Genomic DNA, 72089 nt, shown 5'->3' with positions numbered 1-72089 from the left:
ACCCCTCAGCTGCTAAAGTCATGCAACTAAGACAACTGGATTCACCATAAATGTGTCATTTAATCTCTACTAGACTTCCACTTGTGTCTTCCTGACTTGAGGTCCAGCACTCTATAGACTTAAAATCTAGCTATACTCTCTTTACCTCTACTTCTTAAAACTCACAGCTTCATTCTTGACAATACAATGATCCAATACAATTCCAAAGAACTCAGGATGAAAAATGTTATTCACCTCCAGATAAAGAACTGATAGTCTGAATGCAGATCAAGGAATACTATTTTTCATTTTATTTTCTTTGTGTCTTCTGCAAAATGACCAATATGGAAATAAGTTTTTCATGATCACACATGTATAACCTGTATCAAATTGTTTACCATTTCAGGAACAGAAGAGGGAAGGGGAAGAAAGGAAAAAAAATCAAAACTCAAAATTTTAGAAAACAAGTGTTAAAAATTGTTTTTACATGTATTTGGGGAAAAGTAAATTATTTTGTAAAACTTCATGGTATCTTCAAAGCAGAGTTCAAGTACTACTTACTAAGATAGAGAAATTTCCTAATACCTCCCTCTATTAAAATTACTTTGTATTTTTATATATGCTTTGCAATTATTTATCCGTGAATAAGAGAAACACAAATTAAAACTGAGGGTTCTTTTTTACCTTATTCTCATTAGATTAGCAAAGAAGAATAAAAGACCCAAAGTATAAATATTGAAGAGACAATTGGAAGTTAGAACAGTGGGTGAAGTAAAATATATAGGGGACCTCCATCCCAGCTTTGGTCTTGCACATCTTGGGGGCTCAACAAAGGAATCAAAGTCACATGTCTGATGCCTAGATGCTGCAACCTGGAGAAGCCAGCCTGAGCAACTGAGTCCTCAGTCACCCAGGAGGGAGGATCAGGAGATTTTGAAAAGCCAGCACAGGAAGCTGAGGAGGTCTCTCTCTCTCTTTGCTTCCAGTCTTGAAGTAGTTTATTCTCTGAGAAGGTGACTTTCTGAGTGTTTATCTTCTCTGAGATCTCTGTCATCTCTGACAAGTAGCAGCTGGGGGTGCTGGCTTCATTGAAGGATAGAATTTTTACCTTCTCTCTTTTACATAATATACATAAAAAATTATATATAAATAAAAATAAATATAAAATTATAAATTATACAAATGCTTATAAATCTGGTAATAAACCTCCAGATTCATTTTTGTTTATAACAACAGTAATACTATGTTGCTGAAGCTGTGAATTGGTACAATTATTCTAGAAAATGATTTGGAACTATACTAGAAAAATCACTAACATATACTCTTAGAAATCCCATCATTGAATATATATCCCAAGGAGGTGAAAGACAAATTGAAAAAGGTTCCTCATATACAAAAATCTTTATAGCAACATTTTTGCATAGTGGACAGTGAACTGACCATGGAGTGAAAAGGCTCATTTTAAGTCCCACTGGGCGAGTCACTTAACATTTCAGTGCCCCAGACAGTAATCCAAGACTGAAATTGGGGAAAAAAAAGTTGCTTATGTTTACTAAACTGAATTTCTTCAGCAGAAGTCCCTTAACAAGTTTTATCACAAATCTGGATCAAAAAAGAAAAGAACTATAAGGAAAGCAAGTGCCCACAAATTAGGGAATGGCCAAACAAGTTGTACTATACAAAACAATGAAGGTGAAAATTTCAGAGCCACTTGGAAAAATGTACATGAAGTGATAAAGAATTATGTAAACAGAATTAGGAATATCATTTAAATGATGACTATAATAATGTAAAGAAAAAGAATAAAAAACAGCAGGAATCTAATTAATGCAATCCCCAATCTTGATTTCGGAAGATAGATGAAACATTTCTCTTGAGAAAGAGGTAAGGGGCTACAGGTAAAGAAGGAGGCATATATTGTGCTAGTTCGTTTCTTTAGCTATATACTTTATTACAAGAAAGGATTCTTTGGTTGTCAAGGACCATTGGAAAATAAAAGCAAATTTTAAAAAAGCATAATTTTTTTTCTTTAAAAAAGAACAAGTTTATCTGTATAAATTTACCCCATGACTAGGGGTAATAATCTGAAACTACTTCTTTTTTATTCAAAAATGCACTATTTAGCATCAATATTTTCTTGATATTATGTAACTATGAATTCAGAAGTATCAAAATTGCAGTGTGATGGAAAGACTTAAGTAGACAATAACAGATTACTAGTGCACAAAAGAAGAGGCAAAAACATCTTGAGGGGTAAATATCTTGACAGGGTAGAAAATCATTTAATTTGACTTAGTACCTTCAGTGCCTAACAGTATCCTGAGTTGTTGAATTGTTTTGTTGAATGTACTTTAGAAGGAGCTCAATAGGTTGGTTGCCCAAGCCATTCCCCACTCCTAGATTCTTCTGACCCTTTTGTAAGACATGAATAATGCTAGGAAATGCTAGTTTCTATTCACATTCTCCCTCCTTAATTGTGCATTCCTAGTTACCATCATGTGGACTATATGTGTTCTTCAACTATTTGTGTATTCCTATGTAGATGACTAGGCCAAACTCTTTTGAGTAGATCTTTATTTCATTGAGGATGCCTTGAAGTGTTCTAGGCTTAACATAATCCACAGTCTATAAACAAAGAGCTTTTGGAGGACCCTCAGTAGTTATAGGGAATCTGTTTTCTATTTGGAGTCGACCTCAAATAGCCTCCATGACACTAGTAAACACCTTTGGTAAGCTTATAGCTCCCAAAGAAGAAGAGATATTCACCAAAGGGCTTACATCATTCATTATAATAATGCATAATTAATTTTTGTTTTGGCTATTTATTGCCAATTTTATTTGTTACAGTATCTGGCAGTAACTAGCCTTAAACATTTACTCAGGATTTCTATCGCTGTGTATGGCATTTTAAAACAGTTTCTCAAAGGTTCCTAGAGTTTTTATGTTTCTCATGTGGCTGCCCACTATAAGAATGCTTGCTCAGAAGTTGAATTCAAATTGTTGCTCCCTTTCCCAAATCCAAAAGTACAGTTTTACATCTGAGAGAGTCCTGGGAGAACTACTCTGTGATTGATAGGGTTCTGAGTATTTTTCAAGGCAGACTGTCTGGAATGAGTTAGGGCCCTTCATCGGTGATTAGAATTAAGAAGTAGCTATGGCATAACAAAATGACAATGGCCTGACAATAAGGAAATCTGTGTTCTTGTATTAATTCTGCCACAAACTAGTTCTGGGGTCTTGGATAAATCACTCAGTTTCGTTATATAATCCCTTCCAACTCTGAAGTTCCATGAAATTATTTTATAAAATCATATGGGAAACCTAGAAATAGAGCATTCTCTTGAGATTCCTCATATTATTCTACAGTAACATGAACCTGGAGAGGATGCTGTGAAGTTGCTGATTTTATCTGATGGTAAATTAAATTAATTAAATTAATAAATCCATATATTTTAGTTGGTTTAGTGACATATTTGCATGTATAGTCAAAATGTGGTCTCAAAGTCTAGGAAATTTTGTCTTAAAATAGTTTCTTTTCCATTTTCAGAGTATTACAATATTCCTCTTCTTATCATTCAGGGGCTTCTAAATCTGTTCTGCAAACATCCCCAGAAGATTGTAAGGCTATGGGAACTATGGAGGGTGTAGGAGTAACTAGAAGACCACAAAGGGTTAAGAAGCTGCAACCCAAAATGGTATCTTTGGGTCCTTTATCTGTAGAACACTCTTACTAATGCCCAATTTACCTATGAATTTACTTGAGAGAAATCTTTTATGTAAATTAAGGTCTACTATTCAATGTATACCACAGGGAACATAAATTTAGAACTTCCTGAAAGAGCTCTGGGTCTTTTCCCAATGTTATTCTTAGATGAAGTTGACGCAGAAGCAAAAAGAGGGAGAGTTTATCCTATACCTGATGATATGGGCTACTCATTGTACAGATGTTGGTCTATTAAAATCTGCAACTCAGTTAAAGTTAAGACCAAAGGGGGTCCACCACCTTGCATAGCTCAATATCCCCTAAGCAAAGAGGTAGTAGCTGGTATAAGCCCTATCATAGAATCATTCCTGGAACAAGGAATTATAGTACCATGTATTTGAGTTCAATACAACCATACTCCCAATAAAGAATCCAAAATTGGATGAAAATGGAAGACCTTGTTACAGATTTGTCCAAGATTTAAGGGCTATTAGTGACTATGTGGTAAATTCCCACCCAGTTGTTCTAAGTCTAGCTACAATTATCTCATCAATACCAAGCAGTGCTAGATATTTCACAGTGGTAGACTGATATTCCTCTTTCTTTTCAGTATTGATACACAAAGACTCACAAAAGATATTTGCTTTCACCTGGCAAGGAAGAAGTTTCTCTTGGAGTTGTTTGCCTCAAGGGTTCCACAAAAGCCCATCTCTATTTTCGCAAATCCTTAATAAAGATTTAGAGACAATCAGATTCAAAGACAGTAAACTTGTCCATTTTGTAGATGACATACTTTTAGCTTCTCCCAGTGCTTATAACAGGTTCAGGGCATTAGAAAGAACATTCCAGACTGACATTTTGTGATATTCATGTTTATTCAGTTTCATGAGCACATATGGAATTTCTACTATGTGGTAGTAGACTGTTCTAGACTTTAAAGAGTTCATTATTTCACTGAAGGAATTAGTTAAATTCACTATTGCAACACAAATCGCATTTTATAATGCAATCATTCCTATGCCTTTTTTGGTGGCATAATAATGTGTTTAAGAAAACTCAGATATTACTTTATATCTCATTGAATACAGCTCCTTTTCCCCCATTAATTCTAGTGAGGGCTTTTTGTTTTGTTTTGCTTATTTAGCAACATGAGGACATTGAAATTTTTAGATAGGTTAGATGGTAGTCTATTGAGTTCACCCATATATATCTGTATCTTGGATAAGGTGCCACAGAAGGAAAATGAGCTGCAGGCAGAATCAAGTAGGAAGAGATAAAGCTGGATCACACTAAGGAAACTTCACTATGCTTTCACTAATCCTAAACTACTCCGAGCTGCAAAAGTCCAACTCTCTAAAACCATGAACTCCTTGGTATATATGATTATGACAAATATATCACCAGTCTAATAAAAATTAAAACTGCAAAGGAAATTGGCAACAGAAACAAAAAAGCCATCATAAAGATTATGTGTGATTTGATAAGGATGTAAGCTAATCATGGAGGAAGAATAAAAGACAAGGTACTACATTGGCATCCTTGAAACAGTTTAAAAGAACCAGAAGAAAGACTTCAACTCACTGACTGAGTCAATCTTTTATGGAGGATTAATGGAAAAAACAGGGATGAGAATCTCAAAGAAGCTATCTACGGGTTTTGATGTAACCTCATAAAGAAAGTAATCCTACATCCAGGAGATCATAGATCTATCTTAGTACCAAGGATGGGATGGCCCAGTGGATCTTCAGCCCTGGAAAATGGTCTATGGGCAGGAAAAGCTAAAATGTCTTGAGATTTTTACATCTTCAAAGAAGATCAATGAAGGAATTAGCTGTAGTCTTCATGCTGCCCCAGTGAAAGAACAGAAGTTACTCATTCCTAGACAACATACAGATGATAGCAGAGAATGGTTCCACTATGCTCTTTTCTAAACACCCTCCTAAGTAAGAAAAGATGAATGAGAGAAGGAAATCAAGTTTGTTCCATTAAAACTCCAAAGGTTGCTAAAGAAAAAAAAAAGGTACCAAGGCAAAGAAGAAACATTCTCTCATTAGCAGGTCTCATCTTAAAATTCCTTCCTTTTTAACTCGGTACTAGAACTCATAAGAACAGAACAGTCTCTGGCATTCAGTAAGCATAAATTAACCAGGCCTGTTAGATTAAGATTTGGCTCCTAGGTAGCTGATCTCTTGCTGCAAGTAGTCATCACAGTCCTAGACTGTTAACTACAGAGATAAATATCTTTACAATTCTACAAATAATCCTTCAGTGCTTCTAAATTCTCTGAAAGTTTTGTGGTTTCTCCCCTTGCCTTAAATTAACATATATGAATATTGAAAGATGAGTCAGTGAGGCATGGAGAGAAAAGTGTGGCATTCCTAGAGTCAAAGAAACCCTGTGTGTTCCCCATCTACTTAAATTACCTGTACAACCTCAAGCAAATATTTTAATTTCTCTGGAAAATAAGAGAATTGGTCTTGATGATCTCTAAAGTCCCTTCCAGGCTTCTATGATCCTATGATCTGTAAGTTCATAACTATAGAGAAGTCCCAGGGTGGGATCTCCCTTAACTAAAGCAGATTATAACCTATCTATGATTTAAGTAGGTAAATCCTAGGAAGTCACAGTGACTAATTTAGAGTAATAAATGTACTCAAGCTTTATTTCTTGGATGCAAGAGTCACTTGGTGGGCCATCTTTATAGATGGAACTTTATAATTTAATTTTGGTGTGCTTAATAACTTTTAGACTTCTCTGGGGTCCAAGATCAACCATTTTATTCTGTTTTATAACTTTGGAGTAAGATTCTATCCAAATAACGTAGCTTGACTGAACAAGGAATACTTAAGACATTTTATAGCAAACAAGTATAAACAATGCTTAGTTAAATACTAAAGTAAATAGGGACTAGGAATGGAAAAATAAAATTTATAATCAGCATGTTCTAAAAATCTCCTGACAGATAAATAGTGGCTCTGTTCCTCATTCCTTGATCAAACTCTCCAAACTACAGTGGGTGACCTGGACTACCTGATCCTAAGAATTGTCTTCATTCCTCTCCAGGCCCCATTCCTGCTTTTCTCTATCATACCATGCCCCCTCATTTTGAAAGCTCACTCCACCCCTTGGCTTCCCACACCATAGGTATACTCTGGTCCTGTGGCCCATTCTTCTGACTACCTAGTTCCTCTAAGAATCTCCATTTTAAGGAAAGTGTCAGGGCCACATATATCTTCATTCCTCTCAAGGCTCTACTCCTGCTTCTCCACATATTCCTTGCCAAGGCCTACTTAGCTTGCCTCTGCTTAGTCCCATTCCCCCTACTTGTTTTTAAGTGCTGTCTTCTCTCCTAATAAAATGTAAGCTTCTTGAGGACAAGTAATATCTCACTTTCTTTAGATACTTTTGTATTCTCAACAGTTTGGCATAGGAAAACAATAATTTTATTAAGCACTTATTAAATGCATGTTGATTTGACTCAAGCAGATAATTTTGAAGATATTGGTTATAGGCAAATTTTTTCACTCATCGCCACTTCATCACCTCCCCAATCCCATCACCCACAGAATTTTGCTGCCATACATTTCCTGATCACTACTGCTCTATAACAGATAGGTAGTTAAAATTCTTACATGATTCAAAAGCAAACTCTTTTTTTTTAAACAACCATTGAACTTCATTTATGGTTACAGATTATATTGCTATATATTATACCATGGATATTTGCTTAAGTATACATATTTAAATGCAAAAACAGTCTAATAAAATTAACCTTGTTTTTCTCTAATTCGATCTTGTAATTTACAACACTGCATTTAGTTTCTGATAAGCTGGAAACTGTTGTGAGGCAGGCAAAATTTGGAGACTGATCCATACATATAAGAGGTTCTTTCCTAATAAACAGAGGGTGGTTATTTTTTAAACTAGCATATTTTCTCATATAAACCAATTCCCTCAGACCAAAAATATTTCAGGAAGTTTGCATTCTATTATTAAACAACCATTGAACTCTATAATCTCAATTCAAATAAAAGCTATTACACATACTGAATTAAATTACAACAGGCTATATCCCCCCCACCCCCAGCCCCCACTAAGACAGAAGAATCATTTAATTGCTCCTTCTTTCCTACCCTCTACTCTGCTTCCTATTTCTCTCATCATCATATTAATCTTGTTTTCCTCCTTTAAAACATGTTTTTGAAATAGAATTCTGATCTTTCACTTCTTTGTTTAATAAAATAATTCTGACTCAATTCAAATAATTAGGAACCCCAATAAACTCATAGGTTTTAAAGCTTTTAGAAACTATGGAGGTCATCAATAATTTTAAGGCTATGCATCTGATTGCAAAGATCTTTCCCTCTTCAAATGATTCCTCATCTATAAAATGAGGAGTTTGGATTAGATGACCATTTTCTATACAATATCTTCTAGTGTAGTGGAATAAGTGCTGGATTTGGGGTTAGAAGATGTAGTTTCAAATTCTGGCTTCAGTATAGTAACCATGGAAGCCAATCTCTCATCTTTAAATGAAGATAGTATTATTTTCAAAAAAGCAGAGAAACCAGAGACCAAATTGCCAATATTCCCTGGATTAGGGAGAAAGCAAAGGAATTACAAAAAATATACTTGGGCTTCATTGACTAAACTAAATCTTATGTCTGAATCACAACAAAATGTGGCAAATCCTTGGAGATGGGAGTACTCCATCATCTTGTCTCCCAAGGAACCTGTATGCCAACTGAGCAACTGTTAGAACAAAATATGGAACAGCTGATAATGGTTTAATCTTGGAAAAGAAGCACAAGGCTGTATATTTATTTAACTATTTATTTAACTTATATGCAGAGTACATTATGGGAAATGCCCAAATGGATGAATCAAAAACTGGGATTAAGATCGCTGGGAGAAATACCAACAGTCTCAGATATGCACACAATATTACTCTGAGGATAGAAAGTAAAGAATTAAGAAGTCTCTTGATGAGAGTGAAAGAGAAGAATGTAAAAGCTGATTTGAAGCTTACCATCAAAAAAATTAAAATCTTTGTAACTGGTCCCATTACTTCCTGGCAAATAGGGGGAGAAGAAATGGAAGCTACATCAGATTTTACATTCTTGGACTTAAAGATCACTGCACACGGTGATTGCAGCCATGAAATTAAAAGATGCTTGCTCCTTGAAAGGAAAGCTATGGCAAATCTGGACAGCATACTAAAAAGAAGAGAAATCACCTTGTTGACAAAGGTCCATATGGTCAAAGCTATGAGCAATAAAGAAAGCTGAGCACCACAGAACAGACACTTTTGAATTGTGATACTGGAGAAACCTTTTGAGAGTACCTTGGATAGCAAGATCATCAAATCAGTTAATACTTAAATTAATTCAGACTATCCACTGGAAGGTCAAATACTGAAGCTGAAGCCTAAAACACTTTGGCTACATAATGAGAAGGCAAGAGAAGACAGATGTTGGGAAAGAATGAAGGTAAATGAAGAAAAAGGGATTGGTAGAGGACGAGATGGATACTGTCATGGAAGCAACAAACATCAGCTTGGACAGAATTTGGGATATAGTGGAGTATAGAAGGGATGGGTTCATGAAGAATTGGACAACACTGAACAACAATTGTAATATCCACATTCCATACTTATGATGGTTGACACTAAATTTTGCAAAGTGATCTGCATAATCTGATATAATTCATATTTAGAACAATCTTTTGAAGTAAGAATTGTTCTAAGTATTATAATTCCTAATTGACAGATAAGGAAACTGAGGTTCAACGAAATACTTCACTAAGTTGTGAGGAAAGTGCTTTGCAAACTTTAAGTGCCACATATATGGTTTATTATCATTCCTGCCAAGCGGTTATCTAGCCTATACTTGAAAACCGATAGGGGTCTTTTAAGAAAGTGCTACCTTTTATCTAAAAGAAATTTACCTCCAGTTTCTTTCCATTGCTTCTTTCCTCTGGAACCAACTCAAACAAGTTGAAGTATTCTTTCTCTAGTAATGAGCCATTTTGGTAGCTCCTACACATGACTATCAGTGTGGAAGGTGATTTCCAGTTATGTATCCTGAGATATGGGGTCTTTTTTCCCCCTTATGTGTGAATAGAAAACCTTTTATTGATGCAGATTCCCGGGTAAAATGTAAAAAGATTAGTGGATTTAGAATCAGAGGGATGATTTCTAATCCTCTATGTATTTTGTGAAGTCCTTTATTAATCTTCTCTAGATCTATATTCTCTTTTGTAAAAGGAAGGTATTAGAACAGAACCCCTAAGGCAAAGATTCTTAACCTGAGGCCTAAGCATTTGAATTTTAAAAAGTTTTTATAGACTGTATTTAAACATAAATTGGTTTCCTTTGTAATCCTATGTTTTGAACATCTAAAAACATCTAAAAAGAAGTTCACAGACTTGGCTTGACTCCCCTCAGGGAATTGGGACACAAAAATCGATGACTTTTGAGCCCCTGGCCTTAGATCTCTTTCCGAAACAAATCCTCTGATTCCATCTATGTATCTTGGGCCCTGGAATCACATAAGACTCTTCTTAAGAGTCAATTCAATTTTGATGTGCTCTTCACTGAACAGAATGAATGCATGAATGGATGGATGGATGGACAGATGGATGGACGGATGGATGGATGGATGGATGGATGGATGGATGGATGGATGGATGGATGGATGGATGGATGGATGGACAGACGATACATACACAGAGAATGGGCCAGACCTGCTCACAGGGAGCTCACATTTTGGGGCATAGAAAGTATGTTTATTCTTCTGAGGGCCAGAGCCTGCAGTCCCGCACCAGGTAGGGTGGCTCCGCCAGGGGGCAGCCTCGTGCGTCCACGCGCAACCTTTCTTTCCTTCCCCTCCCCCCTTGCCCCGCCCGAACCCAGAGCGCGCGCGCGCAATTCCCCTCCTCTTTCGCCTGCCCCCAACCCAGACGCCCCTCACCCCCACTGCCGCCCTCAAGCCCGGTCTGTCCCAGGGCTTCCCGCCCACTCGTCAGAGGGTCCACAGCCCGCCCAAGGAGGAAGGGCAAGGCGACCGCTGTCCGCCCGGGGCTCTCTCGCTCTCACCGGCAGGTGGCGGTGGACGTGTTCCTGGAGAGTCTGGGGTGGCTGCGGCCTACCAGACCAGCTCCCTCAGCGCCCGAGCCAGAGCCGTCACCACCCGTGCCGGGGCCGCGCCTCGCGGGAGCGCGCGCGCCCGCGTTCTGACGCCGGACGCGAGCTTCTGGCGCCGGACCAACCAGGCGCGGGGGCGAGGCTGGGGCGGGACAGTTGTCGGAGTGACGTCTTGTGAACGGGGTTTCACTCCCCCCTCTTCTGCAAGCCCCCCCCTTTTCGGGGGGGGGGGGATGTTAGACAATAGCCAAGTGTTTAATTTAAATTATCTCTTTTGATCCGGCTGTGGTGTTCCGGCCAGGTTAGTCACTCAGTCAATAAGAATTCATTTAGTTGTCCGAGATCCTCCAGGTGGTTTCTAAAGCTATTCTCAAATCAACCAAACTGCATTTAAGAGGCGCCTACATGGGCTGGGCTCCGTGTTAAGCACTAGGGATAGAAAGAAAAGCAAAAGGGACAGCTAGGTATTTTGGTTGTTAGAGAGCCAGACCCTGAAACGGGAGGACCTGGGTTCAAATATAACCTCAGACACTTACCAGCTGTGTGACCCTGGGCAAGTCACTTAACCCCCATTGCCTAATCCTTACTGCTCCTCTGCCTTTGGAACCCATACTTGGTAGACTCCTGGGGATGTAAGATTCAAAGGAAATGGTCTTTTCTGCCAATGAGGCATCTGGGCATCCCAATACTGAGTCTAGGGTCAGACCCCGAACCCTTGCTAGCTGTGTCGCCCTGGGGAAGTCACTTCAATTCCTTTGGTTTCCTCAAGTGTAAAATGGGTTCAATAAAAGCACCTACCTCCAGAAATGAGATATTTGTAAAGTGTTTTGCAAATCTTAAAGCACTCTATAAATATTAGCTATAATTATATTCAACTGATCTAGTCAAATAATGCATTTGAAAGTGTTTTATAATCTTAATCTACTATATCTGGGGGAGATTTATTAGGAGGCATTTATTACTGAGCCCTTGCATTGGCATCCCACTTTAATGCACAGCCACCATCTGCCCTCCTCTGTGAGCTTCCTGAGGGCTGATTAACTGACTATCTTTTACATTTTTGTACACTTAGCCCTGTTATCCTTGATGAGCATAGTGTGGTCAGCTGACTTACTTCTAGATTTGAACCAGATTCTAATCCTAGGGTGATAAACTTGGAAGAGATCCGCAAGTCCAACCCCTTTCATTTTACAGATGATGAAATTAAAATCTAGAGTGAGAAGCCCTGGTGAGTATAATGAGCAATGAGCTTCTCTCTGCTCCTGTGTTATCTCTGCCCCCAAATGGAATAAAAATAATATTAATGGAGATATTGATTTTAGTTAAGTCAATAAGCATTGATTAAGCACTTGCTGTGTGCCTTGCCAGGCACTGCATATTCAGGGTTTAGATGAAATACAAGATGTCAATGCATCCAATCTGAACACCAATAGGGAACCAGGGTGGTTCCATGAAAAGAACACTGGATTGAATCTGGATTCAAATCCTGCCTCTTGTCACTACTTATGAGACACTAAGTTGAATCACTTAAGTTTTCTAAGCCTTCATTTCTTATGATATGAAGGAATTGGATTACATGATCTTGCAAGCCTTTTTAGGATCTAAATATATGATTTGATGAGGATGAAATCTACCCCTCAGTGGGGAAGAGTCATGGATTACAGATTACAGATAGTGGTCCATCTGATGATTTCTTCTTTTGTTTCTTTGTTATAAAGGAAGGATTATATCATGGGGTTAGATCATTTTGAGAAAGTGATAGTGATGCTTTAAAAAATTTCAGAAAGTATTAATAAAACTTTTTTTAAAAGAACCAGTTTAAAGAGAGGGAATCTATTTTTGATAATTAAAAATAAGTTAGAGATTAATTCTCCCAAATGTCACTGAACCTGATGAGTAGCTAGCTGATTGAGCCTAGTTCAGGATGATTCATAGGTATGCCTAGAGCATGATGCCTCCGACATCCAAACCCTATCCCAGAGGCAGGATGAAAAGTGACCACACATAGCACCAGAAACCTGTGCTTGACCCTGAAAACCTGAATGATAGCTCAGAGCCCTTACTGAAAAAGGCTTCTTGTGTTATGTCAGAGAGCTGGTACAGAAACCTTTCAAGGTGTATTAGATTACCAGAAAGCCTCCAATATCTCAACAAGCCACCAAGCCACCTGAGGATTTCCACTACTGACTGGATGCCCTCCACAATTCACTATTCATCCATTCAGTTGTTCCTGTTTGCTCTCACCTTAAATATTCCTAGTTATCTTTGTCTGATCTCTCCTTTGGCCCTCTCTCACTTCTTAATCTTTATTATTCTTGTTTTCATTCATGTTGTATTCCCCCAGAAAACTTGAATACCTTGAGGGTACAGACTTATTTTTATCTTGCCCTTAATACAAATATATTGAATTGACTTTCAATATATTAAACATTTACTATATGCATTGTGAGGCAGGTTAGGGGACTCAGGGGATAGAGCAACTAGATCTAGAGTCAAGAACGCCCAAGTTCAAACCCAGCCTCAGATCCTGGAGAAGTCACCGAACCTCTTTTTGGCTTAATCCACTGGAGAAGGAAGTGGCAAACCTTTCCAATATCTTTGCCAAGAAAAACCCCACAGACAGCATTGGCAGGTTATAGTCCACAGGGCCACAAAGAATAGTAGATGACTAAATAACAGAAGCAATAACAATATGTAATATCCTATTTAAGGTCCTGGAGATACTCAACAGGAGTTAAGCTATATAAGATAGTTTCTGATCATTTATTCCCTGAAGTGTTGGTCAGTATAAGTTTGTAAGGCACAGAGTTTAGTTCAGAGATGTCTATGGGTCATGCCTTAGAACAGAGGGGTATTTAGGGTGGGGTATTTACAGTACTCCTCCTGGTGGTGTCCACTCTCAGGGCCACCCATCCCCTCATCCAACTCATTTTTTCTCCTTTTTCTTGGTTGGTTGAAGTTTTGAATAAAATTATACACTATGAATATTGGGCTGATAGCTTTTACTTAGATGACTTTAGGCATGTCGATAAACTTAAAACCCATTTCATGGGAGCAATATAATAAATTGATTGAATTTTCAAGTTTCAAGGGCTTGAAAAAATTCATGGTGTCTTCCTCACAGTAAAAATTGCTCCCCCAGGAAGCCAGTTGAAATTAGGGAAGATCACTGAAGGTACTAGCCTCAGAAACAATGACCTAACTGAGGGGGCAGTAAAGGAAGGAAGGTTAGGAGATAAATAAAGAACCAATAAGAACAAACTGAAAGTTACTTTTCCATATTGAGAAATACATATATTTGGGTCCCCTAAAGCAAGAAAATTTCTTGCAAGAAAATTTCCTCTCAATATTTCAGTGATATAATAGGTCTTATCCTTAAAATATGGCCCATCACAAATTAGTGAAAGGGCTCTCACTGACAGGAATTTTACATCCAATAGTGAACAAAGACTTTAAGAGCTCTTTTTTGTTTCTTTGTTTTTAAAGAACATGGTACCACCATGAATCAGGAAACCCAGGGTTAGGATTAGGAATCCTGACTGCCATTTAATAGTTATATGACTGGAGAAGTCCCTCTCCCTGATATTGGGTTTTCTTATCAGTAAAATAGGAGGACAATAGATGATTGCTTAGTTTCTATGATCTAGAAACTCTTTCAGGCTCTTGATTATATTATTGGTTACCACTTGGCAATTTTTTTTTCCTTGAGCCCCTCAATGTCTCCCAGTCATAGGATCATAGGTTTTAGGATCTTAGGAATCATTTAATAGATTATTCAAAATTTGAACTGGGAACCCCAAGGGGTCTCTGAGATCTTTTCAGAGGGTCTCTAAAGTCAAACTATTTGCATAATAATACTGACACATTTCAACTTCTAACATGGTAGGTATCAACAAATATAACCCACATCAACAAAAGCTCTTTGGGATTTTCAAGTTTTAAGAATGTAAATAAAGGGGTCTTAAGACCAAAAATTTTGAGAATTACTGACCTAACCCAACATCTTCATTTTATAGGAAAGAAACTCAAGGCTTATTGGGTGAAATAGCTTCCTCCTGACCAAACAACTCGTGGGTGACAGTTTAGAAAATTAGAATAGCATGGACTTTCCAAGGAACAGTTAACAGATATAATCACAGTGTGAATATGATATAGCTCAGTTAACAAGACTTACAGGTTGTTCTGTCAGCAGCATCTGTCATTCCTTCATCCAGAAGGTTACTGAATTCCTTCCAAGGCGATAAACCTTTCCTGTCTCTCAGACTCTGGACAACATCACTTAGGAGCCATTACCTCAGGCAGAGAGGGAGCTGGCAGTTTTACATGAATACATAACCAGACTAGATTAGCTTCCAGTACAGGAGAGAGGTGGTTTGTGCTTGAGGGGGAAGCTTTCCCACTGCTTTGGGGAAAACAAGGAACTATAAATCTGCCTCCAATTCTTCACATTTCAGGCAAAAAGATGTCATTGACTTGTTTATACTTGTAAGAGTTTTACATGCCAGAGGCAGCAAGGGACACATTCACTGTTATTTTTCTCTCATTGCCAAAGCAATTGCTTCACAGCAAATTAGGTACCTTTTTGTATGTGAAGTATGTCTGGTACCAAATGAAGGCCCTGGCTAATTCTGAGAAGAAAGAGAATATAATCTATCCATACTAATGGCCTTTGCATAGAAATCTTTCCAGAGGAGTTGGACAAAACTCAATGACCAGTTGGCCAGTGATTCACTATCCTCTGACCAGGTATTTCCCCTAAACAGTAAGGGTCACTTCCTCCAAAGATAATCTGTGCCATCTTTCCCATTCTGCTTCATAGTCTGTCTTTTCCTTGGGGTTTTACTTTCCTGGGAGTATTTATGGTCATTAAATATTAGAGGGAGAGGAGACTAGAGATTCTTCATTCTACAGAAAAAGGAAGCAGGAGGAACACATAAAATTTGAGACTTTCCTCAAATCATACAAAAACTTATGAGCAGAATTGAGACTTTTATTCCTTAGCAGGTCTCCTTACTCCCAGAACTCTTGTCACTGATGGAATATATCTGTAAGGTGGATAGATTAGGGGGAAAGGGAATAAAAGAGAATGGAGAGAAAACCTGTGGTCCAATGCTGATATGCTCCACTGCCTAAATATTTCACCCTCTGCTTCTGCTTTCTCACATATGAGCATTAAGGTACTAGTAAACATAGGATCTAGAGGAAGAGTTCTGAAAAGGGCAATTATCATGGAATTACTATCTGTTATAGCCAGTTGTGTAATCTGAAGAGGTCATTGCCTGCCAACCCTGCGTTTTTAAACACTTTTCTCTTGTGCTTTTGGAGTAAGCAAATATACAAAGACTAGAATATTTCCAATAAGAAGAGATTTACCAGAGACCAGTGTAAAATTCTGTATCTAGGATCAAAAGAATCAATTGCAAGAATACAAGACTAGGGAGACTTGGCTTGGCAAGAGTTCATGAGAGAAGGCTTAAAGATTTTGGTTCATTTCAAGCTTACTACTCAGAAGGACGGTGTCTAGACCATGAGAAGCAATAGTCCTATTATACTTTGCTCTTGTCAGGCTATATCTGATGAGCTGTGTTCAAATATAGGTCTTTAAGTCTTAAAAAAAAAAGAAAAAAACAAAAGAACTTGTAGAGGGAAAGGATGGCCAACATGGTGACTGGTTTAGGAAACCATAGTGTGGGAGGAATGAACAAAGGAATTAGTAATGTTTACTCAGGGTTTCCCAGGGGGAAAAACTAGGACCAATGAATGGAAGTCAGAAGGAGGTAAATTTTAACTCAGTATAACAAAGAATTTTCTAAGCATCAGAGCTGTCCAAGAATGACCAGGCTGCCCTCTAAATCCTTATCTCTGCAAGTAGAGAATCAGGGACTAGATAAGTATCTCTCAGAGATGTTGGATAGGAGATTTTTGTGATGTGCCATTGTCTGGGTTGTCTGACCTGTAAAGTCTATAAATATTCTCCTTTTTTTTCAAAACCACAAAATAAAATTTTCCCCTCAAAGCATAAGGAACATTTATAGTAAGTGTAATATGGTGATCAATAGGAGTTTTCTGAGAGGAGAAAAATTACCCGTGACATTTTTGTTTCCATTTTTGAAGCAAAAATAATGCTGCTATAGTCCATGCTGTTGCCTCTGGAAGGAAAGACTAAAGGGCAAGTAAATAGTGGTGAGAAAGGAATAGAATATCTCTGTATTCTAAGGATGGGGAGAAGAAGAGGGAGTACCCACCTTTCAGTCCTGTGTAATCCCAGCCTGGTTGAGTCCTTTTTTGCTGATGGAGATCTATTTTTCTTTTAGCAAGGAGTCATAAATTCATCCAGTTGTAGAAAATGGAGCTAGAGTTAGATCATCTCATCAAAGTTCCCCATTTTACAGATGAGGGAAACAAGGCAGAGAAACACAAAATACCCTGGTCCAAGGTTATGTAGCAAGTTAGGGGCAGAGCTAGGACTAGTCCCTGACCAGAGAAATCATTATGAATTCTCTCAGGGCCCAGACTTTCAACTTAAGCCACTGTTCCTAGCCATCAGCTAGAATAGTTGCTAAGCTTAAGTCTGGATTCTCTGGGTCCAATATATATTGAAAAAGGATATAGTCTTCTCAAATGTAACAAATGATACAGGATTAATGTGTTTGAGCTACACTCACCATCTCTTGCTTCCCGGATGATTCAATACTCCTTTCTAGTCTATTAGAAAGCAGGCCAGCTGCAATGACCAGGGTGCTCTCTGATCAGAGAAGGTTGCTATGGAGACAGACAAGTCTTTCAAGAGAGGCTTTTTGGTGGTTTGTCCATGTCTGCCTGTGTGAAAGGCTGCCCTAGCGAGTAAGAGGCCTTGGAACTACCTAGTTCACAGGGTTGCTGTGAGGAAAACATTCTGTCAACCTTAAAGTACTCTAGATATGTGAATTGTTGTCGTTATTTTGCATGCTACAAAAATATTTCCACTGCCATTAGTCATGGTGATTGAAGTCCAAGTCATTAGACATTTAGTCCCTTGGATGTTAAAGGAGTTCCTGTTCTCAAGAGTCCCCTGAAAAGCTAGGAATACCCTCAGAAGAGCTAAAATCCTAAGAGTCGGGGTGACATCATGGAAATCACTCAGGACTCAAAGTCCAAGGACATTTTAAAATCCTTGTCCTGTTACTTACCACCTGTGTAGGCAAGTCATTTAAACTGCCTCTACGAAAATGAGAGAGTTGAAATAGATGACCTCCAAAATCCTTTCCAGCTCCAAAAATGCTAATGCTTATCTTCTGACACATTAGTTGGAATCCAGGTCCTTCAGGAATGGGAAGAAGGAGAACAAAAATGGAAGAAGGACCATGAAAGGGGATAAGAAAGGATCTGTTCCCAATATAAAATCTTCTGGTCAACTGACTTCAGAATCATGTCTAGATCTTGTCCTGTTGTGCACCCTAGAAAGATTTGCTGTTGCCAGTAGTCATTTCCATGACTTGTATGAGTTTCTATGATAATTTTGGTGCCCTATCAATTTTTTGCAAAGATCAGATATCAAAATTTTACAAATTTATACAAAATGTAGCAAATTATATCAAAATAATATTCTTTCAAACAAATTTCTATCATAAAGGAGCAGTACTGCAATAATCATCCTGTTAGGAAAGTCGGAACAGACTGTCATCCCTAAGAATGCATTTCAGAGTCTCTTCCAATATGGGAAGCCTGATAACTGCTAAAAAGCTCTTCCTTTCCCCTAGGTACTCACAGTATTTTTGACACATTTTTATAAATCTAATGACTACAGTGATCACATTTTCTCAACCAAAAATCAAGACATACAGTCTAACAAAAACTATTCCTTTGGTACAGATCATGATGTGTACTTTGTTTTCTTAAAACTAGAACTGAGGTTATAGAACCAATAAGAAAAAGTAGGATATGTTTTTATCATGTTTTTGTCAGCTTGTCACCTAACCTGCTAAAAAAAAAAAGGAAAATCAAACTTAAAGTGAAAGGAATAAATTCACAACAAAGAGTAAAGAAATATCAGAATCCATTATGCCAACAAAACTGAGAATTCAAAGGAAAGAATGAGTATCGACGAAAATATAAAAATGTCCAAAACAAGATGCAAGATCTTAAATGGCTCAGTCTTGGAAAAAAAGAAATCAAAGAAGTCATTAATGAACTCATGGGTTGGGGGAGTAAATCCAGATGGATTTACAAGTGAATTCTATCAATTATTTAAAGAGAAATTAATACTTATGCTATAAATGATATTTGTAAAAATAAGAAATTAACTACTTTCATGAGACAAATATGGTACTGATACCAAACCAGAAAGCAACGAAGCAGAGAAAGAGAACTATAGACCAATTTCAATGAATACTAATGTAAAATTTTTAAATAAAAACTTTTAAAGGCAATTACAAATTCATCCAGAAAATATATCACTATGATCTCATACTCATGACAGGAATGCAAAGATGGCTTGAAATTGTAACTCTCCCAGAATATCTGGGATATACAATTGCTATATCCATAAGTATGTCTTCAGGATCCCACTTCTAAAATAACTAAATACTCTCCTTATCCCATCAGGACACTAGTAACCATTAAAATGGATGACATTTGCATAGCACCTTTATATACATATAATCTCATTTGATCCTCACAACAATTCCATGAATTCTACAGGAATTATTATTATCAGATAAGGGTATCAAGACCCATAAAGATTATATATAACTTGCTCATGGTTGAAAGATAAGTTAGCCTAAAAAACACATGGATTCTAACTCAACCCAGTTCTCTTTTGACTCCAAATATAGCACTCTGACCATTAAGTCTCAAGTGCCCCACCCACCCACCCCTGTGCATTGGATTGCATTGGTTTGGAGGAAAGAGTCTTAAAGATGAGTTTATGGCTAGACAGGTTTCAAGGGCTTCACAATAGCCCTTCTTAAGTCAGTTCTGTGGATCACATGCTCTTGAAATCTTCAAAGGCCACTTGTGCTGCATTGCGTCCAGCAGCTCCCATGACACCTCCTCCTAGAAAAGGAAAAGAAACCCTTGAATTCCCATTTATCAAACTGCTTGAGGAAAGGAGCAGGCAATAAGCATGCAGAGACCCCAGACTGCCCCACAATATTATAAAACTCCCAGCAGATCAAACTAGAAAATCTCAAAAGGGCCAAGAGAAGAAAAATGACTGAAGATGAAATCTGATGACTTAAATCCTGGGTCCTCAATGGCATTTGTGTATCACAGGATGCTCTGGGAGGCAGTAGGGCATGATGGGAATTATACTGGGCTTGGGAGTCAGGCAACCTGATAGGTTCTTATCCCAACTCTGCCATTAACTAGCTATTCATCCTAGACCATGACATTTCACATCTCTTAAATAAAATGAAGAGGTTAATCTAAAATCCTAGTATTTCTTCTGGCTCTGAAATGTTATGGCCTTATGCTTGTCTAAAGTGGGGATAAAGATGATGGGGAGCTTAGATTAGCAACCAGAAGGTAGGTTCCTTTCTTGCTAGAAGTCCAACATCTAGATCAGAGATACTTAATCTGGTGTCTGTGAACCTTATTTTTTAAAAAATATTTTATTAACTATATTGCGATATAATTTGCTTCCTTTATTGTCTTGTGTATTTTATTTTGTTTTATTTGTATTAATTTATTTGTTAGTAGTTTTGCTTGTTTTATTTATTTGTATGTATTTGTTATTTATATATACTTATTTGTTATTATTTTTGTTTGTTTTGTTACTTATATAATTTGTATTTATTTAAAAATGATTATGGGAAGAGGTTGATAGATTTCACCAGATTGCCAAAGGGTGCCATTACATACAAAAACATTAAGAACTCCTAGATATCTCAACAAAAATTTCAATATGGAATTCCAAAAAGGCTTATTCATTCTTAAGAATATGAGCAATAAAGAAATCAAAAGTCTTCTTCGTTCCTCAGTCAGGCTATACTCTTTCCTACTTCTGAAAGGCCCCCAACCAACAATTACTCCTAATACCCAAACCCATAGAGTGCCTGAGGAGCACCGATCACATACCAGGATGGGCGCCACTGCCACAGAGGTATAGGCCTCGGACTGGGGAGCGGTAGTTGGAGTGCGATGACAGTGGTCGGGCAAAGTAGAGCTGATCCAGGGACATGGCTCCGTGGAATATGTTCTATAAATGACAAACATTGATTAGATGGTTTTAGAGAATTAGACTGACCTCTGTTTTAATTCCCCGTCTTGCAGAAAATTCGGTGGCCCAACAGAAAGAGGCCTGGCTTGGACTCAGGATGAGTCCTGAATTTGAATCCAGCCTCATTCAGCCTCTCCACCCCAGGTCAGATCTAGGTGTTGAGCTAGTTTAAAGGGACAAAAGATGAGGAAAGAAGATCTCTAGGCCTACCCCTCTCTGTCACTGTCTCTGTCTCTCTCTCATCTGTCTGTCTCTGTTTCTCTCTCTACACACACACACACACACACACACACACACACACACACACGAGATGCTCACCCCACCAGGAAGTCCAAATACGCTCTCCAGATCTGGAGGTGTCAGGATGTCTCTGCCAATCACCGATTTCTTGAAGCCTGGGGCATAGGCCTCAATGCAGTCAAACACTAGGAATTCCAAATAGCAGGGGAATAAGGATATATTAGCAGGAAGTGGAGTGAACTGTAAAAGTCCACAGAAAACCATTCATAGACAAATAAATAGCTGCGGGAGCTTCCTGATCATAGGCAGCAGATTCCACAAGGGCTAAGTCTGTGATCCAACTAAAGCCCTTGAATGAATGAAAACACATTTATTAAGTGCCTACTGTGTGAAAAATACCTGTCTGTGTGTGGGGGATATAAACAGAAAGCAAAGATAGTTCCTCCTTTAATAGAGGAGATCTAGATATGTCTTTCTATATGAATAGATGCATACATATGTACAAATACATTACATATACATACACAGGGGTCTATATGTACCGATGTTTATTTTTGTGCACATATACATGTAGAGTATATGTGCATGGTGCATGGTACATGTAGTATGTACAGTGAATGCATGTGTATAGTGTACACACATATATAAACATGTATATGTAATATATAGAAACATTGTTTATATGGTCATATAAATATATATGTATATTCATAGACTAATGTGTATATTTCTATATTGCACTAAATAATATAAATCTTATGTATTTGTAAAAATATATAATGTATTTTATTAAATATGATTAACCATGATTTATTATTAAATATCAAAATTAATAATTAATATAGTAAAATAATTATATGATAGGTACGTAATGATATACAAAATTCAATAATAGAATACTGCATGAGATGAATATGTATATGCATAATATGTATATGTGTATATATATGTGTGTGTATATATATATATATATATATATATATATATATATATATATATATATATATATATATATATATATATATATATATATATATATATATATATATATATATATATATATATATATGGAAGATCCTATGGACTTTCAAGTGCAGTGGCAAAGCCCCAGGGACTATTATGGAGTGAATTAAAGAACAAACAAAACAATCTAAAACTAGATAGTCCAGGCTGACTTGATTCTTTGCAACATCTTCTAAAATAAATCAAGATTGATGAAACATATTTTTCCTTTTATTACAGAGGCAGGGGGCTACAGATATAGAATGTTCTATACCTACTATTATATAGACTGATGTATGGTTTTACTTAATTATTTGTTTTTCTGACATTATAAGGGAGGGTTCCATGGGATAGAAATGTGTTCAGAAATACTAGTGAAGGAAGAAAGACAGGCATCAACAACATTTTTTAAAAATCAATGAATTTTAAGACTGAGGCCATTCTGGGCAAAGTGAGGCCTGTCCTCTGTGTTTGCCACAAGAATGTTCTTGAGCTTTTAGTGTTGTTTACAGGAACCTCCATCAGGTTCTTAAATCTCTCTTGGGTTGTATGAAAGCCTTGCCAAGAACATTTGAGGAGCTCTCTACGACTAGCCCAGTCCTGTGCCACACAAGACCAATGCCATTGGGCTTATTTTCTCCTTCAAAGGTTCTGCCTTGCTCCAAGATAGACTAGGAATCTGAACACTTCAGAGCTGGCACCACATAGGGATTTGACCCTCATGGGATTCTCCACTCTGGTCTGTGGAGTATCTTGTACATAAGCACAGAATCTCTTGAGTTGGAAAAGATTTTAGAGGTCAGCCATTTCTGTCTCTACCCGAACAAGAATCCTCTTTCCAACTTCACTGTAAAGTCGATCTCTCTGTGCAGACTTCTAAAGACAGGGAATTCATCATCTTGTGAAACAGCTCCTGCTACTTTTGGACTCTGATCAGCCATGAGGAGACTTCCTTACATCTATTCTTTGAATTCTACCTATTTTTCTATATTCCATACTCTGGGGCCAAGCGAAATAAGTCTAATCCCTCTTCAACATGAAAACCCTTCAAAACTACTAACAAATGTCATATCCACCTCCACCCTGCAATCTCCTCTTTTCCCTGTTCACATGATGATTTCCAATCCTCTCACAATTCTGGTTCTGCCCTCTTTGGGCACATTTCTACTTATGCAGATTCTGATCATAGGCAAAGGATGGGGGCAATGTAGGATCCATAATCCAGCTCTAGATGTGATCTGATCCCAGCAGCATTGCCTTCCTGATTCTAGACCAAAGGTTCTTAACTTCTGGTACATGAATTGTTTAAAAATTTTTTTGATAACTATATTTCGATATATTTGCTTTCCTTCATAATTCTATATATTTTATTGTGTGCATTCAAAAACATTATACCAGAAAGGGGTCTGTGGGTTTCATTAGCCTGTAAAAGGGGTCCATGACACAATAAAATTTAAGAATCCCTTTCAAGTGATTCTGAGATTGGGATGCATTGTGACTGGATCTGAGATTGGGATGGCTTTTTTGGTTACCATATTTTCCTACTAACCCATGTCTCAACAGGATGGTAAGGAATTATTTTTGCCCATGGAAATACTTTGGGGAACCAAAGTGCCAAGAGGGAGAATAAGGAGAGTCAGATAATCAGAATGTCCTTGAAGATCTTGATTATCCCTACAGGTAGGAGAGGAAACATATGAGGAAAGAGTTAAAGTAGGATGAATGGGACTCCAGAGAGAGAAAGGTTTAGAGTAGGAAAGAATGAGACATGGTTTCCACTCTATAAGCAGCATCCTGGAAACAATGACCAAGTATCTCCTTTGACTTTACCTCTGTCGGCATAAGCATTTCTCTCTTGCTCATCCCAGACTTTCCCACCTGCCATGGTGTAGGGAGTGTACTGAGTGAAGAGCGAGATAACATGGCAGCCAGGTGGAGCCAGAGTGGGGTCCAGTGACGATGGAATACAAAGTTCAATCATGGGCCTAAGTCAAGGGGAGAGAGGCAGAAAGAGGATCAGATCTCATGAGAAGTATCAGATTCAAAAGAAAACTACAAGGGACTACAATTTGAGATGATTCTCTGGTAGAACTACCAGGATTTTAGAAGATTCTACAAATCTGTTTAATCTTAGTTGGATCCTTAGAGCAACTGTCTTCCAGAGTTCCAGGGAATATATTTCTTATAGTTCAGGAATGTCAGGAACAAAAAGTCATTCTTGGATGTTCATTTTCATCCTTAGCTACAGAAGAAATAACAAATCAGGAAAAAAAACATGTTTTAAGGATTTTTCCCTGGTAACTTTTGAAGGAATTAGAGGAAGACATCTTAACATACTGTTAATGGACTTCTGAATGAATTCAATCATTCTGGAAAGCAAATTGGAATCATGTCCAGAAAGTGACATATCTTTGAACCCAGATAGCTCACATGTAGGCATATAATCCAAAGACAGAACGAAAGGTGTCCGGTATAACCAAATAAATGTTCATAGGAGCTCTTTTTGTAATAACAAAGATCTGGAAACAAGTCAATGTTTATCAGTAGAGGAATGGCTAAACAAATTGTGGGACATAAGTTTATGGTAGTGAAGTGTGGTAAATACAGAGCTGGTTTCAAAACCAGGAAGACCAGGGTTCAAGTTATTCCTCTGATATATTCACCCTGATATATTCACTGAGGCATTTAACCACTCAATCCTTTAAACATCTCTCTAAGATTATGTCACCAAAAAGGGTGCTAATCTAGATCAGAAAAGGAGTTTCATCCCTTGGAAATTCCCTATATCAGTGAGATCACAGGTGTAGAAGGATTACACTTCTAGAACTGGAAAAGACTTCTGAGGCACTCTAGTTCTTCATTTTATACCTAAGGGAAACTGAGGCCCAAGGAATTTAAATGGCTCATCCAAGATCACTTAGGAAATAAGTACCAAAGGAGACTCAATTCAGAACTCTTTCTATTGTATATTGTATATAATGGTGCCTCACATAAATGTAATGGAATATTACTGTGCTATATAACAATGATGACTATGAAGAATTCAGAGAAGTATGGGAAGATACTTAAATTGATATAAAGTGGGACAGCAAATGGATAGAGAACCAGAGCTGAAGTCTGGAGGAACTGGATTCAAATGTGACCTCAGATCCTTCCTGTGTGACCCTGGGCAAGTCACTTAATTAGAACCAATATACAATACTGATTTTAAGACAAAAGGGAAGGATTTTAAAAATGAATTGATTTTGATAAATTGAGGGAAATAAAACTAAGAAAATAATATAGCTACAGCTATGTAGACGCAAAAAAATAAATAAATACAATGTGATAACAGTAGACTTGAGAAAGGGCTGAGAAAATGTATCTCTCTCCCTTCTTTGAAGAGGTGAAGGACTCCAAAAGGAGGATATTAAATATATTATCCACCTTGATTATGTTGGCAAGTTTTGCTGATATACCCTTTTTTCTTTCTTTTTTATTCTTTGTTACTAAGAATGGCTCTCTGGGTACAGACAGAGAGAAGAGTATATTTGGAAATGGAAGTGATATTAAAAATTATTTAAAAAATGTTAAAATAATTTCCCCCAATCACTTTATGGGGGAGGTGGGGAGGAATATGACAGCAATCTATTTCCTAAAGGAAAGGGAAATATGAGTGATAGAATTTATGCATTAACCACTCCAAGCTCCAGAGTCCTCTTCTGTAATATGAAGGGGTTGGACTAGATGATTTTTAAAGATCCTTTGAGATCTGACATTCAATGATACTAAGAAAGGTGTGTGTATATGTGTCCATGTGTCCCTGCATCCTGAAGGAAGAGAAGTAGAGATTAATGTTAAGAAGCTCAAATGAAATAATGTATGTAACATTATATATGTCCCAGTAGTTATCTTATTATAATTATTAAAAAGGGAAGTAGGTGGTTAGGTTCAAGAGGGACATTGCTATAATAATAATGGTAGTTGAAACTTAAATCATACTTTAAGATATACAAAGAACCTTACAAACATTGTATCATTTGAGCCTCCCTCAAGTCTTGTAATATATATATATATATATATATATATATATATATATATATATATATATATGCACTATGGGTATTATTAATCCCTGTTCCACTAACCTGGATACTGAGGGCACTAAAATTTCCCATGGTCACAAAGCTAGGAAGTATCATAAGTAGGATTCAATTAGGGCTTTTCATGACTCTGAGTCCAACATTATTCCACTATACCATGTTGTCTTTTATAAAGTGAGGGAAATGTTTATATATCGGCATATAGGGGCAATTAGTGTTATAGTGGCTAGAATAACAGGATTGAAGTCAGGAAGATTCATCTTCCTGAGATCAAATCTGATTTCAGACATTTACTAACTCTGTAAGGTTGGGCAAGTCACTTAACCCCGTTTACTTCAGTTTCTTCATCTTTAAAATGAGCTGGAGAAGAAAATGGCAAAACCCCAAAGCAAACCCCAAATGGAGTCATGTAAAGTGGGACATGACTATCAAGATAGATAGATAGATAGATAGATAGATAGATAGATAGATAGATAGATAGATAGATGGATGGATGGATGGATAGATAGATGGAGAGAGAGAGATAGATGGATGGATAGATAGATAGATGGATGGATGGATGGATGGATGGATGGATGGATAGATGGATAAATATGAGCAAAAGATTAGAAGAGGCCATTTAGAATAAGAAGTCAACAAGAAAGCTCAGAAAGAATAGAAAAAAGGGAATTGATTCAAGAGATATTATGGAGCTAGAATCATTAGAACTTAATTGAATGAGGATTTATGGAAGCAAGGGAACCATCAAAAATAATGCCAAGGTTTAAAACTTAGGTGAATTAAATTGCCAATTAGAGTTTAGGGGAAAGATCAATCAATCAGTAAGTGAATAAGCATTAGTTAAGCCCATACTATGTGCCAGGCATTGTGCTAGGCACAGAGGGGTACAAATACAAAAACAAGACATTCTCTGCCCTCAAGGAATATACGATCTACTAGGTCTGGTATATGTCACGTTCTGAATTACAGATTACAAATTAAATCAGTACACCATGACTTGGGGAGGGACACTAACAACTGGAGAAATCAGCAATGCCACCTAGAAAGTGGCACTTGAGCTGAGGCTTAAAGGAAACCAAGGGTAATTATAAATCCAGTTTGGGCTAGAGGGAATTTAATATTCTCTTGGGATATGCAGGTGGAGTTGTCCTGAGAACAACATGAAAGTCATATCTGACTGTTAAGAGAAAGTTCAGGGATGGAGATAGTGATGTGATTCATTTGAGAAAAGATGATTGTTAAATCAAAAGAATGAATGAGAATGAGAGAATGTAGCAAGAGAAGACCAAGGACAAAACCCTAAGCAAGATCAAAATTAAAAAATTGAGAAAGAAGAGTCAGTCACAGAAGTGACTTGAAATGAGAAAGAGAACACTCTTTGGAAATGAACTTTAGATGATGGGTATATTCAGAAGGAGGGATAGTTAACAGAATCAAATATTATGAAGATGGTTGTAGGGGACAAAGGCTGATTAAAGACCCTGTGATTGAAGAAATCTGGCCACAGACAGAAAGACATGACCAGCAAAGCAAAAAGGAAAAAAATCACATGGAACACAGGTCATCCAGGGAGGTGTGAGAGAGAGAGAATTCCATGGAAGTTGGAAGAAGGGACAGTTCGACCCCCAGCTGGCTGGACATTCTTCTGCCTGAAAGTGGTTTGAAGACAGAGTACTTCATCTCCTCTCTGGCCTTTACTCTTTTACTTCTATTGTGTGCTGAAGAAAATAATTAGTCTTGCCCAGAAAAGACCCTAGCAGAGTTATTACCATTTTCCCTCTGAAGAAGATATTTTATTTCTTTTTTTTAAGAGACTTATTCCAAAGCCTTCAACCAATTCTAATACTTAAAAAATTAGGGAAACCTTTTTTCCCTCTTTACCAACCTCATCACTATTCCCTTCTCCCCAAAAGAGTAAAAGATCCTTTAACTAAAGAAATTCGTTTGAAGGACTATTGTTATTAGAGAGAGGAATTTGACTTACCATCTGTGAGGAAAACCTCCATTAGATTATTTAGTGAAGGAAGAACAGGAAGTAGAGGGGAGGGGGGGAGCTCAAGATTCAGCTTCTTTCATTTAACTACTTCCTGGTGTGACATCTTTTGATTTCCCTCTCTAGTACAATCCTGGGACAGGGTGATAAGGAAGCCAATGGTGACTTTTTAGAAAGTATTCTCAATAGAATAAGAGAGATGGAAATCAGGCAATAAGCAATGAAGGAGAAGGTGAGTGGTGAGGAAACAACAGTACTACCTTTTCAGGAAGTTTAATGTTAAAAGGGGAAAAAAAGATAGATGGGTAGTATATTGATAGGGTTGGAGAAGAGAGGGAAGACTTTTTTCAGGATGGGTAAGAATTTAGCACCTTTGAAGGCAGATGGGAAAGGATCAAGACAGAGGGAGAGGCAATGATTGAAGATGTGGAAGGGAAAGAAATACAAGTTCATTTTTTCTTGATATCCTCAGTAGCTAGTACAATGTTTTCCCTGTGGTAGCCACTTGATAAATGCTGGTTGGATCATAGTAGGTTGGATTGGATTGGAGAGGGGATGAAAGAAGGAACAATGGTCCTAGACAGGGCAGAGGGAAATGGAATCTAGGACACAGAGTAGAGACTTGACAAAGAAAATAACAGGTAAAGATTTTGAGAAATTATGAAGTGTGATGGGAGGGAGTTGAGGGAGCTTTCTCCAAATAGCCTCAATCTTCTTGATGAAATTGGAAGCTGGGTCATTTACTAGTTGAAGGTTGGGCTTTGAGGAAAGAAGAAAAGCTTTGAAATATTAGCTGTGGGAAATAATATAAAGAATCAATAAGAGCCAAATAGAATGGCTGAGCAACTGTAAGGGCCCAGTTGAAGTTATGCACCATAAATTTATAATGAGTGAAATCAGCACAATTCTGTGACTTTTTCTATTGATATTCAGCAGGTCAGACACAGGAGGGGAGAAATTGGTTGGAGAGGGCTTGCCCATGATTGCAGATTAGCAGGGTAAGAATGAAAAAAAAAACACATCTGGGGGTTTGGTGATTATAGAAGAGTGGCTAAAGGATCTCTGATTTGCTTGGCTGGTTATAGAGGCAAATGAAGTCAGAGGGATGAAGAAAAACAGGGAGAATGGAAAAGAGTGGAGTGGAAGCCATTAGGAGAAAGATCCCTTTAATATTAGTAAGGGAATGGGGAAGGTTCGAGTAGAAGATTAGGAGGGCACAAGTAGGTACAAGTAGGAAGGTAGGAGGGTAGTAGAAGTAGGGTACAATTAGGTACAAGTAGAAGGGCAGGAGACTAAAGTTAGAGATTGGAACTTCAGAGTATAGGACCTGAGAAGTGATACTATAATTGAAGTGCGAGATAGATGGGAAACTGGGTTGGCACAGTGGATAGAGTATCAGACATGGAATCATGAAGATTTGTCTTTCTGAGTTCAAATCTGGCCTCAGACAACTATTTTATAGACTGGGCAAGTAAGTCATTTTGCCCTGTTTACCTCAGTTTTCTCATCTGTAAAATGAGGTGGAGAAAGAAATGACAAATCACTCCAGTATCTTTGCTGAAAAACCCCAAGTGGGGTCATTAAGAGTCAGACATGACTGAGCAACAAGTAGATAAAAATTGTTGGAGTTAATGAAATTGGGGAATTAAGAGGTCAAGGTATTAGAATAGTCCTAATTATAACCATAGGATCAGAGCTGCATAATAGGAAGGGAGCAAAAGGGGGCATTTAGTCCAAAAGCCTCATTGTATAGGTGAGAAAATTGAAGCCCAGAAGGTCATGCAGGTGGAAAAATCTGGAGTTGAACTCAGGTCCATGGGTAATAAATCCAGTGTTTTTCCAAAAAAACACTGTGATTTCCTGTCTGTTTATGGGCTGATGGGAGCAGAGAGAAAGATTATAAGCCCCCTATAAGGTCATTGACAAATTCAAACAAGCAAGCTATTCATTAAGTAAGTATTCATTAAGTAAGTAAGTATTCATTAAGCATCTTCTGTGGGGTCATTGTTAAGGATACAGCAATGGATGCAAAACAGGTCCAGTCCTCAAAGAGTTTATATTCTTTTTAGTGAAACAAATGGGTACCTTCCTAGATATATACAAACCATATTCAGAGCAGTTTTTGAGGAACAATGAACTAGAAGCTTAGGGAAAAAGGAAAGAGAGAAGGGGATAGATGGGAGAGATGATGGCAGAATTGGTTGAAATGATAGCATTAATGAGTATTTGATAAGTGACTAATTGGATGAATGACTATTACATTGCAAATTAGTCCTTAATTTCCATTCTTTTAGAGTCATGCCTTTAGCAATCTGGCAGTATGTTGTAAAAGCAATATAATCAGACCTTTTGACCAAATACATTGGAATATACATAGCAAGTGCTTTCAAAAACAAAACTGGAGCAGATAAGTGGCTCAGTGGATAAAGAGCCAGGCCTAGAGATGTGGGGTCCTGGGTTCAATCTGGTCTCAGACACTTCCTAGTTGTGTGGTCCTGGGCAAGTCACTTAACCCCAAATATCTAGCCTTACCACTCTTCTGCCTTGGAATAGATATGTACTATTGATTCTAAGACAGAAGTTAAGAGTTTTTTAAAACAAAAAATCAGATCTTTTTTCCAAATATTTTCAAAGCAACATTATATATAACAAAGAACCCTGTCTCCTGGCCACAACGAAAATAATCTAAATGCCCACCATTAGGAGAATGGATAAATAGATAATGATATGTTAATATGATGGAATATTATATGGGAATTTAGGGAAACTTAAAGATATTTTTATGAGATAATGTAAAATGAAAGAAGCAGCCAGAAAAATGAACTGCACAGATCATAAAAGAGGAAAAGTCAATGATAATGAATAGACAAAAAACCTTAATGAAGACTTAGGAGTGACTAGAAAGCTTGTAAAAAAATTTAAAATATATATATATGTATGTATTCATATATATATATACCACACACATACACATAAAAGTTTTATAAAATATATATGATGTGCTATATATCATATATGATATATAATAAGTATTATATCTGAAGTATTAATCTTATGCATTGAAATAAACTCATTAAAATGTAAATAGTTACAAAGCAAGTTATCAGTGTTAGCTTTATAATAGAACATTTAATATAAATTTTAAAAAATCAAAGTGACACTTCTTGTAGCTGGGCTTTGGGAAGACCATTCAGGAAAACTATCTAGTCACCGACCTACCTGAGGGAAGGGACCCCCTTGGTGGCATCCTCGAAGGCCTGGTGGAGGATTTGGGTATCTTCACAATTCAGGTGGATGGAGCATTGGTGATGGGGTAGTGGTAGGCCACTGGTGGCATTTGGTGCAGCCAGGAAGTTGGGCAGTTTGTCTACAGCCACTGTGGATTTCCAAGAGAGTTCCAAGAGAACAGTAATACTAAAGGAGATGGTAGCCTCAGTTCTCCAAGCTCTTTCCCCTGCTACTTTTCTCTCCCTGCTGGGCAGGGGGCACATAAAACTACAAAGTCAAAAAGGGGATCAAGGTGAAAGTCTTTCACTTCTTAAAACTCTGAGGGTAGGTTAGGGAAAGAAAGAGACAATGTTAGTGAATCTGCTTGATGGGAAGTGAAAAGGAGGCACTATACTACCAGGAACAAATTAAGGTAGAAACTTAATAAAGGATTCTTCTGTCTAAGTTGTTATCCTCCAGCTAAGTTTCCAAGAAACCAAAGTGTGCAGTTTCAACAAGAAGCACCCAGAAGAGGGAGATGTGGTTGCTTGCTCTCTTACTCATTTCCTCGATATCTAGAGTATCATACCTACCATTAATCTTGGTGACTGGTGATTGGGTGTCTAGCTGAGAGATTTTCTTGATGAATTCCTCAGGGAGTTGCTCCTATAAGAAAACAATGAACTGTAGTGGACATTGCCCTATGGTAGGACTGACCTATATTTTGAAGTCACTTATATACTAACAAATGGCTGTTGTTGTTCAGTCATGTCTGACTCTTCATGATCCCATTTGGGGTTGTCTTGGCAAGATACTGGAGTGGTTTGCCATTTCCACCTCCAGAGGAAATACTTTACAGATGAGGAAGTTGGGGCAAACAAGATTAAATGACTTGTTCGGGGTCCCAAAGCTAATAAGTGTCTGAAATCCTATTTGAACTCAGGAAGACTAGTTTTCCTGATTCCAGGCTCAGCACTTTATCCACTTCACCACTTAGTTATCCAATAATAAAGAGCTGGGGACACTCAACGTTCCACCATTTTCTTTCTTGATCCTCCCAAGTTGTCTCTACCCTCCACTTGGTTCATATGTATTTTGCTTGTACTTATCTATATACTTTGTTCTAGCCCAGTAGAATGCTTTTGTCTATAACCCTAGTGCCTAGAACAGTGCTTGGTCCATAGAAATGCTTAGTAAATCCTTGTTGAATAGAATTGAAGTTTACATTATCCTTTCCTTCAAGAAAAATGTTCAGGGTACAAGGAAGGGATAGAGTGATACTTATATCCTCCGGAGGTTCAGATGCTAAAGGTCTGGATGATAACTCCATCTTGGGAGACTCCTAGAGCTTGCCAGTAATAACTCTAAAGTTTGTCGTCATTGTCAGTTCTTTTTTATGGTGGTCACCTACATTTCAGTCCTTTGCCCTCTTCCCTCCCTGCCCTCCTCCAGCCTTAGGTCACATCAGCAGCCTCTCACCCGTGGTGCCAACTTCAGGAACGTGATCTGTGGAGATGCGTTGGATAGTACCAGTTTGCTCCTCACTTCAGTTCCATCCTTTAGTACGACTCCCTGGACTCTCCCATTGCTGTTCACCTTTACCTTATCCACAGGCTTAAGACCCAGGAAAGAATGAGAGGCCATTGGGTACCAGAAAAGGACTTTGGAATTGAACTCTGGGGAACCACAATGGGGTTCTTGTAGAAGGGGCAGAGGTGCCCTTATCTGGGCTTACACTGGGGACTCCTCATAATGGTCCCTTACAGTTTTCAACACTGTATTCATATGTTATCTGTCTTTCCTCCAACCCCCAGTTGCTTTGGGAACTCTTTGTGCACTAGTGTTGGGGGGACCAATGGGGTGACATTTGCCATGAAATGTCTACTCTTCTATGGGCCACGATCAGAATAGTGAATTGGGAGTGATAAGGAGGTTGTTGGGCATCAGGAACAGCTTACCTTTTCCGTGAAAATATTTGCTCCATGTGCTTCTGCTGCCCTTGCAATAGCATGAGAGAGGGCACCCATGCCACCTTCTACGTACCCCCAGGCCCCTTTCTTCCCTTCCAGTCCTCCCATCACATGGTGTAGCAGCACATACCTAATGAAGAGATGGTTGTTGTTCAGTCATGTACAAACTCTTCATGACCCCATTTGGGATTTTCATGGCAAAGATACTGGAGTGGTTTGTCATTTCCTTCTCCTGTTCATTTTACAGATGAAGAAACTGAGGCAAATAGTGTTAAATGATTTGCCCAGGTTCACATAGCTAGTAAGTATCTGAGGCTGGATTTGAACTCAGGTTTTCCTGTCTCTAGGTCCTGGTACCCTATTCACTGTGCCACCTATCTGTGTTCTAAGGCCTGATCCAGTTCGAAATTCCATGGTCCTCAGATCATAACCAAAAGATGATATCTATTGTCATGATTTCTACCATCCCCTCAGTCCTCAGGAATTTCTAAACTGAAAGAAAGTGGCTGATCCCTTCCTATTTTAAATACTTTAACAATATTTTATTTATTTAAATTTAATATATTTATATAAGTTTATTAAATCATTAAAGTTAAATCATTTAAAATATTTAACTATTTGGGGGTTCAGGAAACTGACAAGACAGCATTTTCTAGTCTAGACTTGCTTCTCATGGGAAATATCTACTCCTTCAGAGTACCCTTCTTCTCACCTTATACACAGTAAGTTACCTAAATCTTAGGAAGCAGTTATTACTCATTAAGAAATAATAACATGAATAATTTTTATTTTCTGAATGACACCTGGTGGTTTTGACTCTCTGCCTTAACCTCTCATGTACAAAAAATGAAAAAGAGAATTGTTCTACCAAAAAAAGGTTTGGAGACTCTTGACTAGATATCCTTGAAACAAGAAGGGGAGAAGTGGGGGAGAGGAGGAGAGAAGAGAGGAAAAGGAGAGGAAGAAGAGGAAAAGAAGGAAAGGAGAGAAGAGCAACATTATTTTAGCTCAGAGTTTTGCTTAACAATTCCATTCCCCTATGCTGTGCCCCAGCACTGGTTTCCCTTACTTACCCACTTCCAGGAGCGTGGGGACTTGTCATGGCTCCAATCACAGCATCTGTGGCAAGAGTTGCTTTCAAGGGCTCAGACTCAAACCAGTCATCCAACACCTAAGGTAATAAAAGAAAGTTAGAATGAATGGCAATCACTTCTCCTCCCAGAACACTTTCTCACACCTACCTCTGATCAGTGTATTGGAGATTATTCGGTTTGTAGAGTTTTGATGGGAGTAGAACCTTATCTGATCAAAGTAGCACCTACCTTGGTAATTGGGCCAGTGATAACTTGGTAATACTGGGGAAGCTGTGATCCTAAAATAAGACCTAGAAAATAAAACCAAAAACAGGAAAAAAAATTATAATCCAAACGGTGATGGAAACCACCCAACGTCACACTCTAGTGTCTCCTTGTAGCATGAGGGTGATCCTCGATCCCAAAGGAAATGCTTTCTTGCTGTTCCTCACACAGGACACCCTATCTCCTGAGTCTTTGTGTTGGCCATCTCTGCTGAATAGAATGTTCTCTGTCTTTACCTCTTCCTTCAAGAATCAGATCAAATCCCAAGTTCTATAAGAGGCTTTTCCTGGTTCTTCCCTCCACCCTCATTCATAAATTCGTACCTTCAGAGGCTATCGTACATTTGCACTACATGTGTCTTATTTGTACATACGCTATAAAATTTTTGTTTGCATCTCATCTTTTTTTCATCCAACCTCACCTTTTCCCTTTGGAATGTGAGTTCCTCCAGGGTAGGGATTGTTTTTGCCTTTCTTTCTATACCCAGCACTTAGCTGACATAGAAGAAGCACTCAATAAATTTTTTTTTAACTTTACTTGCCAGTGGAATATGAACTTTAATAGGTCCTATCGAGTTAGAAAGGCTTTAAATATAGACCCAGTGATGGACCACATCCTTGTTTAAAAACTAGCCTAGCTAGCTTTGGTGAAGCTCAGCAAGAATGATCACAGCGTGATAAGTTTTTAGGTCAAGGCTTTTTTTTTTACATCCTTCCCTTCTGTCTTAGAATCATAGAAATATTGGTTCCAAGGCAGAAGAGCAGTAAGGGCTGGGCAATTGGGCTTAAGTGACTTTCCCAGAGTTACACAATTAGGAAGTATCTGAGGGCAAATTTGAACCCTATGCCTAACTCTATCCACTGAGCCACCCATCTGCCTTTTGTTCAAGACAATTGTTAAAGACTATTTACTAGGTTACAGAGTAGTTTGTCTGCACTTTTGGAGGGAGTGCTCATACCAATGAAATTATAGATCCTTGAAGTGAAAAAAATTAAAGAGAAGATTCTGACCCCAGCCTCTGAGGATAAGAGAGCTACTAAAGAAATGGATGAATCTTGGTTTGGTTTGGCTTTTTTTTATTTTTTTAATATTTTTAAGACTGGGTTTCTTTATCTTAACGAGACTAGAAATATGGGGGCTATTTATGGGCTCAGTTCCACTGGTCATGCTATGCTCCCAAAGATTCACCAAATTAATGCTGAACTTAGTTTTTTTCTTTTTTATATTTAAAGACTTGATCTGCTTATCTAACTTAAACAGCAAGTGTTAGGGCTACTAATCAGTCTGGTGCCACTGGTCAGGCTCTGCTTCCAAAGCCTCACTCTATTAATGCTGAACTGAGTTTGGAGAGCCAGTTGGTTTGCCTGCTGAAGCTCAGAACTCCTGAGTTCCAAATAGCTACTACTCTGAGACTCCTTGTAGCTGGAATTATAAATAGGCATTGTGACACCAAATAAAATCTTTAATCTTTGAAGAGAACTTTCCCACTACTATCGCATTGCTCCATTTTGAATTCATAGGGACATTTATATACATTTGGCTCTGAATGGGTCTAATCATTTATTCAGAGAATTAGTATGAATTCGCTTGGTGGTCTAGATAGAAAGGACAGAAAAGCCTGCCTTTCTCTTAGAAGTTCTGGGCATCATGGAAATTTGCCCTGCGCTTTTGCAGAGGTCATCAGAGGAATGTAAGACTAGAGCTGGAAGATACCTTAGAAGTCAACTGGTCTGTCCCCCTTATTTTGCAGATGAGAAAACTCCATGGAAGTTAAATGATTTGCCCAAGACCACCTGAATGGTGTTGGATGTCAGATCAGGTTCCTCTAACTCTAGAACTTGTCCACCAGTATGGCCTTTGGCTACATAGGAGAAGACAGGATTCACTGGAAAAGATTGTGATGTTGGGAAAGATTGGAGGCAAAAGGAGAAAGAGACACCAAAGGATGAGATGGATGTATAGTGTCATGGAAACAACAAGCATGAACTTGGACAGATTTCAAGAGACAGTAGAAGATAGAAGGTACTAGCATAGAAGGTCCATGAAGTCAGGAAGAGTAGGACACAACTTAACTATTGTACCACAACATGACCTCTGGGACCTACCTGCCTGTAAAAGGGGTTTAAGTGTAAAGAAGGCTCTCAATCTCTGACGCAGGGAGCTATGCTGAAAGGCAGTTGTGTCCACTGGGGAGGAATCCAGCAAAGGATCGATGGCTGATGCTAAACGATTCATAAACATTTCATATTTGGGGAAAGCCTGAAAAAGAGGAAGACAATACATCATGGTAGGCACTCCCTCCACATTTCATTCTAGTCTTGTGCTTTCCACTATTTGCCCTTCAGCCATCTCTAGTTTTTCTGCATCATCATTTCATTGTGGCTTACTTCTTACCCAGGTTGGAGGTACCATGGCTACTCATAGAATGGATCTCATTGTTGACCCTCATGGGAGCTTTGACCTGTTCTACCTTGGGCATCTTGATGGCCCTGCCTTCTTGCTAATGAGGTGCCATGCTCAGTTTCTCAGTTGATAAAGTTTTGCCAGTTTGTTAAATTTTATTAGTCTAAGACAAAGCCCCAGGTGCCCTGGTTATTGCTCTGAGGAAACCAAAGATTACTTCTGATTCCACCATCCAAAGTCAAGGAAGCACCTTAGTGGATTGACCATGATCTTTAGCCAGTCTCTGCCTTGCTATCCTTTCAAGGTAATTTCATTTCAGTCTAGATAATTCTATGGAGTAGAAATCATATTCAAGCATTGCTCATCTTCCTCTTTTCTTCCAATGGGTTTGAAGTGCTTTATGGACAACAGGTCTGTAAGATGGATAGTCTTATGTCTATCTATGTACTTGTTGCAAGTTATGGAGTTAGTGACCTGAAGTCTTGCTTCTTCTCTTAAGAGTCTAGGTGGCATTATGGATAGAGAACTGGATTTGGAATCAGGAAGACCTGAGTTCAAATTCAGAATCAGTCATCTACTAGCTATGTGACTCTTGGCAAGCCCCTTGATCTCTGTCTCACTCACTTTTCCCACCTGTAAAACAGCAATGATCTCCCCAGGTTGTTGTGAGGATCAAATGAAATGATAGTTGTAAAGCACTTTGCAAAACTTAAAATGCTATATAAGTGCTATTATTATTATTATCTAATTTTGAATATGGCGTGAATATTTTCAGTGCCTTAATTTTTACTTCCTACTCTTCTAAGAATGTTCTAGAGACTATGACCCTTGCTCCCTCCTCATCCACTCCACCTTAGAAAACTCAGAGAACTGTTTCTTCTCTCTACCTTCATTATAGTAATTCTGCTGGCATAAGCAACTCAATTCAATAAATATTTTACTGGTTGCCTTCCATGTGCTTACTATGAGTCCAGAAAGGATTTTCTGCTTCATTGGAGGCAGAGAGATGGCCAATGTGTGGGATGGAAGGAGAGAAGCACTGAAGCATTAATTTCATTTTTTAACAGGCAGTAATAACCAAATGGTACCTGAGACCAGTGGTGTCAAACTCAAATAGAAAGAGTTAGTAAGGGAGAGAATTTGGAACTCAAAATTTTAGGAAATGACTGTGAAAAGTTGTTATTACATATAATTGGAAAAAAAGTGAAAAAAGAAAGTTGTCCCAGTCACAAAGGAAGTCCCAAGAAATCCCAAGCATCATTGTCCCCAATGCAGACTTGGCTCCAGATCAGGAGAGAAGAAGCTATTATACCTGGGCATCCTTTGGGGAAAATTGGGCAATTTGCTTCTGAGTTTCTGCCATGTCCATCCCTAATAAAAGGGACCTTGGAGGTTTGCCTTGGATGCCTTCTTCCAGTATTGGTGTGAAGGAGTAAGGGTTTCGAAGATAGACCTTCAATCCATGTTTCTGCAGAAACATAAACCATCCTAGCAACATTACATGGTGCCCTTTGCTTTTGTGAAGCATCTTTCTTTGAACCTTGTGGTTGGGTGCGCATACTTTCCCCAAACCACCTCACTGTTTCCTCTTTCCATACAAGTTTGTGGGGGAATCCCTGGTATCTTAGCTATTCCCTATTTTAAAGTCTTATAAACTCAATGGACTTAAGAGAGATAACCAAGTCCTATGAGAAAGATTCTCTGAAAATCTGTAGAGGTGAACTCCCATTAGGAAAGAACCCAATCTGTGAGGGAAAGGACCTCAGGGCTACTTTAGGACAAAGGCTGGAGAAGCTCAGTCCAAAGTTATTTAGCTAGTTAGTAGCAGATATACTCTTAAAATCTGTGTTAAAATCTCATCTCTGATGCTTATTAGCTTTGGAACCTGAGTAACCTTTCTGAGTCTCATCATCCTTATTTTATAGAAAAGGAAATTAGTATTTTCCCAGTGTGGTTGGGAGGAAAGCTTTTAAAAGCTCTACAGTATGATCATTTTTATTGTTATTTAGTAGAGGGTGAATTTGAACTGTGGTCTTAAGATTCCAACTCCAGTGTTCACTACATCATGTCAAAATACTCACTATCAAAATCCTTTATTTGGGATAAGGCATTGTCATTCCCTAAACTCAAATTAAAATGTCAGCATTTTACCTGGAAAGGGTTACATTCACCCTTGGTCATATGGGATGACATGTGCCTTCTCTGTCTGTCATCTCAGAGTTTGGGACTGAGGCCAGCTTCTAATCTTTCACTACTATATTCTCAGGTAAAGGTCATGGTGCCAAAAAAGAAAATAAAACAAAACCATAAATTGGGAATATCACAAATAAAAAACAACCTAATTTAGTTTCCTGAAGAAAGAAATGAAAAATGTCTTTTTTCATGAAATTTTATAGGGAACAGAAAATTGTAGTCTATAAATTACATTCAATCTTTTTATCTGTAATATAACCAATGACCATCCATCCATCTATCCATTCATTCATTCATTCATTCATTTATTAAATTCTCACTGTGTGCAAAACACAGCTCTACCTTTTCTTCTCTGTTATAAAGTTCAACATTTACTTATTTCTCTAACTTCGATAACATTCTACTCAAATGTAAATAGATACTTTATTTAATTGTAAGTGTGTTTAGGTGGATTTCTTAACTGTAGAGGCAGTGTGGGGTGGTGGGAAAAGCCCTGAACTGAAGGGCTTGTCTCAGTTTTGCCACAAATATGCAAGTCGCTTCCTTTCTTCATTTGGAAAATGAAAAGGCTAGAAAAGATGATCTCCAAGCCCTTTCGCAGTTCAAATTTGTAGGATTTAAGTCCCCGAGGGCCTTTTGGAAGATCTACGAGGTCCAAACTATCTTCACAATGTTTTAGTTGAGCAATCGTTTCAGTCATGTCTGACTCTTCGTGACCTTAATTGGGGTTTCCTTGGAAGAGATACTGGAATAGTTTGCCATTTTCTCGATGAGGGAATTGAGGCAAACAGGGTAAAGTAACTTGCCTCATACAGACAGCTATGAGGACAAGTTTGAATTCAGGAAGATGCCTTCCTGACTCTAAGCCTGGCATTCCATCCACTGTGCCACCTAGCTGCCCAATGTTTTAACTGTTCATGTGGATATAACCCCCATTCTTTGAGGGGGTCCTCAAAAACTCTGAAATTTGCATGCAAGTGAAAAATAATGGGTTTTAGAAATTAGGTTTTTTAAAAATCAGTTCAACTATCCATGCCAACAAATCCCTATAATATCCCCAAATTGTCTGATTGTCCTACCTTTATTGAGGGGTCAAGGCTGCCTATTTTACAGTGCTTTAAAGGAATACTGAAATTAGGATTTATTTCTTTTTTCCATATTATGTTTCTCTCCTCTCCTATCTTTTTTTTTTTATCTTGTGGAGTCTTATTGTGCATAACTAAGAAATCCTCAGTAGAAAATCCTCTTTAGGGATAAAGCAGAAGACAGATAGGGATGTTGGGGAGGTGGCAGGAAGGCAGGGCAAGGAGGAAAAATAACCTGAAGCAATCTCTAGCATCAGAGGAGTGTGTGTGGAAAAGTGTGCACCCCTAGGGCAGCTAGATATAGAGTAGGAGGACTTGGGTTCAAATCTGCTCCCCCCATATACTTCCTGGCTGTGTGACTCTGAGCAAGCCATTTAACTCCATTTGTCTAGCCCTTGCTCTTCTGTCTTAGAGTTGTTACAAAGACAGAAAGTAAGGGTTATTTCTTTTAAATGTGCAACCTCACAACATCAATCCTAACACCCTTCAAAGCAAAATCTAAGTGAATGTGCCTTCATAGATCTGGGTTTCTTATCTTAAAAGACTATAGGAGCAATGAATGGGAAAGTCAAGGATTGATTCATTCTTTGTATTTGTGTACTGAGCCTAGCACAGTGTCTACACAGTACAGAGCAGGTGATTAATAGATGTTTGCCATCTCACTGATTGATTGGAAGAAATTGTCCGATGCTAGATGGCCAACTTCCCAATGTGCGCAGTAGCTAAAGAAAACAGAGGCAGAGAGGAAGGCTGGTCTTTGGCAATGGGATCAAAGATCAAGCTTTTCTGGAAGGAGGAGGAATGGGTCAAAGTGACAGGGAGGAGCTGGGAGAGTGATAAAAGTCCTTGGGGGGTCAGACTTCCTCTCTAAGGATACAGGATGAGTTAATAAGACCCAAAGTCATTATGAGATCAGAAATAGACTCAGAACAATGAGGGAGACTACATAGAAGAGGAACACCGCCCCCCAAATAGGAGGAGACCAGGGACAGTCCTTAAAAGTGAGAAAATAAACCGAGGAAAGTGATAAAAGTAGTAGCAAAATTGCCATAACTGTTCTATTTAATCTCTAATATTAATATCAGTGGTAACAGAAGTCCATTGATTCTTTTATAAGCCTGTTTCTCATTATTATTTGTATATTGAAATATTTGTGTTTGCTGATGATTATGTTCATAATGGAAAAAAATAATTTTTTATTTTAAAAAATTGATGGAGGGAGAAGAAGCCCTAAGCCTGTGGCTCTCATCTGGGATAAGCAGCTGTTTCTATTGTTCTGGGATAAATTCTGCTGCCTCTTTTCCCTCAAAACTTTCCCCTCAGGGATGAGACTATTGTCAAAGTGTTTTATAAACCTGAAAGGATCAGATTAATTTTGCTATTGCTGTTATCCTGAAATCCCACCACAGTCAGCACTTTGTGGACCAGAAATGCATTTGGGGGCAATTAGATGACTCAGTGGATTGAGTGCCAGGTCAGGAGTAGGCAAGACTGGTTCAAATTTGGTCCTAGGCACTTCTTAGTTAAGGGACCCTGGACAAGTCACTTAACCCAAATTGCCTAGCCCTGGTTGCTCTTCTGTCTTAGAACTGATAACTCAGAAAGAAAAAAAGGATTTTTAAAATGCATTTTTTTCTGGGAAAAGTACCTTGAGCTCTAAGTCTTTGTAAATCTGGGGTCGCAAAAGGCTGAGGAGGTAGGAAGCTCTGGAGAATTTGAATCCTAAAACAGAAATAGATAGAGATAAATACAAGCTGCCACTGGTGTTCCCCCCTAACCCTCCCAGAACCCCCAACCCCTCACTGGTCCTCAGGACTGACCTGGGATGAGCTCTTCGGTGACAGCAGCCCCTCCAATCAAGTGACGTCTCTCTAGTACGGCTGTGTTTATCCCCAGCTTCTGTAGGTAGGCTGCCTAGGGGAAAACATGCTGGGTCCTTCCTCCATCCTTGTTTTTTCTCTCTATTCTTTTTTATAATCCTTTGGATCTGTTCTGGAAATAGCTTAGGGTATCGATGAATGGAGCTCATCTTCCATGTGTGTCAGAAGTGGCTGGTTGTCTAAGGGGATGTCTCAACCCCTCTTCATTCCAGTGCCTTGTTCTGTGAATTATTTCCTAGATGTCCTGTCTATTGCTTGTTTCATATATATGTAGATAGATAGATAGATAGATAGATAGATAGATAGATAGATAGATAGATAGATAGATAGTCCTCTCCCTTAGACTGTAAGCTCCTTGAGTTCAAGGACTGTCTTTTGCCTCTTTTTGTATCTCTAGCACTTAGCACAATGCCTGGTCTATAGTAGGTGCTTATAATATGTTTATTGACTGATTAATATCCTGGGAGACCGATGGAAACTATAACCTTTAGAAGTTGGACTGGAGCTTCCCAAGTCTTTCCCAAGCCAGAGGTCAGCCCTGGCTCTATGAGGATTGTGGCTGCATTTCCACACTAGTCCCCCATTTTTTGAAGGGGCTCTTAGAAACCAGTCATGAGGGGTCAGGAATCCCTGAGACTTCTATGATATTTGGGGTCCTCAATTATCTCTGTTGATACTCAAGAGTACTCCCTACAGACCCCATTGATTAGCATAAACCACCATGGATTCCATACAAGCCACATCACTAGTACTTTTCTGTTCTCGCCCTTCTTTCTGCCTTTTTTGTCCTTCCTGCCCATCAGCTTGGTATGGACCCATTTCTTCTTGGGTGTAGGGGGGGACCAGGAACTACCTGCCTTCAATTCTATTTTTAATAAGGGAATAGAACACCTTAAGCCATACCATTTCTCTACACATTCACTAAAAGTCTGGAAATTTTTTTTTTTATTTTAGTCATCTGATGCTTATATTTTGGACTAGAAATTAGCTCACTGTCCCTGAGCTAGCTTAGCAGTCCACCTTTCTAAGATGAATCCCTCAGCCTCCCAAGTAACCATGTCTTTTCTCTCACTGGGTTCATTCCATCTTCTTCCTTTCCCTTTAGCTCGACCCTATACAACTGGAAAGGACTGAGTCTAGGTGCAGAGTGAAGATGGTTAGAGGTAGGTGGTACTCACTGCAATCAGCCCATTGTGTCCTGCAATGAGAAGGTGGGAGAGGGAAAGAAATGTTGGTCAGAAGGCAGTGAAACATGGCAAATGTCAAACTATATACCAACAGTCATTTCCCTCAGTATCCTTCCCTCTTCCTTCCCACAGAGAAGTATGGTTTAGGACAAAAAAGAAATCAACATAACCAGTCAATACATCAAAAGAATAAAGTGTGCCATGATCACTGTAAATCTTCTATCTCAGCAAATGAGTAGAGTTGGAGTATCATCTCATGGCTTTTCCTTATAATTTTGCAGCATTCATTTTTTTAGTGGTTGTTCTTTCCATTTAAAATGTTATAATCATTATGTATTATCATATTCCTAGCTCTTCTTACCTTACTCTGCATCAATTTATGTAGATTTTTCCATGTTTCTCTGTATTCATCACATTCATCATATTTTACTATGAGAGTAATATCCCATTACATGCACAAAGCAGAATTTGTTTAGCCATTCCCCAACTGATGGCATCTACATAGCTTCTAGTAAGTACTTTGCTATAAAAAGTACTGCTTTTTGGTGTATATGGGACTTTCTGCTTATTAATGTCTTCCTTGAGGTGTAAGCCTAGTAATGGAATTTTAGGATAAGTGGAATGGACATTTTAATCACTTTATTGGCAAAATAATATTTATTTTCCAAAACACTTGCCCTGATTGCTGGCTTCACCAACAGTGCACTAGTGTAGTGTGCCCATCTTCCCATAATACCTCCAATATTATTACCATCTTTGGACATATTTTTCTTTTTGCAAAGTGAGAGGTGAATCCTCAGGGATGTTTTGATTTCTATTATTAATGATTTGGAATATTCACTCATATGACTCTTAATACCATGAAATTCTTTGGAGAACTGTTTGTTCTATCATTTGACTATCTATTGGATAATAGCTTTAGGTCTTGTATTTATCTATTAATTATTTATGTATCTTGGGTACCATATTCTTATCAGAGAAATATCTTTAAAATAAAGATTGTTTTTTTCTATTCAATCATTTCCCTTTGTATTAATTTTTTTTTTGTGCAGAAGCTTTTAAATTTCATGTAATGTTATCTATTTTATCTTCTGTAAATCCTTTGGTTAAATATATCTATCACCCATAACTGTGAACGGTTTTCCTTTTATGTTTTCATAATATATTCTTTAATACTGAGGTCACATGTCCATTTAGAATATATTATGGAATATGGTGTGATGTGTTGGTCTAAATCTAGTTTCTGCCAGACTGGAATCCATGTTTCCTAGCAGTTTTTGTCAAAAGGGAGTTCTTTATATCAGTAATTTATGTTTTTTTCTGTCAAAAAGGAGTTCATTCATAAATAACTTATGCTATCTAGTTTATCAAATACTGGGTTATTGAGTTCCATCATCCTGGATCCTGCCTTGATTTTTCATTTCCATTGCTTTATCTATTTTTAATCAATACCAGATGATTTTTATGGCCCCTGCTTTATAATACAGTTTGAATTTTAGAAGTGTTCTTTCCTCTCTGTTCCCATTTCTTTTACTTTTTTTCTTGACATTTTTGATTTGTTATTTTCCCAAATGAATTTTATTTTATTTTTCTTAAAAAATTTTGACTAAATATTCATTAGTGATATTGATCTACAGTTCTCCATTTGTGCATTATCTTCCCATACTTTAAGTATTAGCCTTATATTTATTTCATAAAAAGGAATCTGGAAGGGTACTTTCTCAGTCTTTGCGAATGATATATATAGTATTATTGCTCATTGTTCTTTAAAAGTCTGACAGAATTCTCCTGTGGAACCATAAGGCCCAGGAGGTTTTTACTTTGGTAGTTACATTATAGCTATTTTTATTTCCCCTTCTGTTAATGGGTTTTTTTATATTTTTGAAGATATTCCTCTATTTTCTTTGTGTTCTTAGATTTTGGGATTTAACATTGAATAATAGGTTCTGATAATTTTTTCCCTTTTTTGTGTATCATTTTACCTTGTTGATTTGCTATTTTATTGCTATTGTTATTTTTTTCATCAAATTCAGTAAAGTTTATTATCAATGTTATTAGTCTTTCTAAAGAACCAGCTTTTAGTTTTATTGATTGGTTATTTATAAACTTTTTTCATTTCCAGTTTATTAATTTTTAATATTTCCTCTTTATGCTTATTTTAGGCTTATTTGTTGACATTTTAATTTAAAATATATATACATAGATTCAGATATATGATGATCAACTGTGAAGGACTAATCCATGATCAGCAAAGCAAGTCTCCAAAATAACCACGAGGGACTCATAATGAAAATGTTATCCACAGCCCCAGAAGTTGGAGGCTGATTGCAGATCAAAGCATGCCATCTTCCTCTGTATTTCCTTTATTAGATTACTATTGTATGTGTGATATGCGTCTTCCATTAAGACATGAGCAATATGGAAATTTATATTATATGAAAGTACGGGTATAACCTATGTCAGACTATTCAGCACCTGGTGGGTAGGGGAGGGAGAAAATCTGAGTTGTAAAATGTCAAGAAACATTTGTCAAAAAATATTTCTACATATAACAGAAAAAAATAAAAATGATATATATGTATGTATTTCCAGTTCATTAAGCCTCTCCTTCTGTTTTTTAGGGATATGATTCCCTCCCTACCAGACTTCTTTAATTGCACCCCAGAAATTGTGGCAGAAGAAAATAAAGCAATTTTGCTAATTTACAAACAATATGGACAGTGGGATGCTATATTTTCTATATCTTTTAGCCAATTGTGTGACAGTAAAGATATATTTTACTCTGGAATATTAACTGTGAAGCCTGCCCACTCTCTGCTGCTACCTTCACTGAAGATGTTTTAGAACTATATAGAGACCATTTTCATACAGTTTCACAGAGATGGGGAAGTAGGCAGATGTTGGTAGCTGCTGATGTTTTCTCAGAAATCTTTTTCTCTATTAATAAGGTTTATGAGTTTCCCCCCTTTGTCTCTGGTATCTTCACAGCCTCTATATATCTGTGCATTGATCCCTTAAAGGCTCTCCCTCAATTGTGTTGCCTCCAGCAGTGCTCTCCCCTTTACAAGCTTCATATTAACTCCACTGCTTTCCCATCTTTGTTCTCCTTGGCTCTGTTCCCACGTCTCTAGAAGCATAGCCAGGACTGTGAAGGCAGAGTCTAAGAGTGGTGGTTTAGGGGTGAAAAAAGCTAGATATAAAAATCTTTTCCATTTTTACCCCTCCGGATTCACCATTTTTCTTTTGCTTACTGTCTTCCTTCCCTTTAGTGCCTTCAGGATGTCTGCTTAGTCGGGGATTTTGACAAGCTTTCTTTAAACTAGTTTTATTCTTCATTGTTTCAGTTTCTTGAAGCAAAACTGAGGCGATACAAATCTTCCCTATCTATGAGACTTGACAAACAAGTTTATATTATAAATTAGTATTTCCTTTGGATGCCATGTCTCTCCATTTGGCAAGACAGTCAAGGGTTTGTGCTTGGGGAGTCTTTAAGTTCTTTTATTGTGGTAACTGATTAATATTGGTTAAACTTCTGCATGGAATTATTGTAGCTCATTGTGCCTGTGGCCTTTCCCTCATCCATGTTTCATTATCAATAACATGTTTATGTAGGTCGGGATAAGCTAGAGTTTTCAGTTGTTTTGGTTTTTTTACATCTTCTCTTTTTCTCATTAATTTTGATCTTTACACCAATAAGCAGATGGTCTAGCTAGCTATATACATTTACAACTGATTGAGGAGTGACTCCTACATTTGAAACAAATAATTTTCTGTCTATTAAAATATAAACAATTTCATTTTGTGATATTATTTAGTCCTTGCTACATTCATATCCTGCTGAATTCTTTCTTTAAAAAAGTATTAGGGGCAGCTGGGTGGCTCAGTGGATTGAGAGCTAGGCCTAGATATGGGTAGTCCTAGGTTCAAATCTGGCCTCAGACTCTTGCTAGCTGTGTAACCCTGGGTAAGTCACTTAACCCCCATTGCTTAGCCCTTACCGCTCTTTGCCATAACACAGTATTGATTCTAAGATGGAAAGTTAGAGTTTAAAAAAAAAAAGTATCCGGGGGCAGCTGGGTAGCTCAGTGGATTGAGAACCAGGCCTAGAGACGGGAGGTCCTAGGTTCAAATCCGGCCTCAGCCACTTCCTAGCTGTGTGACCCTGGGCAAGTCACTTGACCCCCATTGCCTAGCCCTTACCACTCTTCTGCCTTGGAGCCAATACACAGTATTGACTCCAAGATGGAAGGTAAGGGTTTAAAAAAAAAAAGTATCCTTGGTGTGACTCTGGGCAAATCACTGAACCTGATTGCTCTTGCAAATTTTCTCTTAGAAATCATACTACAACAGAAGGTAAGGATTTTTAAAAAGCATTCCTAATTGGCAGATGGGTACCAAGGACCCGAGTAGTCTGCTATTCTTTGTTCTTTTTCATTACTTCCTTCTGATCTATGTTCTCCAATATACTTCTCACCATCCTCATCTCTTCCTATCTTTTCACTGAAGTCACCAAATATTAAAACATATATTGATTTAATTTGGACAGTCTTATCAAGTTTTTTGGAGAATTTTATCATCTCTTCATCCTCTGCAAAAGATGTTGGTGTTAACCTCCACTTGTTTTCATTGTGTCTCTTTTGCAGAATATCTATCACGCGCATTCAAAAAGTCAGATGATAGAACATTCCATGAAAAGATGCTTCTTGGTTTCTTGTTGCCTTAGTATTGAGGAAAATTAATGTTGAATTGTAATAATTTCTGTATGAAACCTTTCTTAAATAGCTTCCAAGCTAAAATAATTTGCTCCCAGACCTCAAGTGTGAAGATGGGATTGACTCTCCCCTTGCCTACTTTTAAATTTAATTAACCAAAAGGAAAGACACCCCTACTTAACATTAAGTAGAAGAGGTTAAAAAACCACTTACTAAAGTAACACCTCCAGAAGCAACTGACTGCCCCCTGGGCAGTGCTAAGCACATTTAAAGATTGCAATTGGTTTCCATAAAGTGGAGGAAGGGACAGGAAGGGACATAAAAAAGGGACTATAAAAGATGATGAACTTCCTGTCCAAGAGTGTGCTCAGCCTGAATCCTGGACTTGGACTGGGACTGAAGCCTGGAGCTATGTCTTAGTCCTGAATCTTCAGCTTGAAGGACCTGGGGCTGGCAACTTGAACTGCTTCTGGTAAGACTGCTCTTGGGTCTTCTCCTTTGGACTGGGACTGCAGCTTGGAGCTACTACTTGGGTGAGTGAAAAGCTGACTCTCTTTTCCTGGCTTCTGGAGAGATTAGCACCAGAGAGGCCTCCTTTTTGGAGGAGGCTGTGTGGGTTGAACCCTTGCTTACTTCACCATCCAGCCCTCCTGCTGAGGGTTTAATGAGCCCTGCATGGGTTGAGCCAAGCACCAGAGAAATATTTAGTGTGGTAGGATAGACATCTCCTCTATCCTCTTTTTCATTTCTTACTTTCACTCTTTCCACCCTTTTTGTAAATAAAAGCTGCTAAAAGTCATTTTGACTTGAGCTGTATTAATTTTAAAATCGACGACTATAGTATTATTTTAGAATTCTCATATATTTAGTCCAACCATAAAATTTAATTCCCTATACAAGACACTCAGTGGGCTGGCTTCTGTTGGAGGTAGGGTGGAAACTGGATCCTTATATATCTGGTAATGAGAACCTTCTTAGGTAAGGGAAGTCAGCAAGATCTAAATATTGAACTTGGTAGCTGGGGAAGGCTTGTGCTGCCATCTTCCTTAGGAGACCCGTCTTTCCTGTGATGATGTAATGAGGGAGGAATTAAGGTCTCTAAGTCTACCCCATCTCTCAAAACATCCACCAATAGCGACTGGCAGGGGAGGTCCTACGACTAAGTTGTCAGGCCAATCAGAAAGAAGACAAAAATTCCTTTCTAAGCAAGAGATACTTGCTCTCTTGATTAGGACGCCAGTGGAAGAGCCATTCTTTGCTAGCCAAGGCATTCATCTGTTAATAATGTCATTTTTGGAGAAATGGACTCATATTATTTATTGGGTAAAAATTTGAACACTACAATATCTATGATAAAACCAATTCATACAATTCCTTTATTGGGCTCTCCACCTCTTTCCATTTAATTACAACTTCCCTCTTTGTTCTGCTTTCCTTTATAGTGAGAGCACCAAGACTGATACAGGTAAATTCCTCCAAAAGCAAGTTCACTTTGGATGAAGAGCTCATATTTAGAACAGCAAATGAATAAGTTAATATTTACAGACAGTCTAAAACCTGGATGATTTTTAGTAAACTCTGCTCCTTTTTCTATCTCTTGGTTGACATCTCTACAGAAGGAGAAACCATTTTATATTTTTCTTAATCATTATTTGCCATAGCCAGCCTACTAGTGATGAATTTCTCTGTGCGTAGTTAGGCATTGGTTTAAAAGCCAAAGGCCTTGCCTTGATCCAATGTCCTATAGCTAGCTTTAAGTTCATACATCCTTCCTCCCAATTCCGATGGCCTAAGACTAGGGCTTCTTATAACTTTATTTTTACTCCTTTACTTGAGGGAGCCTCGAGGAATAGGCCTATCCGCTTTCTCTCACCCAGGTGTCCTGGAACTTGGTTCAGCTCAAAATGGGAGGCCTAAGAAGGATAATAAATGGCCCATCTTAGGAATGAGCAGAGGGAGGGAAGGGAGAGCCAAGCCATGAACTAGGGCATCACCTGTATAATAAAACCAACTCAAACCTGAGCAGGAATTCTTTTTACAACAGAGAAAGAGAGACGAAGATAGAGAGACAGAGAAAGAAAGAGATACTTTATTAAGCATTTACTGTGTGCCAGGCACAATTCAAAGTGCTGATGGTACAAATACAAGAAAATAAGGATTATTATTTCCTTTGATCTCTTTAATATAACCTAAGATCTGTAAAATGAGCTGGAGAAGGAAATGGCAAACCAGTCCAATATCTTTGCCAAGAAAACCCCAAATAGAGTCATGAAGAATCTAGCATAAATAAACAGATCAACAACAATGATGTCAACAATAATAAAAGATCCATATATATGTGTATGTATATCTATTAAAAAAAATATATATATATATTTTTTTTTTTTTTTTTGCTACTGTGCCACACCATTAACTCATATTGGGCTTTCCGTTCACTTAAAAACCTACAGAATTGAGATCCGTGAAAACTGGCTCTTGTTTGAATTTACTTAGTTTAACTCCCTCAATTTACTGGTAAAAATACAATAGCAAGTTCAGCCTCAATTAGGGGAGCATCTGCGCTGGAGACACTGGGAAGAAGAATTTGGTCCCCAAGTCTCTCTCTCTATGTGATTGCTAATACTCAAAATGCCTTTTAGGTCAGAGAAGCATTTTATCCCACAGTTAGAGAGAAAAGACTGAAAAGGTAAGATGAAGGGGAGGTAACCATGGAAACCCACTCAGCTGTGGGTAGGGGTAAGTGATAACCTTTCCTGTTTCTCTGGAGGGAGAGGATTTGAAACTAGAGAGGCCCTAAAAGAAGGGGGGAGGAGAGGGCCAGAAGAGGGCAACATCTTCATAATTCTACCAGAGGGGCAATACTTCCCCTTTCCTTCCACTATGAAAAATACGAAGAAATGCTATCCTCCATAGGCACCAGTTCACATTTTAGGAGCATATTGATTCTAACCTTAGCTCCAGGTTCATTGGCAGTCTTTTGTTGGATCTCAGTTTTCTCATCAGTAAAATGGGAATATCATCACATGTAGTACCTAACTCATGAAGTTGTTGTCCAAATCATATATACAAAGTTGTCTGCATGTCTGTTATCATTATTAATAATAAATGCCAATAAAGCATTCTGTGAACATTGTTGATTATTAATACCAACTTGGTTGCTAATTATTAATAATTAGCAATTATTAAAATAATTAATAATAATAATAAATAGCAACCAAGTTGGTATTAATAATTATTAATAATTAGCAACCAAGTTAGTATTAATAATCAACAATGTTCACAGAATGCTTTAAAGTTTGCAAAGTACTTAATTTTCATTACCTTATTTGAGTCTCATAATAACCCTCTGAGGTACATACAACAGCTTTTAGCACAGGGGAACAGTAATGTAGCTCTGAGACTATCTGCATGATTGCAGGTAATTTTTTTTGGGGGGGGAGTCTCAGTTTTCTCATCCATAAAATGGAGATTGTAACATTTTATATTCTTTTTTAAAAAATTCTTACCTTCCATCTTAGAATCAATACTGTGTGTTGGTTCCCAGGCAGAAGAGCAATGAGGGCTAGTTAATGGGGGGTTAAGTGACTTGCCCAGGGTCACACAGCTAGTATCTGAGGCCAGATTTGAACCTAAGGCCTTTCATCTTTAGGCCTGGCTCTCAATCCACTGAGCCACCCAGCTGCACCCCAGTATTTTATATTCTTACTTAAAGGATTATTTGAAATTCAAAAGGGATAATGCATATAAAACACTATACAGATGCCAGTTATTATTAATAGTTAATAACTAAGATATTAATATCTATCAACATATATCATATTTTAAGAGTATTTGTTGTTTAATTCTGCCCTACTCTGTGTGACCCCATTTGGAGTTTTCTTGGCAAAGATACTGGAGTGATTTGCTCTCTTTTTCTAGCTTATTTTACAGATGAAGAACTAAGCAAACAAGGTTAACTGACTTGCCCAGGGTCATACTAGTATCTGCTGTTTTGTTTTTTAAACCCTTACCTTCTGTCTTGGAATCAACACTGTGTATTGGCTCCAAGGCAGAAGAGTGGTAAGGGCTAGGCAATGGGGGTCAAGTGACTTGCCCAGGGTCACACAGCTGGGAAGTGTTAAATCCTTACCTTCTGTCCTAGTAACAACTCTATGACAAAAGGGTGAGGGTTGGCAGTCAGGATCAAGTGACTTGCCCATGGTCACATAACTAGACAGTGTCTAAGGCCAAATTTGAACCTATGACCTCCTGACTCCAGGCCTGGCTCTCTCTCCATTGACTCATCTAGCTGCCCCACGGGGTCCAATCTGAATCCAGGTCTTCCAGACTCCAGGCCCAGTGCTCTATCCACTTGCTCCACCTAGCTGCACACATTTTAAGGCTTGAAAAGAACTGTACTGACTATATCTCATTTGAGGATCATAATAACTCTCTGGGGTAGGGAGGACAGGTATCATCCTCAGCTTAAAGATGCCTAAAGAGTCCAGAAAAATGAGGGGATTTGTATAAGGTCCCACAGCCCGCAGATATAGCAGATGTGGGATTTGACCCCAGATCTTCCAGACTGCCAGACTACCACTCACTCTACCATGCCAGGGGATAAAGACTCCTTAGCAATCCTGCCACAAATGCCACCTAGGAGAGAGGCAAACAGGAGGCTCTTGGCATAGAACAGCCCATCATACTCTGGGGGAATTTTTTCTTTAGGTGGGAGAAAAAAAAAAGCATCTAAAAAGGAGATCACTCGAGTAAATTTAGACCTCCTCACTTCCTCAATCTGCCCATCCATACCCCCACCCCCAAATCTTGAAGAGAGGTTAATGTCACAATATCACCAACAGAGTGAGTAGCAGGACTGGGGTGAGATTCCTGCTCTCCCAGCTTCCTCTTTCCCCATTAAACCACTCCTGGCCTCTTAGAAGATTGATTTCAGAAGCCACAGGTCCCAGTTTTCAGCTTACCTTCCACCAAATGGCCCAGATTCTTTTTATGGCAAAGAGAATGAAAGGAAGAGTGGGAACGTCAGGAAAATGGCCAGTGACTTCTGAGCAGATTCTCGTACATAACAGGCGAAAGGTACCAGAGAATGAAATTGACTAGTCCTGAGGCCCTCCCTTTCTCCCAGAAACCTCCTCTCCGCTCCAGTCCATTTCCAGCCATCCTTACCAGCTCCAATGATCACAGCGTCATACTCCGGCTTCAGCTGGCCCCCAGCGCCACAGGGTGCCGGGTTCCTGCTCAGGTGGGCAGAGGAGGCAAAGGCTCTTCCCAGCCTCTGGCTTGTGCCTGTCATTTTCACCTCTGGCTAGTGTTCAGCTCCAGCTGGTTTCCGGCTGCAGTTGGTGGAAGGGCCAGGACTTTGATTTTGAACATTGTCTCCCCCACACTGGCTGGCAGGAAGGAAGGTGGAGCTCTTCCAGGCCCAGGCCTCCAGATTTGGCCTGGGGCCATCGCTCAAGAAGGAATCTGCCTGGCCCAGGCTCCTTTCTCCTTCTCCAAGGCCCCTTTGTCAGATCTCTGAAGTAGAAGCTAAACTGAGATTATTCATTAACTTGGCAGAAGATGGGTTCACCCTGGAGGGTTTTATCCTTAAGAAAGGGAAAACTGATCTGTTTAGGATTTTCAGGCTGCTTAGTGCCTGGAGACCAGGAGATTCTGGGTTCAAATTTGGTCTCAAATACCTGCTGTGTGACCCAGGGTAAGTCATTTAACCTCAGTTGTCTAGCCCTTATTGTTCTTCTGTCTTGGAACCAATACAACTCTAAAATAGAAGATAAGAGTTTTAAAAAAAAAGAAAAAATCAAGGTAATGATAGCTCACATTTAGTAAAGCTTTAGAGAGCTTTATATGTATCATCTCATTTGATCCTCACAACCTCCATGGGAAGTGCTATTATTACCAACCCAATTTTACAGAGAGGAAACTGAGGCAAACAGAGGTTAAGTGACTTAACTCTGGCTCTCTCATCTAGTAAAGAGAGGAGGCAGACCTGACCTCAAGGCCAACACCCTATCCACATTGCCACTTCAGATTGCTTACTGTAGAGAATAGAGACCTTAAAATTAGGATTTGGGGCAGCTGATGGTCAGTCATCCATCATTACATCTCTGTCTCTTTGCCAGTGAAGACTGGTCACTGATTGGCTTGACCCCTACTGATCTATTTCTTTCAGGTCCCAAGTGTCCTTCAGCCTCACAAACCTAAAAGTCCTGGTTAGACAGCTGGGTTAGTAAAAGCATGGTAAACCCAGAAGCATTAGCCACTTGTAGCATAAAATGTGGCATTCCGAGCCTTTAAGTTTCAAGGAAGTTCACTGGACTAATAAGTCTCCCATCTCTACTTATTGCAAAGGAGGAGATTAATGGTCATCCACAGCAGTTGACTTGAGAACACCTGCTACAGCCTGAAGTCCCCTTTTGCTGGTCACAAGCTGCCTTCTTCTCTATTAGCTCCTGCCTCCCATTTGTGATTTGTTTGGACCACATCCTCCCTTGCCAAGATCAAGGGCCAACTTATGATTGCACCTTTTGGCAGATGAGCAGAATTGGTGGGGAAAGGGGGAGCTGCCAGGTCAGAAGGGAGAGGTGCTTCCCACTGTCACTTTGTATTTGCTTTCCTCAGTTTCCCTGCAGAGATCTACAAACATGCATACCTTACATGTAGCCCCTGGGAAGTCACTTGATGGATCCTCTCCCAAGAAGTATTTTTTACTCCCAATTTCTTCTAGTAGATGCAGGCCAGGAATAAGGCCCCCAGACATGGATCTGCCCCCGAAGAACTGTCCTTTTTGCAGAATTATCCCAGATTCTCTGTTCCTGACTCTTCTTTTTTGGACTTGGAGGGTTGAGTTAAAATGGCCTGAGGATGACATGCTTCATATTTCTCCTGAAGAAGGCAACACAGGCCACCTAAGAAGGCCCCACAGAAGGTAATTTTCTTTTGTCATCACTTGGGTTCTAGATAAAATTGCACGGTAGTCGAACTATGCCTCTGGGATAGATATTGGGATCCTGCTTCCTCCCTTTCTGCTCCCCTCTCCTTCCTTTTTGCAAGTCTTGTCATGTGTGTGTTCTCATGCCTTCTGAATCTCTGCCAATGCAGTATCCTATCCAAAGTAAACCACACTCTAAAATCAGCCTCCCTCTATCCCCCACCCTACCAGCAACCTCCCTAAGCCAGTGGATCTCTGGTAAGAGAAAAGCAATGTAATGACTGGATTGAAGTCATTAACAGTAAGGTGTGAATGGCTACAGGATTACAATTCTCTGGTTTGCGTTTCACAGTTGCAAGAGCCTCTTGAACCCATCAGTTTCAATTCCCATTCAACAAAACCAGGGGGCTAGCTAGCTTTTACATAAGGAGAGGAATATTGGCGGGGATTCACCGTCTCATCACCTGAATTCTGTAATAATAGGGTTATTGTGAAGATCAAATGAGGTATCATGTGGCTTTGTAAACCCCAAAGTGTTATGTCCAATGTCAACCAGAATGGCTGTAGCTGTTTTACTTGTTCCATCATTTTGTGAACTGAAAATTCTGTATTGAGCCAATAGCTCTACGTGGGTGCCCCAGTTTTGCCTGTTCAAACAAGGCAATTCTCTTTTCCATAAAATAATCCTCCAAATATTTGAGGACAGCCACCTCGTCTTCGTCTTCCCTTGTGATTCTCTAAGAAAACCCAACCTGCAAGTTCCTGCTAATCTCTTAGGTCTCCCTGGGGTTCTAGTTCCTTCTTGTTAAAGGAATATTTTGGACGAGGGGGTCTCTAAAGTTCCCTCCAGCTCTCAGTTGACAAGCCTGTCACTTCTTATGCCGAGACCCTTTTAAAGGTCCACAAAATCAAAACTGTTTTGAGAATAATACCAAGATGTTGTTGTCCTAGTGAAATACACCTCCAGATCCCAATTGCATAGCTGAATAGCCTGGATTTTCTTCTTATACTTCAACCAAAACAATATGTGGCGGCGAACTGAATATAAGAAACCAGCTGTTTTCAATTAATTTGGACATTAACTAGATTTGCAAAAACATGTAAAACAATGCCAACCTTCCTAATAATTTTTTTTTCATTTTGGAAATACTTTTCATGAAAATATCTGTTAACATTAATGGGCTTATCATTATAAATCAATTAACAGCTTAAAATTGTATCAGTTGTAATTTCTAATACAGAAAATATCATTTGCTATAACCCACATAAAACAAAAGCTTTGGGGGGTCCTCAATAATTTTAAGAATGTAGAGGGATCCCGAGAGCTTGAGAACCAGGGAGGTACAGTGGATAGAAAGCTGGCCTCAAAGCCAGGAAGATCTGGGTTCACTTCCTGCCTCTGACATATATTGGCTGAGTGGCCTTTGGTAAATCACTGAAGCTCTCCATGCTATGGACAATTTTCTAACTATAAATTGTAGAAGTGTAGAAACTGCATTAATAGGAGTTTTCTCCCCTGGGAGGCACCTTATCAATGAAATCCTAAGTCTTTACTCTCATGATTTCTTTTCTTGTAGTATTCGGACCCTTCACCACCCCAGACACTAATCTCTGCATTTAGCCTAGGCTAGCAATATGCCTTAAACAATGTGGTAAATGCAACACCTAGGTGTGCTATGAATAGTTGAAAGAAGAGGAAGATTTTTACTTCCCATGATCTGGATCCCATGATTCTATGCTTGTGATCATCTACATATACTCATCTTTTCCCACATGTCCTTTAGCCTAGAGTCCTCTAGGTGGGACACTACACATTGTGTGTTGGCCTTGGAGTTCGGAAAATCTGAGTGTGAATCCTGCTCCAGATACTTGATGTTTGGTGTGACCCTGCTTAAGTCATTTATCCTCTGTATCCCTCAATTAACTCATCTGCAAAATTGGGATTCCCTGGACGGTAGATGCTGTTATTGGTCCAATTTTGTAGATGAGGGAATTGAGGCATACAAAGATTGAGACTCAGAAAGTGTTTTGGAAACCTTAAATCACTACATTCATGTTAGATAGCATTATTATTAATACTGATGTTGCCAAGTTCATTTTTAGAATTCTTTTGTATAATTTACATTTGACTTTTAAAAAATTAAAATATTTTGTTTTTCCCAGTTACATATAAACACTTTCCACATTCATTTTTTAAAAATTTGGGTTCCAAATTTTCTCTCCCTTTCCCCTCCAGGCATCTCTGGGTCAGGGTCGTCTCTCCTTTTGCTCATGCACTCTCTCTGATTCAGTAAGTAGATAGTCTTCCTTCCAGGGTTGCTGAAGCCAAAAGAAATCATCACCCTGTAGTCGGTGGTGAACTTAGCCAGGTTAGTCCTTGGACAACAGTTCCATACTAGAAATCTGCCCAGCTTGATAGGACCTAGTGGGGCTTGCTGACTTAGCATTCAGAACTTCAGGGAATTTATCTGTGTTCAATTGAATCTTGCTACTTTTAGGCAAATGTTCTAGCCTATCAAAATAGTTTTCTTTATTCTGTAATCAAAAGCAATGATAGTGGAGGACTGTCTCAAAGTCCACAAGACCTGGGTTCAAGTTTTCCTCTGTTCTATACTGGCCATATGACTCTGACAAGTCTCTTAATTTCTCAATGCCCCAGGCAATTTTCTTTCATTCCTTCTTTTTAAAATTACATTTTATTTTCAGTTCCAAATTCTTTCCGACCTGCTCCCCTTTCCTTACCTATTGAGGTTAAAAAAAAGTAAAAACCAACCCAATAAATATTTATTAAGTGCCTGCCATGTGCCTGAAACTGCACTGAGCTGGGAATACAATAAATAAAAAGAATGATAGTTCCTGCCCTCCAGAGTTTACAGTCTAATGGGGGAGACACCACACAAAAGGAGGGAAGAAATAGGGAAGGGGATAGCAAGGGTTACCCAGTCTGGGGGCATCTTGATCTATAACCAGGCAGTTTCAAAGTGGAATGAGCTGTACTAGTTTCTGTCCATATAAAGGAAGGCATTGGGAGGAGCTTGGTAGGCAGCTTCCAGCCCCTCAGTCAGAGGGCAGAGGAGGCTAAAGGAGGTCATTATCAATCAAAGCTTGAATTTGTGGCAAGGTGGTCAGTTTAGAAGTGAGGAGCTTCACCTAGGAGGGGCATATTATTTAGTGGAGTTGAAACCAGGCAGAGCAGCAGATGTACAGTGGAATGAGTTATGAATTGCCATTACAAATATGTGTGGACACGCAAAACAAATTTCTGCCTTAGACCCAGGCAATTTTCTAAGATGACAAACAGAAGAGTTACAGGTCTGTATCAGTTGAGTGAGTTTCCTCACCAGAAGTTCCCTATGCTGATGAAATCTTAGGACTGAACCCTTCTCTCCAATTCTATCTGTGGTAGCCATCTCTTCCGGCTCATTTATTTGAAAATTTGATAAAAATGCCTTCTATGTCTTCATTTAAGTAACTGATGAAAAAAGAACAAGCCAAGACTGCAGACAGAGCCCTCTGGTTATGGAGCCTTCCAGCACCATCATTTACTTATGGAGACCACAGAGCAGGGATTCTTAACCTTTTTTGGGGTCATGGTCCTTTTGGCAGTCTGATGAAGCCTTTGGGTTCTTCAGAATAATGGTTTTTATTGCCTGCATTCATAACTGAAGGAAAAGTTTTAGTTAAAGTTAGGGAAAATATTTATTTCTTTTCCATCTAAGCTCACAGACCCTCCTGAAGGGTCTAAACACCAGACCCCAAGTTAAGAACTCTTCTCATACAGTGGGACACAACTTGTGGTTATTTGGGAAGAATGTCCAGTCTGTGTAAGACCATGAAGCCAGATTGGGGTTATTTTATCCTCAAGGTAACAGGAAGCCACTGATGGTTTCCCTTTTGTGTTTTGATCTTGAGAATCATCAACAAATACAACCATTTTCATATGTACAAAACAACATGGGATTTTATAAGAAACTCTGAACTCCTATTATGTACAGGTTGTCTTTAAAGAAGTAACAGATTAAATTAACGAGGTAGTAACACAAAAGCCCCATTTGTGTCTTCTCTGTGCGTGGTTTTTCTGTCTGTGCATTTTTAAAAAGGGAATAGTCACCACAACAACAAAGTGAAAAACAAAACAACAGCTTGTAAAAGATCACCGATGATTTTTGAGCAAATGAGTGAAAAATGTATTGGGTATTAGGAAAGAATGGAAGTAGGCGGCCAGTTAGACCAGGCAAATGCTAACCAGGGATATGAGCTAGGTGGTGGCTGCACTGAATTGAGAAGAGATATCAGGGAGGTAAAACTGATAGGATTTTGCATCTGATTGGACTAGAGTTTCTTAAGAATTTGTAGAGACCTGCTTGGAGAGATTGTCTATCCCACACTCTTCCTGGATGCCCTAATATCGCCAAGAGCTACTAGAGGAAAATTAGTTTTTTCCCCCCTTCTTCTCCTGTAATTGAACTGTCAGTTTTCTAGTGTGTTTCCTTTACAAGTCAGACCCGGGCCTTTGAGATAACTTTTGCATGGCTGAATAAGTAATGACATATGCTATACTACTATACCCATTCTGAGGAAGGAAGCCCATGGGAGCAGTCCCAGGAACACTGGGGCTTAGCAGTTTGCCCAGAGCACACTGTGAGAGCTCATTGATGTTACTATCATCAGTATTATTTAAATGATACAGACTGCTTGACATACTGTGGCATTTGTCCAATAGTCAACCTCTTGGAGATCCTTATGGAATGTGGGTTCACAGGACAGGGTTTGCTTGCTGGACTCAAAATCCCAAATGTTTAATTCCTTTTAGGGAGCTCCAGATTTGTAGGGTCTTTGCTGAATTTGGCTGATGTTTTTTTAAGCCAGCCTTGTCTTGTTCTAGTGAGGCTGGGCCTGCATTTGGATTGTCCTGTGTGTTGTAGCAGTTCACTGGCAAATTTCAGCTCGGGAATATGGTCTCCTCATCTCCTGGGGCGAGGACAACCAGAGCTACTCAAACTGCAGTGGCTACAGAGTCACTTGTAGTCTTATCTGTGTTGATAAAAAGAAATGGGCAGGTAGTGTGGGCAGATTTACAATATATAAAGCAGAAATGAGGTATTTATAGAACTTAATGTTTTATTATTATCATTCAATGCCTCTTCAATTCAATATCTTTCTCCTTGATTAAAATTTGCAGAAGACCTAGAAATTGGTTTCTTGTTTCTTTCTACTCTTTGAGGCTCTGGAGTGTAAACTACATTTTTGGAAGACAGATATTCCATCCAATGGAGTATCATTAAAAGGACAAAAACCCCTTCCCTTCTCTTCATTTTCTACCTTTACTTGGAATTCAAGAAGCACCAAGTCCTAGCCCACACAGACAAAGCTGGGAGTCAGCAAGTTTTAGGAACCTGTCCACTGTGCAGGGCATATGAGCCTACTCTAAGCCCTCTTTCTACTTTACTATTTGATGTCAATGAGGTCTTTTGGATTTGGGGAGGCAAAGACAGGGAGGTCAAATGTTTGAGCAAGTTCTCCTTCCAGTTCTAATTAACAGGATAAAAGGAAATTCAGTGAAGAAAAATAGGAAAGGTAAGTGCTTTAAGCTATGCAGGGAGCTAAGGTCACAAAGCCCTGCATATCAGGTATTAGTAACTTCCTCCTCTTTTGGGAGAACACCTGAAGAGGCAGTCCCTAGGTTTAGCACCTCCAAGTTCTGACATAAAAATCCCTGAAACTTTTAAGAACACAAGAGCCCATTCAAAGCTCATCATTTTCTTGCAGAGAGAAGAATAATTTAAAGGGAAGCCCAACCTCTGCCTCTAATCCTCAACCTGGTCTAACACAAAGTGGCACCTCTATCATAGATGCTAAGATCTACAGCACCCCAGGTCTGCTTTGTGGCATGGAAAGGTGCCTCTGAATACCATTCATTCCATGCATTGGCCAGGGTGGGGATTTTCAAGAATATATAGACATGGAGATTTCATCCTGCTGCCTTAAAACTATCACTGAGCAGGAGGGCATTTTTCTCCAAATGATGGATGGGTAAGCATGGATTAGCTGTGACCTGTATCAGTGCAGAGCCTGAGAACCTGAAGTGGGGCATGTCTATCCTCAAGGCAGAACATTTTGGGGCCTTGGACAGGTCCTGAAAGAGGGAAGCCATGGAATAGACCAAACAAATGTCTTGTAAGAACCTGAGAGACAGAACAGTCCAATCTCCTAGAGCAAGGGGATACGGGATAACTCCCACAGTCGCCGAATCAGCCCAGCTGCCTGTTGGACCACTATGTCCACAGAAAGGACAGAGAGATGGATGGTCATCAATTCGTAGCATTTCACTATTTCTCCAGCACGGCTTTTGCTGTAGTAGCGGAGAAGTTTCCTAGGAAATGGGGTAAAAGAAAACACATATTTCAGGAGAGCAGTTGTCCCATCATAAGCCAAGTGCTGGATCCCATGGGCTGGCTGGTCTCAAAGGTCCATATCCAGCCCAGTTCTCCTTAAGGATAATGCTGACCCATGATGTTTGCCAAGCTACAGACCCCTCTCCATTAAAGGGCAAGATTTCCAACAACTCAGTCATTGAGGATTTTTTTCTCAGCCTTTCTGAGCTCTTTGGCGCCCAACTAGAATTGTACTTGCTTCTCCCTTCTCTCTGACAGTAATTCCCCTCTTTCAGAGAGTTTCCTATCCCTTGGATTCCAGCAGTAATTCCACATGAAACAGAATCTGCCAGGCCTATACATATTTGATATTATAATAAAAGCTTGGTGGAATCAGTAGTGCGTATTAGGATGATAGCACAGGGTCAGAGAGAGAAGCTTCCTTTGTGGCCACATGTGTAGACATCCTTCTAACTGGCTTGCTCAATCCCAGAGCATCAAGATTGGACTGTACCAGGTACAGCAAGGTCAGGCATTAAGTGTGTGTATTTAGGTGTGTATGTATATCTATATACATACACACAGATGCTCCTAAGGCAGATAAATGTATATATGTATATAGGCAATCTCTCTCTCTCTCTCTCTCTCTCTCTCTCTCTCTCTCTCTCTCTCTCTCTCTCTCTCTCTCTCTCTCTCTCTCTCTCTCTCTCTCTCTCTCTCTCTCTCTCTCTCTCTCTCTCTCTCTCTCTCTCTCTCTCTCTCCCCCCCCCCCCCCCCAAGGTCTTCCTTTCTGGAAGGATGTTACCTGTAATAGTCTCCCCCAAGTACACCGATGGGAACTGAGTCTTCAGAAAGGACTGGCACCTCTATTGCCTGTAGTTTGTGGCCCTAAAAAGAAAAGGAAAAGATCTGTGAGAAGAGACTGGAAGGAGGTACAGACAGAAACTTCATGAGTGATTCAGACTCATCTCCAAACCATACCACCCCATGGGTATTACCCTCCATCTCCTCCACCTTCCAACCCTTGCCCACTATAAGAACAGAACGCCTTCTGGTAAAGGACTACCTTGCTCACTGTATTTGTATCCCTAGTACTTAGCAGAGTGCATGGTGCATAGTAAGTGCTTATTAAATGTTTTTTCCTTCCTTCCTAACAACTTGTTTCCCTTTAATAATTAATGATCTATGCCAAGGAGAAATTCTAGAATTTAGACTAGTCCTTCCAGCCTTTATTTTCATTTTTTCTCATTATTGAGTAGTACCGGGTAATTTGGACTGGAATACTCTAGTATGTGACTTGAATTTTCCTTCTTTTCATTTATTTGTTGCATTTTCTGATGTTCTGAACTGATGAAGGAGAGTGAGATTTAGAATCAACTTCTCATTTAGTCATTCTGCCAGAACTCTCCAATCCCTTTTGTCTGATATTTTTTATCAACTGTTACCTTGGATACTGATGGGTCCAGAACTCTCTTGGGAGAGGAGAGGAGGAAGGAATCAGAAAGGATGCCTATTGTAGTTGGGGGTAAGAGAGGGAGAAAACAGCAGTTCTGGCAGAGAAAGGACAGGCAGCGGTGAATAAAAGACCTGGATAATGGAAACGACAATAGGGCTGATTGAACAGTGGAGATTGAAGTGATAGCTCTTTTGATGCTAGAAAAAAAAAAAGTAACAAACAAACAAACAAAACATATGGAGAGGGAGAATTGAAGAGCCAGAAAAAAAGAGAAATTAGAGAAAGCAAGGAATAGAAAAAGAAAACAGAAAAAAAGTATGGAAGTAAAAACCCATTCCCTATTTTTATATTGCTGAAGGTAGAATGGTCTCGTTTAAAGAGTAGTGTTGGAAAAATTAAGTCAGAGCCTCAGCTTATCCCTCACTAGCACATGTATAGCCATATAATATAATAATATAAGCAATGGTGAGAAAATAGACAAAGGCAGTATAATCTGTATCCTTGACCTGTGAGTTCTGTCCTCGAATCAACTAAGCTATCTGGTCTTCTATTTCCACAGGGCCGTTGTGAAATTAAAATGAGACCATAAATGGAAGGGTTTTAGGAAAAACAACATTTGCATAGCTCCACAAACACATCTGCTTTCTGTTCCTGAGGGCATGGCTATACACACCAGGTCATTCTCAAACCACAGGAAGTAGGAGCAGTAGTAGTCGCCATCTCGGAATGTCATTGTTGTGAAGCCCTTTTGGAGGTATCGCCGAGCCATGGCAACTAAAGCCCAGACCTGGGGGAAAGGAGAGAGGAGAAAATGAGAAGACTTTACCTTTCCCTCTAGTTGCCTGCTTCTCTGAGCTGTGGCTTTCAATTTTCTTTTTGTTGCTTTCTACCACTCAAAAATCTTACAAACAAGCATTGTTTTGATGAATCATTTTTTTTTAGCAAACCTCAATGAATGAATACTTTATACTATGATTTTTAAAGTGACATTACATATCTTATGACACAAAGGACTACTTGTGATCACCCAACTCCTGTTCATATTCTAGGAAATTAGATACCAGGAAGTCAGACGTCAGTTAGGGCCTCTGAAACTGGAGATACTGGTTGGAATTAGGGTAGTACCAGGAGATGCACTTTGACTTAGAACAGCTTTGAAGCTCTGGATGCTGGCCAAGTTCAGAGAACGAGTGATCTCACATCATCATCATCATCATCATCATCATCATCATCCCTAACATTTACATAGTACTTAAAGGTTTATAGATTGCTTGATATGTATTCTCTCATTTGAGCCTTACAACAGATAGGTGCTATTTAAAGATGAGGAAACCAAGGCTAAGAGAAGCTGATTTGCTTAGTCACAAAGCTAGTAAGTGGTGGAAGGAAAGGGAAGAGACAAGATTTTAATTCAAGTCTTCTCTGACTCCATTATACTACCTGGCTACGTTTGCCTTAATGACACATGCTTGGTTGTGATGGTGACCATCAAAGATGAAGGTAACCTCAGGTGGGGGCAGTAGAGGTTAGGTTCTGGTATCTCTTAGAGGAGCTACATGAGAACAGGATGGATATTTGCTGATATCACCATGAAAATATAATTATATTTAGGAGAAATGCTTGCTAGAGGAATAAGTCATCATGAACACATTTCCTTTCAATTTGGATAATGAACAAAAATTTAAAAAGATGTTCAAAAATCAAAAAAGATGAAATTCAATGCAACAAACATTTGTGAATATCAACTGAAAATCTATGCAATAATCAATATATCTTTTAATTCTTCACTTCTATTGGGAGTTACTTCTTTCACAAACTAACCCAGGAATATTAAGAAAGGGCCTCTAGTTAAACATTAAGCATGATATTATAAGTAAATTAGGGGAACATAGTATAATTTACCTGTTAGACTTATGGAGAAGGGAATCATTTATGACCAAACGAGATAGAGAACATTACAAGATGTAAAATGAATAATTTTGATTATATTAAATTAAATTAAAACATTTTGGTACAAACAAAACCAATGAACCAAGATTAGAAGGGAAGCAATAAGCTGGGGGAAAAGTTTTTATAATAAATTTCTCTGATAAAGGTCTGATTTCTCAGTTATATAAAGAACTAAGACAAATTAATAAGAATCCAAGTCATTCCCTGATGGATAAATGGGCAAATGATTTAAATAGGCAGTTTTTGGGATGAAGATATCAGTTAACAATAATCATAGGAAAAAATGTTCTAAATCACTATTGATTAATGAAAATTAAAACAATTTTGTGTCTGAGATACCACCTCACACCTATCAGATTGGCCAATATGACAGTAAAGGAAAATGATAAATGTTGGAGGAAATGTGGCAAAATTGGGACACTAAAGCATTGCTGGTAGAGCTATGAACTGATCCAACCATTCTGGAGGGCAATTTGGAATTATGTCCAAAGGACTATAAATGAATTCATACTCTACCCTTTGATCCAGTAATACCACTACTCTGGTCTGTATCCCAAAGAGATAATAAAAAAACAGGAAAGACCTATTTGTACATAAGTATTTATAGCTATTCTCTTGGTGGTGGCAAAGAATTGGAAACTAAAGGAATGTCCCTCAATTGGGGAATGGATGAACAAATTGTGGTAAATGATGGTTATTGTGTTATACGGAATGATGAATAGGATGATTTCAGAAAGAGCTGGAAAAGATCTACCTGAACTGATGCAGAGTGAAATAAGCAGAACCAGGAAAACATTGTACTCAGTAACAGCAATGTTGTGAAATGATCAAATGTGATACTTTGCTACTAACAATAACACGATGATTCAGAACAATTCTGAGGGACTTATGACAAAGAATGCTACCCACCTCCAGAGAAAGAACTGTTGGAGTAAGAATGCAGATGAAAGCAGATGAGTTATCACTTTTATATGTAGGTATGTGTTACAGGGTTTTGGTTTTGTAAGATTATTCACCTTACATAAATGAATAATAGAAAATGGAAAAATGTTTTGTGTGACAATACGTGTATAACCCAGATTGAATTGTTTGTCAGCTCTGGGAAGGGGGAGGAAAGAAGGGTGGGAGAAAATTTGGATCATATGACTTCAAAAAATTTATGTGGAAATTTGTTTTAAAAAAATAAATTTCAAAAAAAAAGGGCCTCAGGGCTAATCACACCTGACTAAGAATCCCTATGGTACCTTCCTGCCAAATGGTCCTCTAGCCTTTGCTTTAAGACTTTCAATGAGGAGGACCTACATGTCGAGCAACAGGCCCTTCTAACTTCAGGGGGCTCTAATTGTTAGGAAGTTCCCAGAGTTGGAAGAGGTCTCAAAGCCTGTCAGGTCCAACCTTTTTCTTCTCCAAATGAGGTGGATGAAGTAGAGAGAAGTTAAAGTTGCTCATCCAGTGTCACACAGCTAATGTAGGAGGTAGAACTTGACTCTAGGTCTTCTTGGTTTCAAGGCCAGCTCTCTATTCACTAGATCTAGAGTTCTGGGTTTGAAGTCAGGAATACTGGAGTTTAAATTTGGCCTCATATACATCCTAGGTGTGTGATCCTGGGTAAATCACTTCACTTCTATCTCCCTCAATTTCCTCTACTGTAAAAAGGAGATAACAATAGCACTTACCTTCCAGGGTCGCTGTGAGGATCAAATGAGATAATGTTTGTAAAGAGCTTAGCATAGAGCCTGGCATATAGTAGGCACTATATAAATGCTTATTCCTTCTCTTTTCTCTCCTCCCCATCTGTGCTTCCTCTTTATTTACAGAATAAGGATGAAGAAAATGAGTGCAAATCAACCCCATGTGGAAAATTATAAAGTAGTTTTAGAGGGAGAATACAACTCATTGGGAGGCTCAGGAAAGTCTTCATTTAGACAGCTGGGCTTAAACTGGAATTAATGATTAATCTATGAGGTGGGAGTAAGGATGCATTGCATGCTAGTGCAAAGACACAGGGGCAGGAAATGGAGTGCTGTGTGTGATAAACAGTGAGGAGGCCAGTCTGGCAGAGCACAGGCTTTGAGCATTGGAATGACAGCCCTTCAGATTCTCAAAGAAGCTTTTCCTGCCCCCACCAAGGCTTTTCTTCTCTGGGCTAAATATTCCCCAGTTCCTTCAAATGCAGCATGAAGCTATGTTTTATTTATTTATTTTTAGTCTCATAACTGAAACTGCTTTAGCTAATTTTATGTGCACCCACAGTACAGGGGAAATCTTGAAAAGGATCACATGAGACAGGATTTCAGATAGATAGGAACAGCACTAGAAAGGGAAGGGTCGCTGGGATTACTGGATTACCTTGGTTTTGATGAAAGCAGCCAGGGGTCCCTTGCCCAGTTCAGATGTTGTGTGCTCAGTGATGTTGAGGGAGGGAGCCACCATCTGCCCAGTCATTCGATCCACATAGATGAAATGCACCAAACCTGGAAAGTCTTCCAGGAACGTGAAGGCCAGGGTTAAGGAGGTACTAATGTTAAGCAACAGGAGGGATCCCAGGAAAATCATCCAACCAAATCTAGAAGCATCCATCACCAGAGGCAGTGGGTATGTCATTTAGCTGAATTCTAGTTTCATTTCATCCCTCTCCTCAAAGAATATTACTTCTTTTCCCTCTTTCTCCTTAATTTCTCATAATTCTCAGTCTTGGGAGTCCCATGAGACATATGAGACTCATATATTTGAGGGGAGGGACAGTTAAGGAGACAACAGTTAATGAACTGTTTTGACCCAGACAGAATGGCCTAGAAGGCACAGTGCTGGAATCAGAATCTGTAAGACTTGGGTCTGAATCCTGACATTAGACACTTACCAGCTGTGTGACCCCACAAAAACTCTCTGATCCCATCTCCTTATCTGAAAATGGGGGTGATCATAGCACTTTCCTCCAAGGGTTGTTGTAAGGATCTAATGAGATAATGAATGTAAAGCAACTAGTAAACTTTAAAGTACTCTATCAATGCCAATGACTAACATTGTGGCCATCAACCGGTTTTTCATAGCTGTTACTTGTATACTGACAACCAGTGGTATCACCTCTTTTCTGAATTTGGACAGTCAAACATTCTGGCTAGTGCAATGGGGGAGGTGGGGAGAGGACACAGGGGTCTCTCTTGATGCCATTAGTTTAGATGTGAGCCATTCCTCCATTCTAGGAACTTAAGCATTTTGACATAGATTGGGGGAGTTTCATCTCTTTTATACATTAAAAACATCCACAGAAAGAAAACAGTTAGTTTGGCCAACATGTAGCCAGTTATGTTCTGGCAAAGGGTGACCTTTAATAATCTCTCCCCAACAAATCTCAGGAAAACTGTAATCAAGGACAGTACTTGACATCATAAAGGGAGGGAACAAGCATTCACAAATGGTAGGCCTTGTGCTAAGCACTTTACAAATGTTATCTCACTTGATCCTCACAACAACCTGGGAAGCAGGTGCCATCATGTCCCCATTTTACAGATAAGGAAACTCAGGCAAACAGTGGTTAAGTAGAGACTCCCTTTCCTCCCTTCTGCCTCTGATAGCTAGTATGTATGTGTGTATATACATATGCACATATGAATGTATCTGCACACATTTTATATATACATCTATATAATATACTCAATATTCACACATACTCGGCATTATCTATATGATCCGTCTCTATATATACCCAATATCTCAGTATCTATACATTTGATATTCATTACTGTACAGCACTTTACAAATATCAGCTCACTTGAATCTCACAACAAGCCTGTGCAGCTCTGGCTCCCCCTTCCTGAGTCAGGATATGACACCAAGGTGATGTCTCTCTGACTCTTCACCATTAAAAAGTCCTTCCAGTCCACCAGCTTTTCTCTGTCAGATAAAAGCAGAGGAAACCCAGGTGACTTGTGGTTGAAGGCTCCAGTCTAGGCCCAGGCCCACCTCACTAATCATTCACCTACTTACTGCATGACGCTCTGGACGTGGCTCTGCAGGCTCTGGGGGAGACAGGGTCCTCCCCCTCCAGGTACTGGGCTCAGGAAGTAGATTCGGTACATGGAGCAAAGCTGCCGCTTTACCTTGCCACAGGCCTGGATAATCCTGAGGATCCAGGACTCAATCAGTAGTGCTCATTAAGCCCTGCTCCTATGCATTTTGCTAAGTGCTCAGGATAAAAAACAAAACAAAACAAAACAAAAAAACTAAACACAATCCCTGCTCATGTCCCAGTGGGAGGGGCAACATATAAACCAAGAAGTGGGTCCAGGGTACAAACAGAGAAGGGACTTAGAAGGGACTGGCAGCTGGAGGCCTCAAGAGGTCGGTGCTGCAGACACAAGCATCCTCTCTTCCCCAATTTCTGGTGGGCCTGTTTTTCTTGGCTGCCCTCTCTCCCACATACTGGAGCCTCAGCTTCCTCAGGGTTCTCTCTTCTTTGATGATAATCCTGCTTGGGAATTTTCTCTCTAGCTGTGTCTACAGAGCTTCTCCTGGCACCTTTCTATTTTTCTGTACTCCGGCATCTTTCTGTCATCTCATACTCAGACACATTAGTGAGGAGCTTTGGAAGTCATCCTTGTCCAGCCCCCTGCCTAATAGCTCCCATTGCTCTCACTTTGCTATTCCTTCCCACCTACTCTCCTTTCTGAATTCAGCCCATTTTTCTAGAGCTTATACTTACTCCATGTATGACCCTTGTTCGTTTTTGGAGAAAACCTTGTTCTTAAATTCCAGCCATGAGTTCTGAAATGAGGATAGAGAATTATAGGGATCCAGACCCCCAAAGGACCCTTTACCTCCCAGCAATGCCAGAGCTAGGGCTGAAACCACAGGGCTTCCTACACATCTGTGATGACTTCAGAATCAGTTTTAGAGTCCTATACCATCCTGTGGTGTAGCTCTTTTGTGCACTGAATATGATGCTCATACATATTCAAGATGATCACCCTGAGGCCCTATAAGATCCTGAAATGCCTCCTGAATCATCAAAAATTCTAGTGGGTTTTAATATTTCATATACTTTACTCCCTTTGGCTCCACTTCATTTTTCACAGTGGCGTCAGGCTCACCCTCCTACAACATGACCTTCATGACATCATTCCTTTGCTTACAAATTTCTAATCAACATCCCACTGCCAATGGAACAAAGCCTAAACTTATCATCTTTGTATTCAAGGCCCTCTCTAACCTGGCCCCACTTGTCTCCTCCATTTTTATCCCCCATTACTCCTTGTCACATTCTCTTTTTCAACCTGGCAGGTCTCTCCACCTTCCCCAGAGCCTACCATGGATAGCACCCTCTTCCCTGCTTGGTTACATTGCTGACTTCTATTAGACCCAACCAAAATTTATTAAATGCCTACTATGTGCAAGGCTACTTCATCATTCTCCTGGTCTTAGATGATTTCCCTTTCTTCTTGGCCTAATCAATACCTACCATCTTTCAAGGCCCCAATTCAAATACCGTATTCTCCATGACATCTTCCCCAGTTACTCCAGCCCACCCTGATCTTCTCTCTTATTCCTTCTCTACAGTACTGAGTGTATATACTACGGTTGGTACACATGCTCTATGCCCATGATGGCAAATATATACCACACTTGCCAAAGATGGCACACAGAGACCTCTCTGTGGGCACCCATGCCTACACTGGCTCTCTTAGCCACCTTCCCCACTGGGCTTGGGCAGCAGTCCCCAGGATGGCTGGGTGTAGGGGCGGGGTCCCCGTGGCTACAGGAGGTACCCCCTTCTGCAAACTACCTGGAGCCAGGTCCTGCCTTAATGCAGGACAGGGCACTGTACACAACCTGGGAGGGTGGGACATGGCATGCAGTCTGAGAGGGTGGGACATGGTTATGGGGTCCTTAAAATATTCCAAAAGGTATGGAATCATGGCCCTATCCTTTTTTTTTTTTTGGTTCATGTGTAGATATAATCTTCATGGTAAAACTACAATCTCCTCAAGTTAATTCTTTGACAACTTACATAGCACCTTTTGCAGTGGTAGTGCAAAAATAGGTGTTTCATAAATATATATAAACTGACTGACCATGAGTTCAGAGGTCTCTGGGTGAAACAAGGGTATAATCAGAGAGAAATACTTTTGGATGTGGCCAATGCAGGCTTTGCTTGATTATGCAGATTTGTGACAAGGATTTTGTTTTTCTTTTTCCCTTTTTTTCTCCAATGGGGGAAGATGGGAGAATAGCTTTTTAAGAGAAAAAATTAAGCCAAATTTCTTAAAAGCCCAAGAAATTAAAACATTGTAACATTACATATAGCATATATAAAGTCTATGATATTAACTTAAAAAACACATGCAAACTGAATTTTAAGTTATTTGATAAATGGTGAGTCACATATGAGATTTGTGATAATCCTGTTGACCAGACTATTTGATTAATAAAAAAAGCACTGAACTCAAGGGTTTAATGTTTTGAATACAATTTTTACATTCCCCTCTGACTTCCTAATTTTCATTTTCTAATTCACTGATGTCCTCAAGGAGCACAAGAGTCTTTCCTTTCTCCCTGGAGGGACTGAGCTGCTGCTCTGATTTTCTATGAGGCTGAAGTCTGACCTGAATATCTTGTCCTCCTCGATTCTTCACAAATTTGTCCATCCTCTGGCGCAAGTCCCCCAGAAGGGGCTGAGAGCGAAGGGTACTCCCTGTTTCCTGCCTCTCCTTCAATTTCTTCTCTAGTACTGAAAAACCATCTAGCAGTTGGTAAAGGGAGAGAGCCAAGTGGCAGCTAGGGCTCTGTAGGGAGAAAGCAGAGAGTGAGAGGTCTAAGGAAAAGGCAACCCCACCTCCTTCATCCTCGCCAGATGATAAGGTAGTCAGGTCTGGAGGAGAACTTCAGAGCAAGCCCAAACTGACTCTCTTACCTTGGTTAGAAGCACCATAGAGATGCCTGGCCAGAGAGGTAGGCAGTACATAGTGTGAGGCATCATAACACAATGGCTCTGCTTTAAAGTGGCATCAAGGAAAATTCTTCTGGGATTAGAAGGTGCAGGAGA

At 39.1% G+C, this 72089-nt stretch overlaps 2 protein-coding genes across 5 annotated transcripts in view; both read right to left on the bottom strand.

The window, feature by feature from the left end:
• Positions 1 to 19184: 19184 nt before the first annotated feature.
• Positions 19185 to 53754, bottom strand: PYROXD2 (pyridine nucleotide-disulphide oxidoreductase domain 2). The gene is made up of 16 exons (XM_007478661.3): positions 53503 to 53754; positions 43616 to 43635; positions 42378 to 42471; positions 42206 to 42279; positions 38592 to 38747; positions 36982 to 37135; positions 34841 to 34902; positions 34592 to 34689; positions 33507 to 33648; positions 33028 to 33162; positions 32142 to 32214; positions 31561 to 31717; positions 24097 to 24251; positions 21343 to 21449; positions 20883 to 21003; positions 19185 to 19859 (listed from the first exon to the last, which is right to left on the bottom strand). Exons 1-16 carry the CDS (start codon positions 53627 to 53629, stop codon positions 19789 to 19791), a joined length of 1746 nt encoding a protein of 581 aa, XP_007478723.2. The 5' UTR covers positions 53630 to 53754; the 3' UTR covers positions 19185 to 19788.
• Positions 53755 to 60370: 6616 nt separating this feature from the next.
• The window catches only part of HPS1 (HPS1 biogenesis of lysosomal organelles complex 3 subunit 1), a 38542-nt gene continuing 26823 nt past the window's right edge, over positions 60371 to 72089 (bottom strand). For all 4 annotated transcript variants that reach the window (XM_056801148.1, XM_056801159.1, XM_056801169.1 and 1 more), the window contains 9 exons: positions 71958 to 72089; positions 71650 to 71829; positions 69750 to 69811; positions 69035 to 69169; positions 68877 to 68941; positions 67397 to 67542; positions 63771 to 63884; positions 62447 to 62529; positions 60371 to 61640 (listed from right to left, as the gene is read on the bottom strand). The exon at positions 71958 to 72089 is cut by the window's right edge and continues 36 nt beyond it. In XM_056801148.1, coding sequence (XP_056657126.1) covers positions 61478 to 61640; positions 62447 to 62529; positions 63771 to 63884; positions 67397 to 67542; positions 68877 to 68941; positions 69035 to 69169; positions 69750 to 69811; positions 71650 to 71829; positions 71958 to 72089 — 1080 coding nt within the window. In that variant the 3' untranslated portion in view covers positions 60371 to 61477. The remainder of the gene's footprint in view (positions 61641 to 62446; positions 62530 to 63770; positions 63885 to 67396; positions 67543 to 68876; positions 68942 to 69034; positions 69170 to 69749; positions 69812 to 71649; positions 71830 to 71957) is intronic.

The sequence above is a fragment of the Monodelphis domestica genome, chromosome 1 (genome assembly GCF_027887165.1).
Source record: "Monodelphis domestica isolate mMonDom1 chromosome 1, mMonDom1.pri, whole genome shotgun sequence".
In the NCBI taxonomy this organism is placed as follows: domain Eukaryota; kingdom Metazoa; phylum Chordata; class Mammalia; order Didelphimorphia; family Didelphidae; genus Monodelphis; species Monodelphis domestica.
Note: the sequence above shows the minus strand (reverse complement) of the source record. Positions and strands in the feature narration are given on the sequence as shown.

Excerpts from the sequence above, each read along its gene's own strand:
- PYROXD2 (XM_007478661.3), bottom strand. The coding sequence starts at position 53,629 with ATGACAGGCACAAGCCAGAGGCTGGGAAGAGCCTTTGCCTCCTCTGCC. Across the intron at positions 33,649-34,591 it reads CCCCACGCTCCTGGAAGTGG|GTATGTGCTGCTACACCATG; the intron begins GTAAGTAAGGGA and ends TCTCTTCATTAG. Across the intron at positions 24,252-31,560 it reads AAGGGGGTCCCTTCCCTCAG|GCCCATGATTGAACTTTGTA; the intron begins GTAGGTCGGTGA and ends CCCTTGACTTAG.